General features: G+C 32.1%; 2 protein-coding genes and 1 non-coding gene across 6 annotated transcripts; 2 read left to right on the plus strand and 1 right to left on the minus strand.

Annotated features, from left to right (window-relative positions):
* Positions 1-25849: 25849 nt before the first annotated feature.
* Positions 25850-32418, plus strand: LOC133682529 (ent-kaurenoic acid oxidase 1-like). 4 transcript variants are annotated; one of them, XM_062105900.1, is made up of 12 exons: positions 26015-26203; positions 26404-26445; positions 26839-27026; positions 28120-28163; positions 28898-29270; positions 30427-30904; positions 31018-31284; positions 31378-31467; positions 31565-31643; positions 31750-31856; positions 31937-32058; positions 32147-32418. In XM_062105900.1, exons 5-12 carry the CDS (start codon positions 29038-29040, stop codon positions 32250-32252), a joined length of 1482 nt encoding a protein of 493 aa, XP_061961884.1. In that variant the 5' UTR covers positions 26015-26203; positions 26404-26445; positions 26839-27026; positions 28120-28163; positions 28898-29037; the 3' UTR covers positions 32253-32418. The 4 variants fall into 4 exon arrangements, with proteins under 4 accessions (XP_061961883.1, XP_061961884.1, XP_061961882.1 ...); XM_062105899.1 differs by lacking the exon at positions 26015-26203 and adding an exon at positions 25850-26008 and having other exon boundaries at positions 31750-32058; XM_062105898.1 differs by having other exon boundaries at positions 31750-32058.
* A 983-nt stretch (positions 32419-33401) lies between these two features.
* On the minus strand, positions 33402-38109 carry LOC133681565 (3-hydroxyisobutyryl-CoA hydrolase 1-like). Its single transcript, XM_062104647.1, has 14 exons — positions 37953-38109; positions 37763-37843; positions 37623-37691; positions 37484-37547; positions 37325-37404; positions 37154-37237; positions 36975-37059; positions 36272-36357; positions 35458-35579; positions 34863-34923; positions 34576-34674; positions 34071-34172; positions 33942-33983; positions 33402-33800 (listed from the first exon to the last, which is right to left on the minus strand). Exons 1-14 carry the CDS (start codon positions 37998-38000, stop codon positions 33663-33665), a joined length of 1161 nt encoding a protein of 386 aa, XP_061960631.1. The 5' UTR covers positions 38001-38109; the 3' UTR covers positions 33402-33662.
* Positions 38110-46017: 7908 nt separating this feature from the next.
* On the plus strand, positions 46018-46090 carry TRNAR-UCU (transfer RNA arginine (anticodon UCU)). The gene has a single exon. It is a non-coding gene; the product is annotated as a tRNA-Arg (tRNA).
* Positions 46091-58546: the final 12456 nt, after the last annotated feature.

Raw genomic sequence — 58546 nt, forward strand, 5'->3', positions numbered from 1 at the left:
CCATGCTCTTCCTTATTTTATTTTCTTGCCTTAGATGTCCAGAAAGGTATGGATGTTACCTTTTTAATTCCACTGGAATCACTTCATTTCAACCTCTAGAGCTCACGCTCTGCACAAAACATCGACTGAAGGTCAAATCTACCAATTATCTCCAATTTACTCCTTTTTGCATCTTTCATCCAAAAGTGCCTTCAAAACATAAAACAAAGAATATCAAGGCATTTTATATATAAAACATAGGCAAAACACTAGTTAAATGTGGGTGAAACTATTGAATAATATGATGCATCAAATACCCCCACACTTACCTCTTGCTCGTCCTCGAGAAAGGTTAGGTAAAACCAAATTGAAGTTAAATTAAATGAAATCACTATGACTAATCTTCTAATCTCCCATCAATATCCAAGAATATATGCATTATAAACAAGAACACAATTAAGAAGGATAAAGAGTATAAATTTTCATGAATTTATTTACATGCAAACTTCAAAACTTAATTAATCGTCGGGATTTAAATGAAATCTATGCCATGCCAAAGTGATAGGTCCTCTCATTGATATACACTCCAACACTTACGTGTTTAGGGCTTATGTGTTTAAATCTCTCAAATTCAATCAATGAATATGTTCTACTATAAGCTTGCTCTTCAATCTCATCTCCATTAATAACATATTACAAACAATGCATGAATCAAAAGGTCTTATTTTCTGGTTATAATGGGGCTAAGGTAAAGGTGAGGTAAAAGAGAGTAAAAGAAAAAGGTTCAAACCAAAGAAAGTAGAGCATTCTGAAAAATGATATTTCAAACAAGATATTCCATCAAAGCACATAAATTTTCCATCTTTAATCACCAATGCTTAACTTCTTTTGATTTCAAGCTTTTTCAATATAAAATCTTAAGAACATAAAGGAACACTTTTTTCTTTTTCTTTTTCTTTTCTTTTTCTTTTTTCTGTTTTTGTTTTTTTTTTTTTTTACCTTTGGCAACTTTGCCCATCTTTTCATCAAACATCACTTCTTCTTTCTTTTCACATAATTTCCAACCATAATTCCATGAAATATCACTAGTATATGCTCTACTAATCCTTGGCCAAGGGAAAAGGAAAACATATATAAAGTTAAGGCTTATACATGGATAAAGCAAAGAAAAGATAAACAAGCTCAAAAGGGGTTTACTAAGGATAATATGCTTTAGGTTGGCTTTTTGGCTCAAGTGGTTAAAATTCCTAATGCCTTTATCATCTTCATATATGTATGTAATATGAATGTAATCTCAACAAGATATGAAGCAAGTTCTAAAGATACATATCATTGAAAGAAGGCACAATCAAAGAATATAATGTTGAAGGCTCAAAAGCTTGCATTGGTATAACACTATAAAGTCAACATGACATATTCTCAAAGTCAATCCCTAAACCAATTAAACCTTAAAACTTGCATGCACACTCCTTCATTCGATTTATATCTTCATCTATCTCAACTAATTCTCATACATAATACTCATATTCTCAAAAACTAATGGGAGTTCAAAAGATCAAACATAATTTTATTTTTTTTTGAAAAATAACAAAGAAAACCAAAATTAGAAAACCAACATTCTCCCAATACCCCCACACTTAAAACATAACATTGTCCTCAATGTTGAAATAAAAGAAAAGGAATATTGGAGAATGACAAAAATAAAGTAAAATGCGAAAAATAAAAGACAAGGGAAAAAGAAAGCAAATCTGTTTTTTTTTTTGTGCTGGGTTGCCTCCCAGTAAGCGCTTTTGTTTTATGTCATTGGCTCGACATGTTGCATGCTTATTCTTCATAGATTAGTTCAGCTAACTCCGCAGAAGCGGTGAGTTCTGTCGTCCAACCTTCATAGAAAGGTTTCAAGCGATGCCCATTGACCTTGAGTACTTTGTTGGTTTCTAAACTTGTAATTTCAACTGCACCATAAGAAAAAACATTAGAAACAACAAATGGTCCAATCCAACGAGAGCGTAACTTTCCAGGAAAAAGTTTCAAACGCGAATGATAAAGAAGGACTTTGTCTCCAACATTAAACTCTTTTCTTGTAATCATTCGGTCATGGAGACTCTTAGTCTTTTCTTTATAAATCCTTGCATTCTTGTAAGCATCATTTCGAATCTCTTCCAACTCTTGCAATTGCAACTTTCTTGCAATCCCAGCAGCATCATAATCCATGTTACATTTTTTAATGGCCCAAAAACCTTTGTGTTCAAGCTCCACCGGTAGATGACATGCTTTTCCATAAATCATCCTATAAGGTGACATTCCTATAGGTGATTTGTAAGCAGTCCGATAAGCCCAAAGTGCATCACCAAGTCATAGACTCCAATCTCGCCAGTTAGGTTGCACTGTCTTCTCCAAAATGGACTTGATTTCTCGATTTGAAATTTCAGCTTGGCCATTCGTTTGAGGATGGTATGCTGTGGAAGTTCGATGAGTCACATGATATTTGCGTAACAATGCTTCCATTGAACGATTGCAAAAATGAGTGCCACGATCACTAATGATAGCTTTAGGGATTCCAAACTTGTCAAATATGTGAGTCCTGACAAAATCTAAAACAACCTTAGCATCGTTAGTTCGTGTGGCTTTCGCCTCAATCCATTTGGACACATAATCAACAGCAAGAAGGATATAAAGATTGCCAAAAGAAGAAGGAAATGGACCCATAAAATCAATACCCCAAACATCAAAAATTTCACTCACAAGAATATTCGTTAAAGGCATTTGATTCTTATGAGTGATATTACCTGTTTTTTGGCATTTTTCACATGATTTGCAAAAATGATATGCATCCTTAAAAATAGAAGGCCAATAAAAACCACTTTCAAGTACCTTATGGGCCGTTCTTTTTGCTCCAAAATGCCCACCACAAGAATGAGAATGACAAAAGGTAATAATGGAATGAAATTCATCTTGTGGTACACATCTCCTAACTACTTGATCCACACAAAATTTTCACAGATAAGGAGTATCCCAAAAATAATATTTAGCATCAGCTCGTAACTTGTCTTTTTGGGATATAGACAAACCTGGAGGGAATTCTTTGGTGACTAAATAGTTCACCAAATCAGCATACCATGGTCTTGTAGAGGAATGTAACACATACAACTGCTCATCGGGGAATGTCTCTCTTATTGTTTCGGTTTGTATATCCTCAGTCCTCAGTCGGCTCAAGTGATCAGCCACATGATTTTCGGCACCTTTTTTGTCTTTGATCTTAAGATCAAATTCTTGTAAAAGCAAGATGCACCTAATCAATCTTGGTTTGGACTCCTTTTTCTTCAAAAGAGACCTTAAAGCTGCATGATCAGTAAAAACAATGACTTTTGTACCAAGTAGATATGACCTAAATTTTTCAAGAGCAAACACCACTGCAAAAAAGTTCCTTTTCAGTTGTATGGTAATTACATTGTGCACCGTCCAACATGCGGGAAGCATAGGCGATAACATGCAAATTCTTCCCAATTCTTTACCCAAGGACAGCCCCTACCGCATAGTCACTTGCATCACACATTATCTCAAAAGGCTCATCCCAATTTGGTGGTTGGATGATAGGGGCAGATGTGACACGCCTCTTAAGCTCATCATGGGCATCTTTACATGCTTGATCAAACACAAAATCCACTTCTTTGGCTAATAGTTTGCACAAGGGTGCTGTAATCTTTGAGAAATCTTTGATAAAGCGTCGATAGAAACCTGCATGGCCAAGAAAAGAATGAATTTCCCTCATGCAGGAGGGGTAAGGCAATGATGAAATAACATCTATTTTAGCTTTATCAACCTCTAATCTACGTGAAGACACAACATGCCCAAGAACTATTCCTTGTTCTACCATAAAATAACACTTTTCATAGTTTAAGACAAGGTTAGTTTCAATGCACCTTTTCAAGATCAAAGATAAATTTTCTAGACATTTATCAAAAGAATCACCATACACCGTGAAATCATCCATGAAAACCTCAATTATTCTTTCAACATAGTCAGAAAAAATACTCATCATGCATCTTTGAAAAGTTGCAGGTGCATTACAGAGACCAAAGGGCATTCTCCTATATGCATATGTACCAAATGGACATGTAAATGTAGTCTTTTCTTGATCCTCAGGATTAATAACAATTTGATTGTATCCACTATATCCATCAAGAAAGCAATAAAAAGACTTACCTGCTAGGCGTTCAAGCATTTGATCCATGAATGGTAATGGAAAATGATCTTTGCGTGTAGCAAGATTTAGCTTTCTGTAATCAACACACATTCTCCATCCACTCGAGATGCGAGTAGGAATGAGCTCATCATTTTTGTTTTTCACCAACGTGATTCCGGTCTTTTTAGGCACCACATGGATTGGCGCAACCCATTTACTGTCCGTAATGGGATAAATGACTCCTGCATCTAACAATTTTAAAATTTCAGCTTTCACTACCTCCATCATAGGCGGGTTCAACCTCCTTTGCATTTCCCTTGTTGGTTTCGCATTATCCTCCAATAGTATGTGATGCATACACATTGAGGGACTAATGCCCTTGATGTCAGCTAAAGTCCATCAAATGGCCGTCTTGTGATCACACAACAATTTCACAAGTTTTTCCTCTTGTGTATTTGTCAAACCTGATCCTATAATAACAGGAAGTGTATTGTTGTCGCCAATGAATACATACTTCAAATTATCGGGCAAAGGTTTCAATTCTAACTCGGGTGCCTGTAAAATAGATGGCAAAAACTTTTTATGTGAGAGTACTAAATCAACAAAGACATTACCATGGGGAATAGTTTGCAATGATTGCAAAGCCAATGCTGATTCATGCACGTTTTGGGGAACACATATGTGCCTCTCCATCTCTTCTATCTCGGTAAAATCATAGCCATAGCTCAAAGCTACACTTAATCCATCCTCACAATCAAAATCAAAAACTTGCTGCACACACTTATCAACTTGGTCATAGCATGTGATAGAATAAACATTGCTATAAGGATATTTCATTGCATCATGAAAATTAAATTCAATCTTTTCATCTCCTACTTCCATAGACAAAGTATCCTTACCACAATCTATCCTTGTATTGGTAGTTTTCAAGAATGGTCTCCCAAACAATATAGGAGTGTTGTTTGATGAATCACAAGAATCATGTTCCATATCAAGAATATAAAAGTCGCATGGAATGACCAAACTATCAATCTTAACTAGGACATCTTCTATCACACCAAGTGGGTAAACAAAACTACGATCCGCAAGTTGTATTACAATGCTAGTTTTATTCAAAGGCTCAAGACTAAGAGAATCATAAACATGTTTGGGCATAACACTAATGGATGCACCTAAATCGCATAAAGCTCTTTTAAAACTAGCATTACCAATAACACATGGGATAGTAAACGCACCTGAGTCTTTTTGTTTCAAAGGCAGATTCTTTTGAACAACAGCAGATATAACTTCACCCATACTTACCATTTCATGACCTTTTAGTTTGAAAGCTCTCTTGGTAGTACACAACTCCTTCAAGAATTTTGCATACTTGGGAAATTGCTTGATAGCATCAAGCAAAGGAATGTTGAGTTCTACTTTCTTGAAAACCTCTAAAATCTCTTTTTCTTTGTCCTCTTTCTTTGACCTAGAAGAACTCACAGGAAAGGGTGGAATTGTTTTAAAACTAGAAGTCATTGATTGAGGACTTACCTTTAGAGTGTTGGTCGTGGTTTCAATTTGTGAAGGAGAAGGATGTTTCTTTTTTGTACTCAATTCAGTTTCTATCTCTTCTTCTTCCTCCATCTCAATTTGTTTCAACCTTTTCTCTTCAAGTTCTTTCCCACTTCGCAGCATGATCGCACTAACATTCTCTTTTGGATTCAATGCTTGGGAGGGCAATTTTCCATTCATTTATGCTTCCAATTTCCCCACACTTGAAGCTACTTGCCCCATTTGCTTCTCCAAGTTGTGAATACTTGACCTTGTTTCCTGTTGAAAAGACATGACATTTTGTTGCAAGGTCACAGTGTTAGAAGCCAAAGTTTTCATCATCTCACGAAGATCATCACTAGATGACGACCCCATAACATTGGAGTTTGTGAATGGAGGGGGTTGTCTTGCTTGATAATTCTGTTGGGGCTGAAATCCATGGGGATGGAGTTGTCGGCCTTGATTGCCTTGTTGAGGCTGGTTCCCATACCGTAGGTTGGGATGATCTCTCCATCCAGGATTGTACGTGTGGGAAAAGGGATCATACTTACGCTGAGGTTGTCCATTGAATGCTCCATCAACTGCATTAGCTTGTTCAATGTAATCTTCTTGCATTGTTGGGCACATATCTGAAGCATGTCCTTGTAAGGAGCATATGCTACAAACTTTCACCTGCTGTACATTGCCACAAGCCAAAGAACGCACAAGAGAAGTAAGATCATTAACTTTATTCTCAAGGTTAGAAATACTTATCTCATTTACTCGTTTATTTGCGAAGTCTCCACGAGTGCCAAACTGTTTCGAGTTGGCTGCCATGTTTGAGATCAATTGGCGTGCAGCCTCAGGTGTCTTATCTACCAATGCCCCTCCACTTGCAGCATCAATGATACTACGGTCAGTAGGCATCAATCCTTCATAGAAGTATTGAATGAGCAGTTGATCGGGTATTTGATGATGAGGGCATTGAATACACAGTTGCTCAAATCTTTCCCAATACTCGGAAAGTGTCTCTCCATGAGATTGTCGAATCCCACATATTTCTTTCCTTATATTGGCAACTCGAGATGCTGGGAAATACTTCTCAAGGAAGATCTTCTTCATGCCATTCCACGTTCCAATTGAACCTGGGAGAATGGAGAAAAGCCATACCTTTGCTGCCCCTTTTAAAGAGAAAGGGAAAGCTTTCAACTTAATCTGTTCTTCATCAACTCCATTCGGTTTCATGCCAACGCAAACCATATGGAATTCCTTGAGATGAGTATGAGGATCTTCTCCTGCAAGACCATTGAAAGTTGGTAGCAAATGTATAAAACCAGATTTGAGCTCAAACTTTACATTATTGTCGATGTTTATGCACAGTGGCTGATTTTTCACGTTAGGAGCAGCAAGCTCCTTGAGTGTTTGTTATCGTGCAACAGCCATGGTGTTAAGGCGAGCTTCCTTTCGTAACCTGCGTAAAGTTTTTTCTATTTTGAGATCCAAATGCACTTGACTTTGATTAGTAGAACGGGTTACTGGCATAAATCATCAAGAAAACTCAAAATAAACCAACCACACAAGAGATCGAAAACAATGCAAATTGTACGAAAATCCTACGGTAGAAAACAAAAACTGCCTCAAAACCCTAGAAAAAAGCGGAATTTGGCCTCGATAGGGTGGGTCTAGTGGTAAACCACTAGTCCTGTTTAGAACGTCGTTTCCCTTCAGGAAACAAATGGCCGATACCTAATTCCACCAAAAAATCTGTTTTGAATAGTACCGCTGCCGTAATGAACAGTACCGCAGCAAACAAAAATTCTGTTTTTTTTTTCATAAAAAGAAATAACAATCACAGCAAATCAAAATAATAGCACAAGAATCAACTAAAATTACTTCCCCAGCAACGGCGCCAAAATTTGTTGCGATGTGGCGGTCGCACAAATTAATTACCCTAGCTTCAAACACAACACACAAGATAGTATAGAGCAAGCAAGGGGTCGATCCCACGAGGAAGATTCAAGTTAGATTTTTATGCTAGATGATATGTAATTTGGGGGGGGTTTGGACGTTATCTAGGCTAAAGCAAAAGAAAACAGAAAACTATCAAACTAAATTTAATAAAATCAGAAAATTATCAAGAGAACAAACCTTTGTCACAAGCACACATCCACCTACAGAAATCAGAACTGATCATGGAAACGAAACATCAATTTATATTCTGAATATTTATCTCTTCTTAACATTGGTTAGTTAACGGATCCGCCGTATAACTAGCCCTAACCATCAAACAACCACAGTGTCCGCACTAGTAATTTAATTCAATGGCAGCCTTAAGAACTAGATAAGTTGATTAATCAAGAAAACATAACTGCCCGCAGTCTATGTTTGATTTGATTGAATGTTCTCCCTAAGATTAATAACGTAGATCCGCCACAATTATTAAACTCAGTTGCTTCACAAGTTCATATACCACAACTCCGGTTTTGATATCAAACTTAACAATAGATTGTCTACAATAATAACTTAGAGTCCGCTCTAGCAATTAAAATAAACAATCATAGGAAAAATAAGCATAGGAGAACAAACATATTCATCATATAAACTAAAAAGAAAAGGTAAAATAAATCTCACAGTTCTTGAAATTCGAAGGTTTCCGTGTCCTTGCAACCAAGAAAAAGTGTTTAGCCTTGCATGTTTGTTGAACAACTAATCAAAAAGAAGGAAGAATGCATAATTTAGGGTTTCTTAGAGGAAGGGGGCGTTTTTCTCTCCTTGGCTGGCTGCCCCACTTCTCTTCTCTCATTCTTTTTATATCCTAGGAAACCCTAGGTCTCTATTTTACAAAATAGTCCTCCATTAAGTAGACTGTTTACATTTAAGTACTTCAATAACTATTTTCCTAAAAAAGAAGAAATAGTCTTGCATGAAATCTTCAAGCTTTGACTTAGAGGAGCTAAATTTCTGATATAAAAACTTGGATATCGGGTTAGATGCTTCGGAACGTAATTTGAACTCGTTTCTTCACGAAACCTGTTTGCTGGCAGAATTCAGATGTCATCTTTGAAAAATCATATCTCCCTCATATGACATCGTTTTTGGCTGAAATTTGAGCGTTTATATAACATTGAGTCATGAATCCAACAAAATTGAGTTTACATCAATTGGACTTCTGTAGCTCCAGATATTCAAGTTGGAATGGCCGAAGGTCAACACTGATAGATTGCGAGATTTGACTTTGAAGGCTGCGATTTCCATGCTCTTCCTTATTTTATTTTCTTGCCTTAGATGTCCAGAAAGGTATGGATGTTACCTTTTTAATTCCACTAGAATCACTTCATTTCAACCTCTAGAGCTCACGCTCTACACAAAATATCGACTGAAGGTCAAATCTACCAATTATCTCCAATTTACTCCTTTTTGCATCTTTCATCCAAAAGTGCCTTCAAAACATAAAACAAAGAATATCAAGGCATTTTATATATAAACATAGGCAAAACACTAGTTAAATGTGGGTGAAACTATTGAATAATATGGTTGCATCACACACTAGATCTTGTTTCCACTCTCTTTGTTAAATGTTGGTTATCTACACTTAGTTATGAAGAATAGATTTGATACCTTCATACATGGAGTTCTTTTTATCAATTTTTCCTCTCTTTTTTCTCCTTTTATTTCCTCTCCTGCTTTGGTTTTCCAGGGGATATTTATAGGGTTTCAAGCTAGGATTTTTATGGATTTAATCAAAAATTGATCCTCATTCATCAAAGATTGATCTTTTAATCAAATATTAACAGCTAGAACTTCTATACTTCAATGATTTTAGGATGATGGTTCTGTAACAAACTCAAGAATAGTTTTTTTTTATTATTATCAAACTTAGAAGTCAGGGTGAGGTGTTTTTGATCCCCTAATCTTGAGAGAAATGTTTTAAGTCTTTGATAAGAAACCTCTAGGAAGTTCCTAAGTGTGAACACACGAAACAATTGAGTGGTTTTGCACCAAAGTGTATCTTAGTCAAGGCTGATTGAGTTGATCAATTCTGAGGCTTCGCTAGAGCAGTTTCGATGTAAACATCATTGGAAACCAACTAAACTTGGTATAGGAAAAGCATACCTTTCGTTTAGATCCATCCTTGCTCAATTTAGAGGTTTGTAGCTCCACCTTCATTCATTTGAAAGTATCAATAGAATTTGAAAATGTAGTGATGGTTGGTCGGGGACAAGATGTTAAGTTTGTTGAAGAAAATAGAATGTAAATGTTTGACGAGAGTAGTTGATCTTTGTAAAGTGAGTGTTTTTCAATTGAATAATGGAGGTTACAACTCCATAGGCGATCAAAGACGTCACATTCATTTGTCTGAAGTTGCCTACTCGATCAGCTAAAACTACCGAAGAAGAAGCTAAACAGTGGCTGAATAACGCTTCGTCTAAGTTAAATCCTAAAATTAGGGTTTTTTAATTTGGGATTTGGCAAACTTCAATTTAATCTATGTGTTTCCAATTGCTTTTAATTGCACTCATAATTGCCTCCCAAACTTTTAATTTCATACAATTCATGTAACAACCCCAAACTTTTCCAGCAATATATTTTGAAAATTCATGATTTTTTTTTTCAAAAAATTTTGGCAAAGTTTCCCCTAATTTAGCCTATCCCAAGTTATCGATAAAATCAACATCAGTCTTTAATCAACCATTTCCACAATTCAATGTTCTTATTATACTCCAACGTATCTTAATCAATAATATTTCACTTTCTCTAACATATCAACTCAACGAATAATTATTTTGCTAAAATGAAGAGTTATCTTAACCATGATACACAAACCATAGATTATAGACTTAATATACTTTCTTCAATCATATATAATCTTTTAAACAATACTTAAAAGATTATATATGATTGAAGGAAGTATATTAAGTTATTAACTACATCTACATGCTTATATATATCACCATTATAATTAGAAAATAATTACACAACAGAATACAAGTTAAATAAGTTAGTCCATTTAAATTCATACATACACTACATTATAATCTTCAAAATATACAGATAGAAATGTTATTATCAACAATTTACATATCCAAAAGATTTACTGGTAATAGAAGTAAACTCTAAAACTACTAGGAAGCGCGGTATTGAGATGAACCTGCATAATGATTTAAAAAATAATCATGGTTAATTAGAGCATTTACATTTGCATTAACATATAAATATATACATTAGTTACTCACAAAATTTCCACATTTACTATCATCTTCCAAGTACTATTCACAAATCAATAATCCAAAATTCAAACAGGTCTACATCATAGAACTTCAGTTCCAAACCAGCATAGCTGGACTACCAACACTAGTTTCATACCAGCACAGCTGGCCCACCAGCTGCCCATTCATAGAGCACCAGTACCATACCAGGATAACTGGTTCACAAGCTGCCCATTCACAGGGCACTAGTTATATTCCAGGATAAATGGCTCACAAGTCTTCCATTTTCAAAATAAATTATCATGGGAAAATCTACCGGCATTCCACATAACATTTCATTGATCGAGAGAAAATTTAAATATCTAAAGTTCAGAGAAAGAAAAAAATATTTAAGATATTAAACACCTACCTGGTGTTTGCATCCTGCTAGCTGAACCCATCTGCTAAGTGGTTCCTGTAGCCTCGTCCACTCCTGTAGGTTCATTTCATTACCAATTAAATTTTATTTCAACAAAATCAACTTGTCATCAATTTAATTATTTCATCAACAATATCACCACAAAACCACTTTACTTATCAAACTAGCAAAACAACTCATTGTTAATTTAATTACTTCATCAACAAATCACCACATAATTCATATAATTATCACTCAACAATATTAACTCATCACTAATATAATTTCTTCATCATCAATATTATCACATGACTCATTTAATTATCACTCAACAATATTAACTCATCACTAATATAATTCATTCATCATCAATATTATCACATAACTCATTTAACTATCAAACAACAATATTAACTCATCACTAATATAATTTTTTCATCATCAATATTATCACATAACTCAACAATTAATTATTGATCCAACATTTTTATTCATTTTCTTTCTCTAGGCCAAAACCTCTCCTCCAAAGAACCCATAATTATTTTTTTCTTCAATTTCACAAATTGAAACATTACCCACTATTATTTCATTTATTAAAACATTAATTCATCATAATTTCATAAATTAACGCATTCAACCTCACAACTCATACCATAATTATACACTAACACAATTGAATAAAATCTTAACATACTAAATATATCAATTTAATTAAGAGGAAAATATTTGTTACCTTTTAATTCAAAGAAATAAGAGATGGAAAGCTTGAAATCACCATACAAATTTCTTTGCTCCTTCCCCCTTTATTTTCCTCTCAATGCCTCCTTTCTTTAATAAAAAAATCTTTTGTTCCCTTTTTGAGATTATCTTGTTCAAACCCTTCCTAATAAACTTTAATCACTAATTATATCTCCTTCCTTTTTTATTTTTGTAAATTTATTTTGGATGAACTTTGATAAATTTCACTCAATTCTTCTCCCTCTCAAGCACTAACATGACCGGCCACTCCCCCCTTAAATTCCACTCCCCACTTGTTTATATATTTACAAGTTCCCCACCCCCCTTTTCATTTAAGTCCTTCCTTGTTTTGTTTTAAAACCATTTGGCCCAAAAGTTTGACTTATTCAATTTAATCATTGTCCCACATTCACATTATTAGGTAATAATTTCTACTCCATTAACTTATATATATATAAAATTATTTGCCCCCTTTTTTTATAAGTAAAAAATACAGGAATTTACTCGGGAGTTACAATTCCACCCCTATCAAACTCAATTGTTAGCCCCACAGTTCATTGTTTGTTTCATTTTAGTTCTTGGTTATGAAATTATGCATTTTAACCCTCAATTGATTAACAAACTTTTAATTTCTTCAATTTGACCCCTAATTTGATCGATTTCAGCGACTACATTCACACGTCTTTTTTCGATTTGGTCATTGGTTTCGCATTTTTTCAATCAAGTCCCTAATTACCCATCAAATTTTAATATTTATGCATTTAAGCCTCTGATTTGACCAAATTAACTCTTTAAAATTGTAATTTGACCCTCAGACTTTAATTTTTTCTAATTAAAACCTGAATTGATTTCAAAAATCATTTTTTATTGTAATTATGCCCTCAATAAATTCAATTAAACCATGAAAAATCTAATTGATTCCTTAAACATTTAATTTTGAATTTCCCTCCTTAAATTGAATTTTCCTTGCCAATAGAGCCTTCATCAGTCGAAAATATGTTGTCAAGTTTTGAACTTTGGGTATTTTGATCCTCCTCAACCAGTCTTTGAAAATTTTCTGGATATTTTTCATATTCTTCATATTGATGTATATTTTTTTATTTCTCCAACTTTTTTTGTTTTTTTATATTTTATATATTTATGTGGGGTCCTAAAATGGATAACAATAGTCAACATCCAAGGATACAAGCCGATAAGACCATCTTATCTTGGGTTGAGTTCTTGAATAAGAGACAAGTGTACATACATAAAACAAAAACAAACCTAAAACGACAACACGTATAAAATTTCAACATCGAGACCAATCTATTATGCCTTGGATACTCTAAATTTGACTTGATCCTCCCAACCCTTTTATAAGATATTGGTTTTCATCCTTATTCCACCTATAAAAAATATCAATCCCTAATGGCTACATACCCTTGGGTTTCCATACAATGACGCGAGCCTTAAACAATTCAAATATTATTTATCAATATACATAAAAAAAAAAAAAACAATAATGTCACAAGTTATTCTAAAAAAATAAACAAATGAATGTGTTAGGATTTGGGAACAACCTTTTAAGGCTGCTAAAGCTTATTGGAAATTGCTGAAATCAAATCGGGCAATGGCGGTGCATGGCTATCACACGTAGGGTGTGTTTGGGATTGTAGTAGTGGTGACGGTTCAAAGTGCTTTTCACTTAGAAATGCATCAAAATGAAGTTTTTTTATTTTTTAAAAATTATTTTTGACATCAGCACATCAAAACAATCTGAAAACATAAAAAAAATTATTTTAAGCAAAAAAATTAAATTTTAAGGGAACGCGGTTTGCACATGTTCCAAATACTCTCAGGCTGTGTTTGTTAAGGGAAGGGAAAGAGGCGCTTATGTTATGATGCATTAAGAAGAGAGCTATTGTAAGGGTATTGCATTGGTGTTGATGGATTCCGATTGTGAGAGGAAAAGAGAGGTTGTTGTTTATGCTGCCGTTGCTGGATAGTGTTGGTCTAGTTTAGGGAGGAAAAAAGAGGTTTCTAGTTAGGTTTTTTTTTTATAAGTTTTTTTTAGGGATTGATTTTTTACATATTCGAGTTTTTTTTTTTTGTTGGGATATTTTTGAAGTATTTCTTATATGGGGGTGTGTGTGTGTGCGTGTGTGTGTGTGTGTGTGTGTGTTTTTGTCTTTTCTTTAGGTTTTAATTTATATTGTTGGTGTTCCTTGTCAAAACTGGAAAAAAAAATATGAGTAGTTTTATATTATTCCCCTCTTGAAAAAGGATCTTTGTATGAAATTTTTCTATTTTTTCTTGAATCTCTATTTATTTTTATTTTTCTCCTTTGCATGATTTGTTATTATATTCCTTGACCCTTCACCATCTTGATCTCTTATATATATATATATATTGAATAAAAGTGTCCAAAATCATGAAACAATTATAATTCAGCTAAATTGCATTAAAATTAATTTTTAAAAAAATTTTATATATTTTAAAATACATTGAAAAATAGGGGTAAAATTGAGTTTTGCAAACTGCTGTTGATGTTGCCTTGTAGTTTTTGCTTTTGGTTTGATCTATGTTTTTTTATAGTTTCGTAAGAAATTCCAAGCCCAGGGGCAAATAACAATTAAGTCAGGCAATAAGCCTTTTGGTAATTTATAAGCTATGGTGTTATAGGCTAATGTGTCTTTAACCTATTTAAAAAAAACATATTTTTAATATTTGTACATTAAAATTATTTAAAAATACTAAAAAAAATAATTTTAATAAAATATTTAAATTTTAATCAAAAAATATATTAAAACTCACTTCCCAAACAGGGCAAACAACAATAATCATTCTAGGCAAGGTTGTTAAAATCGCGATTCAACTTGTAAAATCGCGATTCAACTTGTAAAATCGTACATTTTTACGAGTTAATGTAGGCTTTACGTGCTAAATCGTCTATAAAACTTGGAATCGGGTAAAATCGGGTCAAAATCGGGTAAAATCGTTAAAATCAGGTAAAATCGCATAAAATCACGATTTTACACCCGATTGAATGAGTTTGCCCGCAGGAAATAAAGATGCAATTCAGCTGCCAAGTGTCGACTGCCTATTGGCTTTACCAGATCAAAAGCAATTCACATTTGACATTTCACTGAAACAATCAGTCTTCTCTCTTCTCTTCAGATTCACCGTTCACATTCAAAAATCAAAGAATCAGAACATAAAAAAATCCCTAAAATTGAAATCCTCAGCCACTCAGTCTCTTAATCTCTTTCTCTCAGCCAACAATCAACCACCGTCCACCTCCACAACAGCCCTCGCCCCTTATCTTTTTTATTTTTCCACCATCGACGGCGTCCTTTTCAGCAGCCACCGTGAGAACCAGAGTCCACACAACAACAACGGCGTCTCTCCATTCTTCACCAGGTAAGTTACTCTGTTTTTCTTGTTTCATCTCCTATAAAAATTCACTGGTTCTCTCTTCTTTGTCGATAACTACATGCGTCTCTTTTTCCCTGCTGTTTCTTACTTTGATGTTAATATTCACTGGTACTTCTTTGATTGAATTCACAGGCTCCAACCTTGACTGCAATATTGATCTGCATCTGCTCAGCCTCGGTGCTCACTGCTCAGAACAAAGGTAAGCTTCTTAGTTTCTTACCATGTCTGTTTCTTTACAGTTTAATGATGTTAATTGTTAAAGATTAATATTTTGATTCAAAGTTTCTGTGACTCTATTAGTCTGTCTAATGTTTATTGTTGAGAGTTTGCTTGTGAATTTTAGATTCAAATTTAATCATGCATGTGTGTGACTCTGTTTTAGATTCAATGCTGCATTGCTGCTGCTACTGAGTTGTGAATTGTGATTTTGTGATGAATGGATTTATAGTAGAAATAGGTGTTGTCATTCCACGTGTTAGAGAGTATAAATTGTAATATAAAACTATTCGTAAACATCACCAAGCTTATAAAACAATTGTTGAGATCTTATTCAACTTTGATTTTATGTATTAAATATTGTAAAGCTTGATTTCGATTATATATATGAATTCTAAGTCAATTCAATACTTCTCCCTGAATATATGATCTTTTCTTTAATGCTTTATAATTGCTTTCATTTATTTATTGTTTACTTGGTATTACATTATTCAATGTGATTCATGTGAATTGCTAAGAAAGATGCTATAAATGCATAATTCGGTATACTGTTCTTGCATTATGTATTATGTTCAATCAATTAGTATTCTGCTGCTGCATTGCTTCTGCTGCTGAGTGTGTACTAAAATCAAGTTTGTAACCTGTTATAAAATGTTTGGATTGATTACAAGGCTGATTTGAATTGATTCTTGAATTTTTGAACTTATAGCATCTAGAAAAAATTCTTCTGGTAATAGGCTTAATGTGGGATGGCAACATGTGATAGATATTAATAAGAATTCTAGAAAAGTTCAGTGCAAGTATTGTCAAAAAATTATTAGTGGAGGTATTTTTCGTTTTAAACAGCATTTGGCTTGCACTCGTAAGGATGTTGAGCCATGTCAATAAGTACCAGAAAATGTTAAGCAGATGATTTTAGGTATTTTGGTGAAAAATCTAGAAGCAACTGAAAAGAAAAGAAAGGCCCTTCAATATAGTGTAAATGAGGATGATGATGATAAAATAAAAAAAATTAGCTCCAAGGACAAAGGAAAGAGAGTAGCTAGTGGGAGTGGAAGTACACAAACAACCCTAAATCAATTGTTAAAAAAGGATATTAGAGAAGAAGCATGTCGACAAATTGTAAGGTTTTTTTACACTAGTGCAATTCCATTTAATTGTGTAAAAAACCCTGAGTTTCTTAAAGCACTTGAATTGGTTGCAAAGCATGGGCCAGGTTTCAAGCCTCCATCCTACTATGATATTAAAGAGAAGTATTTGAAGCAAGAAGTGGATCAAATAATGAATTTTCTTGAGGAATACAAGCTAGAATGAAAAAAAAACTGGTTGTTCAATAATGTCTGATGGATGGACGGATAAAAAAAGACGTTGTATTTGTAACTTTTTGGTTAATAATCCTAAAGGGACGGTTTTTTTGTCATCAGTGGTTACTTCTAATATGTCTAAGACTGCTGATAAGGTATTTAAGATGTTAGATGCCATTGAAGAGAGGATTAGAGAGGAAAATGTTGTCCAAGTAGTCACCGATAATGCTGCAAATTATAAGGCAGCGGGACAATTATTAATGAAAAAAAGAAAGAGTTTGTTTTGGACACCATGTACTGCTCATTGTATTGACTTGATATTAGAGGATTTTGAGAAGAAGTTAGAGGTTCATCAAGTAACTATTGCTAAAGGGAGGAGAATCACCTCATATATTTATTCAAGAACTATTCTTATTTCCATGCTAGGGCACTTTACGAAAGGAAAGGATTTGATTAGGCCTACTGCCACTCGGTTTGCTACTGTATATTTGACTCTGGGATGTTTGAATGTCATAAAATGCAGTTGATGACCATGTTTACTTCTAAACAGTGGAGTTCATATAGGTTTGCAAGAATAGAAGAAGGGAAACGAAATCAAAATTGTGTTTTGGACAGCAGGTTTTGGCATGATGTTACTATATGTATTAAGGCAGCATTTCCTCTAATTAAAGTTCTTCGATTAGTTGATTCTAATGAGAAACCAGCTATGGGTTTTATATATAAAGCAATGGATGAAGCAAAAGAGAAGATACAAGTGAATTTTGGTTCTGTGAAAAAAAGGTATATATCTTACTAATTTTTATTTCAAATGTTGTCATTTATTAATATGAATGTCATATATAAAGTAATGATATTTTTATTGTTTTTTTTATATAGTTATATACCTATATGGAATATTGTTGATGCAAGATGGGAACTTCAACTCCACAGACCCTTACATGCAGCAGCTTATTATTTGAATCCTCATTATCATTATAATCCCAATTTTAAGGTTAATGCCAACATTAAAATTGGATTATATCAATGCTTAGAAAGGATGGTGTCTAATGCAAGTGAAAGGTGCAAAATTGACTTGCAACTTGAATCATTCAAGGATGCAAAAGGGTTGTTTGGCATTGAGGCTGCCAAGACAACTAGAGATAAAAAAAAACTCCAGCTAAATGGTGGGATTCTTATGGGGATGAATGTCCAGAATTACAAAGGTTTGCAATCCGAATTCTAAGCTTGACTTGTACTTCATCTGGATGTGAGCGTAATTGGAGTGCATTTGAAATGGTAAGTTTTTTTTATTTTATTATTTTAAATGTTGAAATATTTGATAAAAATCATATCAATTTGAATTGTTTATTTAGGTTCATACAAAACGAAGAAATCGTTTGCACCAGAGAAAAATGAATGATTTGGTATTTGTAATGTGCAATTTAAAATTGAATAATAATCAAGTCAAAAAGCAAGCTGATGATTTTGGTGTAGAAGATGATCTTTAATCTGATGATGATTGGATAACCGAAGGAGAAAAACATTCAAACATTGATTTGCTTGGTGCTATTGATAGTGCAACACGAAGACAAAATGGTAATGAAGATGAAAGTGATGAAGAAGAAATTTCTAATGATGTTGGAATGGAGAGTCATGGTACTGAAGATGATTTGGAGATTCAAATTGATGATATTGGTGTTGGTACTAGTAGCAGCACTAATGCTCATAACATTGGTGTTGGTATTAGTAGTGACACTAATAATCCTCTCGATGCTAATGATATTGATGAATGTCTGAGGAATAATGATGAAGATGAAGGCAATGAAGCTGGTTTTAGTTTACATGACACACCAACAGATTATTTGTTTTAAATTTGTTAATTATTAGCTAATGAAAAGTTATTTAAATTATGTATGAATTTTTATTTGAACCATGTATTTTAAGGTGCTTGAACTATGTATGAATTTTTATTTGAAGCATGTATTTTAAGGTGCTTGAACTATCATATATTTTAAGGTGCTATGAATTTTTATTTGAAGCATGAATTTTTTTTAATGTATTTTAAAATTCCTTATAATTTTATGATTTTACAATCCAAGTTTATTTAGTACTTTTCATGCCGTGTTAAAATCATGATTTTAACAACCTTGATTCTAGGAAGGAGGACCAAACAAACAAGACCCTTTTGTATTTATACAGCCTGTGTTCCAGCTTCCAAGATGACGCGACATGGAAGCTCCAGGTCAAGGTTGTCAATTCCGTTTCGGTAGGTGTTTCGTTTTTTCAATTTGAACGGAATGTTTCAGTTTCGGAGTGTTTCGGCGTGCCGTTTCGGGGTTGTACTGTTCATATATATATATATATATATTCAACAAACATAATTCAAATTCAAGATAAATTAATTATAAATTATGCAATACAAATACAATGCCAAACAAATATAATTTTAAAATTTAAAATATTTCTAAATAGTCAAGATTAAATAGATCTTTAACTTAAAGTAATTCAACTTAAACAAAATATCAAAATATTATGAAAGTAAAATGTTTTAACACAAATATTTTAAATATAAAGTTAGGTCAATGTTATTAAGGCTAATGAAATCTAAAGCATCCCTTGTTTTGCTCAAATTCCTACAAAGTAACATGAAAAAAACAACATGAATATAAACCATATATATTAGTGATAAATCTAATTTTAAAAAATAAATATCATTGTTAATGAAAATAGTAATAATAATTTTCAATGTTATTATTAATATCATTGTTATAGAAAATAGTAATAAAAAAGAGTTTTTTATAATTGGGTGGTTTAATTAATTAAATTAAATAAGATTCAATTTGATTCAATGGCTTTTCAAGAGCGGAACAGAACATGTGGAATGGAACCGGAACGTTTCGGGCGGAATTTAGCCGAAAAATCCGGAACGGACCGAGATTTAAAATGAGATGAAATTTGTTCCGTTTTGTAAATTGATATGGAATGTTTCGACCATTCCAGACGAAACGGAACGGAATTGACAACTTACTCCAGGTTGTGTGGATCCCTAAACTATGTAATTTTCTCTTTTCTAAGAAAAATAAATTAATGGGCATGCGATTAGCACATAATTGTATTTAAGCCAGAGTGCCCGTTCTCCGCCATGAGCTACACATAACCAAACTGTAGCGTGTGCCTATTGTCGGCAGTCGGCACTCGGCACCATATATTTGGCTGCATGTGTCTATCATTGACACCAAAAACCCTTTTCTTTGTCTTTTTTTCTTGTTTTTTCCAGGCGCTAGAGAAACCTCAAGTAAAACTCCTACTCCTATGACGTTTAATAAAATATTTTAAATTTTTTTTATATAATTTTTATGTAAAACAAATTGATCCGTAGCATCACCCGGGTATTAGGTATTAATAACAAGAAAGGGTAAAAGGTGAAAAAAGGATTCCCTTACAAGAAGAATCAATGTGAGGCGCCACGGACATAAAAGTCCAATCAAGCAGACAAAACAGGCCACTAACATATATAATTGCAGAAGGATAAAGACAGGGTTGGACCGTGAACAGCACGAATGAAGAGCGAACGTGGAAACATAAAATTAGGGGCATGCTAGAAAGAATATCAGCAGACCTGTGAAAATGAAAAAAGGAACATGCAAAAAAGCCAGTGGAATCCAATTTGATGTGCCAAATCTGAATATCATGGAAGAAGGGGTGGGAAAATACAAAAAGATGGAGAAAAAAAACAGCTTAATATACGAATCACACTAATAAAAATGGACAAATTACAATAATAAAAAAAGGCAGGGGAAGATGTTGAAGGGATCCTGGAAGCAGGTCGAGCAGAGAAGGAAGATCATGGCGCAGGATAAATTATGGATGGTGAAGTCGATCAACAGAAATGGAAACTGATTATTCAAGTAGTATGGAAAACAATCAACACATGCAAAGAATGCAAGGAAACAAGTGCTGAAACAAGTCGAAAAACACACGAATCATCGTTCATGTTGTGTTTAAAATATGTTATTTTCTAAATGTTTTTTCAATCTATATCATTTTTCTAAAATGCTTTCTTCCTTCAAAAATAAAAAAGTATTCAACTTTAACACTGCCTTTTCCTTTTTTTGAACCAGACAAAAAGGAGAGGCGTGCAAACTGACATGCAAGAAAAGTTTGAGAGATGGAGCTAACAGTAGCTCCGCTGCCTATCTAGAACAACGGCTATTCACAGATGTGCTTGATGTTCTCGTAATTTTGAAGGATTTTCTCTTATTTGGAAGGCATGCAATGCATTGTGATGTCCTCTGAGCCATGCTGACAATATTGGATGGCGTTTAGCTTTTGGAGAATGGGAACAAATTGTCTTCTGTAATATACTTTGTTGGAATTCCATCATCTGTCTCTTGTCCTCTGAGCCATGCATGCTGACATTGGATGGCGTTTAGCTTTTGGGAAATGGGAACAAATTGTCTTCTGTAATGTAATTGCTGGAATTCCGTCATCTTTGTCTCTTGTCCTCTAACATTATTTATCTATTTACTTGTTGGAGATGACTATCCCCATATCTCTATAGACTTCTTTTTTTTTTCTTTATACAGTGTATAGTTTTTAAACCCGGCCTGGTTCGAGGCTCAGGTTTTGGGTTTTGGACCGGGTCGGCCGGGTCAATTTCTATTTTTAAAATAATTCAAAACGGCGTCGTTTTAGTTAAAGAAACAAAAGTCAACGGGTTGTAACCGGGTTGCCGGGTCACACCGAATCATGGTTTATCCTATTTTTTCATCAATCTGGTTCGGTTTCAGTCCCGAACCTGAATGGAGATGACTATCCTCGTATCTCTATAGACTCTTTTTTTTCTTCATATAGTGCATGTTGTATAGTTTTTAAACCTGGTCCGGTTTAAGGCTCGGATTTCAGGTTTTGACCGTGTCGACCGGGTCAATCCTTATTTTTTAAAAAATTAAAAACAGCGTTGTTTTAGTAAAAAAAAAAAATCAAAGGGTTGTAATCGGGTTTTACCAGATCAACCGGGTTGCTAGATCATACCGGATTATGGTTTATCCTATTTTTTTATTAATTTGGTTTGGTTTCAGCTCCGAGTTAGTCAAGTCACTGGTCAACTCGCCGAGTCGAGCTGGTTTAAAAAATATAGTATGTTGCCTGGGCTTTGGACTTGCCTGGCTCGGTGCTTTCTTTAGCTGGATTCTACTTCAGTATGCACTACTAATGTAATGACAAATCATGCAGGCGGATTGGTTTAGTGGTGGGGTCAATCTCGTAGTGGTGGATTGGTTTGGTGCTCCGTGGCGTGGGCGTGCAACCCAAAGCAGTAGTCAGGAAGAAGGGCAATACGTGAACCAATACTTTTTTAAAAAAAAGAAATTGCATATGAGATTTATAATAATTTATAAAGTAATTGTTAATTTTACCATAAAAGCTATTATTTTATTTGAAAAATATGAAAAAATTGTATGATTTTCTAAATTTATTTATGGTGAATTTTATTATAAATTAAAAATAATTGTAAATAAAAAATTAAAGAACCATTTAGGAAGAGACACTTGGAAGGATAAGTCCACGCACTCCTAAAAAAAACAAAGTATAGGTTAAGTGTCTAACTTTCTTTCTTTTTATTTTAAATGGGTTGACGACACCAAATATTCTTTTTATTAGGATGGACAATACATCATTCATTTGAACAAATAATGTGACATCAACTAGTCAATTTCTAAACATTTTCGGCTATTTGAAAGTTTGGATATGAGTTTTTGAAACTCAAAATCTAATTTCCAACTTGTTTTTATCTAAAAAATAATATAAATATCGATAAATTTATTTTCAATCCCAAAAAACTATATAATTGAGCTAAGAATCAAAATTAAACTAAATTAAAAAAAAACATTCTCAAGTTATGATTAACTTTTTATGATAAGATTAAAGTTTCAAACTATCATCATAGAATTCTCCTCTCCAAAACAAATTTATTGAAATTAATATCGACTCTTTTTATAACTAAAATGTGACCATTTAGAATTTCTATCCCCTTTCCTTTTTCCTGTGACTTTCTCTCTTGCTTTTTAGTATTTTAGAATTGAAATGTTCAAAAAATAAAGTTTAAAACTGAAACATAAAATTTTAAAATAATAGGGTCCAAAATAATTCTTAAAGTATATTTTTTTGCTCTTGTTCTTTTAATTTTTTTTAACTACAACCTAAAATTTTATTTTATAATATTGATTTTTAATTTAACAACGAAATATTCTCAAACACTTCACATATGCATGAGCATGCATAAGAAAGAAAAAAGAAGCAAATCCCAATTTATAAAATGAAGGCAATATTCTTTTTGAGCCCAATACATATGGGCTCAAAAAGATTTTTCAAATCAGGTTCATTATTGGTTTTTTAACCAATTTTTTAATTAATTAATTCTATAAATAAGTTTATTTAGGTCTCTAAGGTGTTTTATAAGTGTTGTAAGGTCAAAAACTAAATGAAAATAATTTCTGGAAGAACAAACTCAACCTTAAATTTTTATCCACTCTGATGACATGTCATCTATTGTTCTTTTAAAAAAAAGAGGATGATGCCCTCATTTAAAAAAAAAACACAAATAAAAGGCTTATTCATTCAGGTTGAATTGAAAGATCTATGCTTCTAATCTTTTTTTTATAGGCTTTTAAAGTATCTTAATTTTTAATTTTTTATTTGAGGGACATTTGAAAAAACATATAAGACAAAATATGAATATATAAGGACAAAAAAGTTTACAAGATTTTTTATAAAAAACAATTATTTTATTAGATATTTGAATTGCCAATCAAGATTTATTTAGGTTTTCCTTAAGAAAACCTAATATGTTTGTGCAACCAAATTAACAGTTAAAGATATATTCAAGTTGTTAAAATATAATTATTTTTCCTAAAATTAATGTTAAAATATAGTAATGAATATATTCACCACATGAAATGCATGAATAAAAGAATAATCAAAGTATAATTTAATTAAGTTTTACTATGATGAATTAAATAGTTTCAAGGAATTATAAAAATTAAATTAATTTCTATTTGTATAATATATTCTAATATTTAATGAATGATTAATTTCATTTAATTTTGTTTTCACAAACGCTTGTGGCCTAATTTTTTTTTCTATTTCAGCTTTCAACATTAGATTTTTATTAATTTTTTTTAATTTTATTCTTGAATACTTATTTGATTTTAAATTGGTCTTTATATCTTTTTTATCATATAAATAAATTTTAAGAATGGTATTGAACCCAATAGAGTTTATGACTCAGATCGAGGATTTGATGTATTAACCCAAGAAAGTGAAGTGAAAGATTTTATCTTTATATCCTAAGTCCTAACTAGATTATTTCTTGTGCTATGCAGTGGGTTGGACCAATATTTTTGAACATAATTAAGATGACCTCAAACTCTTTTTATAATTTGTCTTCACATTTTTTTTCCTTTTTATTGCAACATTCTAGGCCCAAAATTATGAATAATTTAAAAACATTTGTTAAGGATAAAAGATGTATATAAAAAAAGGACCAGGACAGAGTGTAAAATAAAAATAAATCTCATTGCAAATATAGAATTCAACAAAAAAGTCTCTTTCAGTCCTCATACATTTCTTTACAGTTCCTATAGTTTTTGTTATTTCCATTGTGATCCAAAAATTTATTTTCTTAACATTTTCAATTTCTAAGATGAGAAATAATAGAGAAAGTTACCGGGTTCTGATTGAAAAAAAAGAAAACATTGATTGACACTGATTTTGGCCATAAAATAATTGATCTTGACATTAACGAGTTTCATTCGATAAGAGAAGTTCAATAATGAATTTTTTTTTTGTAAACATGCATGGGAGGGTGGATTTAGGCTCAAGAAGTTTTTTCAATTCAAATTGTTTTTTTTTATTTTTAACCTATTTTTAGGTTAATTGTTGCCATAAATGGATTTGCTCAGGTTTTTATGGTATTTTCTAAATATTTTAGGGTTAAAAACTAATTAAAATTTTATTTTTTAGATAAAAAACTCAACCTTGACTTTTCAGCCACCATTATAGTGGCAAGAATTTTGACACCTAGATGACGTATTTCTAAAGTTGTTTTTTTTTTAAAAAAAAAAGGTGGGGGAAGTTACTTAAAGATTTACAAGTATAAAAAATACAAAATTTATTTTTAAAAAATTAAAACATAAAATAATAGAAAAACTAAGAGACTTGGAAACCTACTAAAAAAAAGTTAAAAAGAAAAAAAAAACACGGGCCACGGCCTAAAAAAACTAATATATTTGTGTCATCAAATTAATAATTAAATATATATTTAAATTGTTAAAATATAATTTGTTTTCCAAAATTTAATGATAAAATATAGTAATGAATATATTCATCACATGAAATACATGAATGAAAGAATGATTAAAGCATCATTTAATTGATTTTTAGACTACAATGCATAATTAAATAGGAATCTCTCTCTCTCTCTCTCTCTCTCTCTCTGTGATGTGGAATCTAGAATCATTTTATCAATTAAGCTTTCTGTATCAACTGTCAAAGAGTCATTTATTGCTGAAAACAAATGCGATTGCTTTGTATTTTTATGCAATATGTTGGGCGGAGATGTTCTTCCATGCTACATTATTAATTTCAAAATAAATATAAATGATTTGAAAAGAAAACAATTTCATTATATACTAGTGTTTTTTTTCCTCTCAGCGAGATTTGAAGAACAGGTTTTCAAACAAGTGCCCTTGAAATACTCGAGAATTTTAACTTATATAATTAATTGATTTGTTTCTATAATCATGGAATTAAGCTTATGTCTTCCTTGGTACAGGAATTAAATCATTCTAATTATGTTCATCAACCTGTTATGTCCTTGGAATACAGGTTAAGAATTGCTTGTTTACGTAATTATATGAAGAAATAATCCTAGAAAGAAAGGACAAATCAGAAATTAAAACGGATATGAAGGCGGAGTTGGGAAAGCTAGAAAATAAGTAAAATAAGTGAAGTGAGAGAGGATGAAGAGAAAGGAGATGATGAGAAGGTGAAGGGAAAGTATTAGACAAGATGACAAAGGGTAAAAGACATGTGCCGGCAATCTCTTTTGTAAATTCAATTTCCAAAGCCATTATGTTGTCCATATAAAGCTCTAATAAACAACAGCACCAACACACGAGCATACGAATCAATCAATCCCCTTTTACTTTCCTAATCTGCATCGACGAAAATCGATTTTTCTCTTCTTTCTTCCCTCTTCACACAAGCGACACTGGTTCTCTCTTTTCATCTTAGCCTTTTCATTTTAATCGATTAATTTTGGGGTTGTTTTGTTTCTGATCAAGAGTTGGCTTTTTTTTTTTCATGAATCAACATCTTTTTGTTTGAAGTTAAGGGATTTTTCAAAGATGGTTTTTTGAATTTTTTACAGAAATTATGGTTGATTTTTCTTTGCATCTTCTTTTTTCTATTCAGGAGTTGAAGACAGAAGAGAGAGAAGCAAGGAGGCCAAGTCGGGTGAGAAAAACTACTGATTTTGATTTTTCATCTTCTCGGTCTCTTTGAATTAATAGAAAATAGAATCTTTGAATCTATTAATATTAGATATATTGTTGCGTTTCTTTCTTCTCTTTTCTTATTATTTTAAGTTGTTTTTTTTTTCATGGATCTCCATCTTTTGTTTGTGGTTCGCAAAGTTTTTAAGAGATGAGTTTTTGATTTTTGTCTGCTTTTTTTATTTTCATTTGTTGATGTTGATGGGTTTTTCGATTCCCCGTGTAGGTTTTTTTGCATCTACACGCTCTTTGGTGTTTTATCTTTCCATACTGTTCTTTTTTCTGTTTGGTTTTGGTTGTTTATTTGTTTCTTACTTGGAGATACTGATTGGTTTCCCTTTTTACTCCGTTACAGGTTGCTTTGACCTTCAAAGCCATTGATTCACCTAGCTTTGAGTGGGGATCCAGGTTACGAAACCAAGGTGGTTGTGAGGATATGTCTTGCTGATGGTATTGACATGTTCCTAGCATTGTTGGTGATGGATGGTTCTTGCATGATAGATCAATTGTATGGGAATTCATTGGAACCCTCTTGATGTTCAGGTAATCAATTTTTCAGTGGTTTCCAGAACTTTTGGAAGAGTTTTTTATTTCAAAATGTTCCCCCTTGCTATAGACAGATGATATTGAGGCTAATTATTTTTAGATTTTTAATTTATTAAGAGGCTGGTTTCTAGAAGTGTTTTTCAATTTGTGGCTTTGGGAAAGTCAGTGATTAGGCAGGTAATTGGACAGAGGGGTTCACGAGTTTAGGTTAGTTAGCTTGAATTGTTATGAGTTGTTTACAAAAGTTAATGCTAATTTAAAATGTAGAACTTGGAAGAAATTCTGAGCTTTTTATTGGGACTTGATTTGTTAGAAATGCTTAGAAATTGGATAAATCACTAGCTGTTGTTTGTGAAATTTGCTGGTGCTCTATGTAAAAAACATTAACCAGATTTGTCTCCGTTCCATGATAGTGTTCAATGTGTTTGCTTTGTCGATCTTCATGCCAGATTTCAATGTTTAATTCAAAAATCATATCAAGCTGGTCAATATTCACTGTGCATAGAACAATTTCTGATTTGATTGTGATGATTGGTGATGTTCCAGCCTATATCTTTAGGAAATAGTTTGAGAATTTATAAAATTAGATTGGGTCAAAGTTGTTATAACATAGACAACATTTTAAGTTACAGTTGGTGGGGAAAGGAGATTGATTATGATCTGTATTGCACCTAAGAAAATGTCAGGAACTGCTGTTCCTACAATGAATAACAGAACTGCCATGTTCTGGGCTAGCAGATTTTTTTCTTCTTAAATTTTGCCCTTAGTGCTTCACTCTATTGGATCAGTTGGTCACCTCTAATAACTTGCTGCATTGGGATACCAAACTTGCTGAAATGACATAAACCATGCTTTCAAACTCTGCTTTGATTTTTTCCAGTGGAGATGATTGCAAACAAAATCTGTGATTCATGGTGCACTATGTCATCCAATCCTTTCTTTTCTTTCTAAGAGTCATATTAAGAAAATGTGCTATTAAGTGCACAATGCTGTATGCAGCATTTCAAAGCTAAGATTTGATGCTTCTATATGTGCAATCCATTACATTTACCACATGTTCATCCTATTTTTCTATTTTTGCAATGTATAGGTATTGAAACCTGGCTGGAATCATTATCACCACTACATCAACAAGTATGTACTTTCCTCACACCCTCCTCACACCCTGTCTTTCTTTCTCTTCTTCTTCTTTTTCTTGGCATAGGATTCGGTTCCTATAGATAAAGAGCATACATGAAACATGCCTTTGGCACAAATACTAACAGATATGTATAAAGTCATGTTAGTTCCATGATGATGACAGACTTGGCTTGCGCAAAATTAACCACGTGTTTTGAACAAAATTTTCATTTTGTTAGTTTTAAATGAATACTTTAGTTGTTTTCTACTTTGAATAGTCAGAATGTATTTTTTTTCCCTTGCTTGGTTAATAGCTCCTCTCGGGATCATCAATGCATTCATAAAGGCTAATTATTGTGCTTTTTTTTTTCAATTCCATTTATTCTAAACATCTATTCCTGAGATGTTTGTGTTGGCAGCTTCATCTACAAATATCAATTATGATCATCAACAAAGTTGTCATCTCATTCAAACCCAGCACCCCTCATATTTTGCCACTATAAATTATTGTTACTATTTGTTTTTTCATCTAACAGATTTTCCCTGTGACTCATCCGATCAATTAAAAACATCTCCCATTACATTCACATCTATACATCATGATATATTTCTCAGATTCTCTTGGTTAAAGCTACCCATATATATATGTGTGTGTGTGTGTGTGTGTGTGTGTGTGTCCCACGCTTTTCTTTACGGCTTATTATATTAGATGACCTTCTGACATAATTCCTCTACTTTTTTTTTTATAGGAGGGTTGGCTATTGCTCACGCAAATCTCTTGCACAATCCATATACCTACGCATGTACCTGTGACTGTAGTCTCTTGTATCAAATTCTTTTATCAGGTGGCCCCTGTCCGGTTCCTTGTAACAAATTAAGCTAGCTAGCTATGGAGTCGGGATCTATCTGGGTGGTCCTAGCAGTCATATTTGGTGGATTAGGGGTTGGGAAATGGATTCTAAAGAAAGTGAATTGGTGGTTGTATGAAGCCAAACTGGGTGAAAAGCAGTACTCACTACCTCCAGGGGATTTGGGCTGGCCTTTCATTGGCAATATGTGGTCCTTTCTCAGAGCTTTCAAATCCAGCGATCCTGATTCTTTCATGCGCACCTTCATCAACAAGTATACTGCTAATTTCTCTTTCTCTTTCTCAACATCTTTCTCTTTCCTTTTTATGTACATACATATATCATGGCATTTCCGGTCTTCTGGCTTTCCTGTAGGCATGATTCCATTCCATCATTCTTCTTTGTTTCCAGGGGAAGTGGCAATTCGGTACAATAAATAAATAAATTTATTTATTTGTATGTGTGTGTGTGTCTCTGTCATCATCTGCCATGCACTTTACTCGCAACCAGTTATGTTGGAAAGGGAATAAAGAGGGTAGGAGCTGGCTTTGTTTTTGTCATTTTCCCTGTCCTCTTAAAATGATTCAACCTAGTTAGTTGTTTTTTTTTCCTACCAACTCTTCCACTCGTATTTTTTATCATGTGTTATGGTGAATTACTTTTTCTTTAATCTGTTAACAATGGAGAGATCGAGTCTTTTTCAGAAGGATTAATTAATTAATAGTAGGAATGCTATATCTACATGTTCTGCTTTTAGTGAAGCACAAGGAGTGAAGAAATGTAGCCCACAGGACTCTGCAGTACAGCCCCAATATGCCTTTTCCTCTTTTCCTTTTGTTTTGCTGAGAAGGGGGAAGAGAACACACACAATCATTATAGATGGGGTTTGGTAAAGTTAGTTCAAGACTAGCCAGCTCAGATTTCTGGAGAAATATAGTATTATTATGAAATGAATGCGTGTGGGTGTGAAGTGTCCTTTTTCTGACTGTCTGCTAATGAATAGATATTTTAGTGCGTATGCAGCATCATCTAGGGTAACGTTTGGTTCTGTTCCAGAATAATATTTGTTATGTTTAGCCTTTACTTATCTTACTTGCCACTAATATTAAGCATGTGGATGTGATTCGAAGATTTCCTTGCCCTTTCACACCTTGACTAGTATCCTTGAAATTTTGACTGTTTTCTGCTTTTTTATGTTATCTCTCCAAGGAAAAGAAAAGTGGTTTTTCTATCTCGGCTTTGGTTGCCATTCTTAGGGGTCTCATACGCGTACATGGGTGCATGGTAATTGAAGTTACACAGTTGAATTGCTCTATTGTTGCTCGAATCATATCTGTAATATCAGTAGTACTCTGGCTTATGAGAAGAAATTGTTTTCTATAATTAATTAATGATATATTACTCAATTGAATGGAAACAATATGATACAGATATGGAGATAATGGAATCTACAAGGCCTTCATGTTTGGGAACCCGAGTGTATTCGTAACAACACCTGAAGCATGCAGAAGAGTATTAAGTAACGATGATGCATTTAAGCCTGGATGGCCAATTTCCACACTGAAGCTTATCGGAAGGAAATCCTTCATTGATATTTCTGATGAAGAGCACAAGCGCCTTCGCCGCCTGACGTCCGCTCCTGTCAATGGTCATGAAGCGTTGTCCGTTTACATTCCATATATAGAAGAAAATGTGATAGCTATGTTGGAAAAATGGACCACAATGGGGAAGATCGAGTTCTTGACTCAAGTGAGAAAACTTACCTTCAAAATAATCATGTATATATTTCTTAGCTCTGAGAGTGAGGTGGTCATGGAGGCTTTGGAGAAGGATTACACCACTCTTAATTATGCAGTCAGAGCCATGGCGATCAATCTTCCTGGATTCGCTTACTATAAAGCATTGAAGGTTGATCTCACTTTTCTTGATTACTACTCATATTCTTTACTCGTCTAACTTTAGCCTTGTTTAATTACTGCTGTTAATAGGGGATTAAATTAATGAATTTTCATTAATTCCAGGCCCGCAAAAGACTTGTCGATATATTCCAATCTATAGTGGATGAGCGTAGAAATTTAAGGAAGAACGGTGCTCTTAACGCAAAGAAGAAAGACATGATGGACTCTCTGTTGGGTGTTGAAGATGAAAATGGTAGGAAATTGACTGATGAAGAAATCATAGATGTAATTTTGATGTACTTGAATGCAGGCCATGAATCCTCTGGCCATATCACAACATGGGCTACTATTTTTCTCCAGGAACATCCAGAATTTCTCCAAAAAGCTAAGGTATGTACCGTAATTCCATTAATTATAAGACACATTCCGTATTTCCGTTGAAAGTATGTCCTTGCATTGATCCATCACTTGATTTCGTTTTAGGAAGAGCAAGAACAGATTGTAAAAAAGAGGTCACCAGCACAAAAGGGATTGTCACTTAAGGAAGTTCGAGAAATGGATTATCTTTCCAAGGTACAATTTATCAGTAGCCTGTGATGATTTTATGTTCAGCTTCTTGCAAATCAATCGAGTTCATAACAACACATTTCAATTTTGTAATTTGTTACAGGTGATTGATGAAACACTTCGTTTGATCACATTCTCGCTTACTGTTTTCCGAGAAGCAAAAACAGATTTCAGTATAAACGGTTAGTTGCTAAAAGATCTTCTCCCTAGGGGAGTTAGTGTAAAATTTTACATTCTTTGATAGACCTGTAGTCCGTTCGCTGATGGATATAATGTCATGATCTTCAGGATACATCATTCCAAAGGGTTGGAAAGTTCTGGTTTGGTTCAGGACAGTTCATTTGGATCCAGAAATCTATCAAAATCCAAAGGAATTTAATCCTTCAAGATGGGATGTAAGTCAATCAGCTCCTGCAGTGGTTACTATATATTATATTTTGATGATCAAAATATATATTAACATCCTTAATTGTAGAATTACACCCCCAAAGCAGGGACTTTCCTTCCTTTTGGAGCTGGAAGCAGGCTGTGCCCTGGAAATGATCTTGCCAAGCTTGAAATATCTATTTTTCTGCATTATTTTCTTCTTGATTATAGGTGAGTCTCTCTGCTAATATTTATGAACGATCCCGCATTATTTTCTCCTAGATACATTATTGTATGCTATATGTATTTGATGTTACAGGCTCGAACGTGAAAATCCTGAATGTCGTTGGATGTTCCTCCCTCATACAAGACCAACAGACAACTGTGTGGCTAGAATCAAGAGAGTGTCATCCACATCTGTATAAGAAGCAAGAGAAAGGGCATGCATTTGTAGGTGCTATGAGAAAATAATAATAATAATAATAAACTTTTAGAATTTTGGTTCATTAGCTGGATACGTTGTTAGAAGTAGATAAGCCTTTTTTGTGCTCCTTCATTCCATGCATATATATCAAGAAAGTTTCCCTCGTAGCTGCTGCATCAACATGCATGTTGAGAAAAGGTGAATGTCATGGCCCTCTGAAATTTTGCAAAGCCAATACTGTCATATTGGTGGTTATGTCATAAATTATCGTAGTTTAGAAAAACTATGAGATAATATGATCCAGTTTATCTAAAAAGGTTTCGGCAGTGCTGGCTTGAAAAAAAAAAAAAATACCATAACATGTAACCCATTAATTGGAAACTTAAAGCTTGATTAATCTGTGAAAGGCAACTGTAATGTGTTTTCGAGAGCAGTTGATATTGCGTTGAAAAGCAATTGAAGTTCATAAAACACAGTTTCTAAGCTCATCATCAGACATTAAAAGATTCGGCATGTTCAGAGTTGATCTAGAACGATGTTCAATATCATCATGTATGGATCTCCAGAACTGAAGAAACAAACCATTTGGGTCACTAACTTCACAGAAAAGAACCGAATTGACAAAAACTGTCTAATTTGTGGAGGTGTTTCTGTTGCAATAGCCTCATATAAAGCATCTACCCATTCGTCTCCTAAAAAATCCAAAGATTTGCAAGCAAGCTGGAACGTAGAATACATAATTCCTTAAACTTTTTTAACGTAATAAAAACTTAATGCCCCTTTAACATGGTTCAAAAGAAATCTTTGAAAATATATCTCTCATGCTGTAGGAAAAACATATGTTAGACAACCAAGATTAAACCTTTTTGATCTTGTGGTCCACTCTAAATCCCAAACAAATGTTAAACCACCAGAACAAATTCACGATTCTTAGTTAAGCCACCAGATAAAATAAGGGCTACGGCCTAAAAGGGTCAGCCTTATTGTGGGCGTGACTGTCATAAACCAGCCAGAATCTTAGTTAAACTACCAGAACAACAAATTCATGATTTGGAAATGTTCGATTCAATTTTTGGCTTGACTTCACGGGGCCTTAAAGATAACTATTACAAGGTCATCCTCTCAAAGTGGTTGCAAACCAAATCCCAACTCATCACAATTCACATGACTCATTTCCTTGCTATGTTTCAAAGGTCTACAACCCACCTGTGCCGTGTAAGAAAATGCATTTATACATTTTTTGCTCGTTATTTATTCAAAGAAATAGTTGATTATGATTGTGTTTGTTTATTTGATTATGTCCAATATTCATAAATGAACATCAGCCAACTCAAGCTCATGAACTACCTTCAAATTATCAAATAATACTCTCCTCGGAGCTTGGCCTTCACTGGTAGGTGGGAAGAGATGATCAAAGCTTTGCAATGGCATGTCCAGGCAAGTTGAAAAGAGCTGGGAGTTTCAATTCTTCCCATTCTTCATCATCTACTTTTGAAAAGTATTCCTCGACAACAGCATCACTGATGAGATCCAATTGAGAAGGTTCCCACTGAATAAACGAATGGGAAGATGGAAATTTTTATATCTCATTAGTGAAGAAGAAAACAAAATCTACATGTAGACTCTTAAAGGAAAGTTGTGGAGGTTTAAAGGATCTAAGATGCAGAGATAAAGAGAAAGCTTACTACACCTTTGGGTTCTTATCCTTGTCCAACAGTATAGCTCTACAACCCTACATTAGAAAGTTAGGTCTTAGACATATTGTCAAGAAACAGTAAAAGGTAGAAAAAGGAAATATTTGGCTCAGCTGAAAACAAACCTCGAAGAAATCCTTGCTAAGCTTTCCCTGCATGACATGACAAACCATTCTATATTCTCGAACCAGACATTGACCAACACCTTGGAGCCTGCCTTCTCTGATCTGGAACCACAGTACCAAAGCCATCTTTTAAGTTGCAATATTATAAGCTCCTCAATCACTTAATATCTGACTTCTGTCTCTATTATAAAGTGGAAAAGGTGATCTTCAAATCCAACTGTTTCTCTGAATATCAATCATATCCCTCAGTGATCAATTTTGAACGATTTACATCTTTTAGTTCATTAATTATGCATGTCGATGTTAATGACATCTAATTTCATGGTTGGAAGAAAAAGTCACTAGTCCAAATGTCCTAAACAAAACGGAGGTGAGTATTGTGATCCTCTTGAACCATGAGTACGATACAAAATGTTTTGTTCTTTTACTTGAATAACTAACATAATACTTTTTTTATCAAGAAATTGATGAAAATAATTCAATCGAAGGTATGATGCAGTCGTACAGATTTAAGAGAGATTTTAAGACTTGTAGGAGAAGCCTTTTTCAGTGATTGAATGGCTGCAGAGAACCAATCCTCTGTTATATTCACAGCTTCCTTCTCCTGCGACATAGGAAGCATAGAAAGTCAATTTATTACCAAAAGTCATATCCATGACTGCACAACTCAACACAAATGAAAAAAAAAAAGAGCACTCAGTTAACAGTGTAAAAAGCAACTATCTTACGCATCATGAAGAGAAATTTATATTATTTTTCTCTGAATAAAGCATGCAAACATCTTCAACTTACAAGGGCAGACAAAATCGCTTCAACGGTTCTCAGAGAAAAGCATTTGTCAATAACATCCAACCTACAACCAAGTAATAACAGAAAATGAGGATCTGGGAAACATACAGCAGTCTACATAGGCAATTTGGCACCGTGAAGGAGTAAACTCCTTGTTAGTTGAGTTTGTGAACGTATATAACTCAAGGGATTGCTCTATCTTTACATGTATGCTATTCTCTGGACAAGCAAATGATACTAAAAACTAACAAACTTTAGAGCATTTTTATGTGAGAAAAATATCAATTTAGCTATCAAGGGATGAAGTAGTTGTTTACAGTTTGGAATAGAATCTCAAAACATAACATTAAGTATAACATGTCAAGACTAACTCCCAGACAGTCTCCATAAATATTCAGGAAATAAGTTGCATTGATAATGAAACCAAACAATTAAATACATAAAGAAATATCTAGATTTAAACAGATCAGACTTGCACATGCCCTGAGCTAGCTGCTACTGACAAATGTAGTCTGTCATGACATGACAAAACTTTCACACACATTGTTGATAAATTAGACAGAATAAGATTGATGGATGTCAAATTAAAAACACTCACCGATGATAAGCACTTTTACCCTTCAAATATGGTCGCTCAGAGTATTCATCAATAATTGCTGAAATCCTGGCTGGATCACTGGAGTCTAAGTTGACCAATGCTTCTTCTAACAGAGGCAATTTCTGTCAATCAAGAAAGACACCTTTTTAAAAAAAGCACTCTGCCAATTAAGAAAGAAAACTTGAACACCTACCAATTACACGTACTCTGAAACACTGGAATGCATATTAAGATATAAATATTTTTATCAAACACAACAAACTGGAAGGACTTTTTCAGAGTGGATGAAACAACATCCTACTAACAGTAAACTTAAATGGACAATAACATGGTTTTGAACTTTGACAAATATCCACAGATTAATTCAACATCTGATGTATCTCAGCTTGCACTATAAATCAAAAAGCTTTCCATCAGTGAAAACAGATGCTAAAAATTTTAAAAGTTGTTTACCACCGTTAAAGATTCCATCAGTCTAGATAAAATGAATGTGAATAACTTGTCAGCAGCTTCATATAGATTAAATGAAATCAGAACACATGCAATGCAGCTTAAGTTGAGGGGTAACTCAAATTGTTCAAGGAACTTGATGCAGTGAATTCTAGATCAACTCAGGTTCTGCAAGCATGATATGTCTGTGCTAGCTAATATTACCATGACAGTAGAGAAGAAATTGTAACATCCATGTCATGAGCTGATACATGAACAAAAACATGTTACATATGTTATCACCTCGGGCTAACATAATATTTTAACTTTGCTCTTCAATTTTAGAGCAGACACATTTTATGATTTCATTGCAAAGGGGAAATACCGCAGATGGGACAAGGTGAGTTGCAAGACCACACAAGAGCATTTCAGCACCATCCAACCTTGCACCTGTAAGCCCAACATATTCTCCTGCCACAATATGCAGAATGATGATCCTAATAAACAAATGAAATCCAAATCTATAAATTTCACAAGAAGCAAGACAAAATGAATTTCTCAAGCATGCAAAAGACAAATTTTATAAAACATTTGGTAAATTCTCAAAAGCATGATTTTATTTTAGTTACTAAAAGAATGAAAGATAAATAGGAGATAAATTTAGAGTTCCAGCAGAATTTGTTGACGTCAATTGAAGTGGAAGTTCACATATTTTTTGTTAGAATGAAACCACTAAACTCTGCTTCGTCAATTCTTTACTTCAAATGAGTTGCTGGTATGACTCCAGCTCACTGGGCAGATCATTTTTTGTGTTTTCTTTTTTTCCAACTCATGTATGTTCAGACCACTTCAAGGCTCCTAAAGTATTCCAGCCACAATGAGAACCATCATATGACCTAACCACGACATCGAAAGGGCAGTGTGAAATGATATGGCTTCCATGAAAGCATAACAGTGTCTAAACCCTAAAACCTACGTAGCAGCGAAGAAGCTGAACTTCATCTTCTTTTTTCTAGAAAATGAAAATGAAAAAATTGTTTGAGAATATCTCTTATAAGCCTGTAAAACAAGGATGCAAGTGGCATTACCAAAGAACCCAGGAAGTCTTGACAAGTAATAAGAGGCACCTACATCAGGGAAGAGACCCAGGGCTGTTTCAGGCATTGCAAAGACCTACAGAAAATAATAATAAATAAGGTTATCATGCAAGCTCCAGGAGTTGGGCCCTCATTCTCTTGGCTCAAAATAATGAACAGAAGATAGTTACTGAATTCTCAGTTGCAACACGGAATCTTCCATGCATCGAAGCTCCAGCCCCACCTCCCATGACAATCCCATCAAGAATCGAAACCTTGAAGTGAGAAGGATAATTAGAGACGTCACTATTTAGAAACCCATTTCATTCAGCAGGGGGGGGGGGGGGGATAGAGCAAGTTACCTGTGGTTTAGTGTATGTTGCCATGATGTAGTTGAGAGTGAATTCCTTGCGAAAGAAATCAGCGCCAGACTTCCAATGAGCTGATTGATGCATTGTATAGCTGAGATGAGAAAGAATGTCAAGTATTTATGATTAATGAAGAGTACAAGGGGACGCAACCTTCGCGTATATCGCGAACCACTGCAGCAACATCGCCACCGGCACAAAAAGCTCTTCCATTTCCCTGCCAAACAAGAAGAGGGAAATAGTGAATTACTAGCAAGAAATAGGAAACACGCATGAATTTGTAGAGAAGTACCTTGAGGAGAAGCAACTTGACATTAGGATCCTTCTCACAAGCAAGGAAGAGCTCGAGCAAACGAGAAACCTACCATTTTTCATCATCATTATAAACAGTAAAATTATATGTAAGTGAAAAAAAGAGGAATAATACGATACCATTTGATGGGAAAGGGCATTCAATTGCTTAGGCCTGTTCAGTATCAAGGTTTTTGAGAAGGAGTTGTCTTCTACTAGAACCTGAGAAATCAAATTCAATTTTTTAAAAGAAGAAAAAATAAATAAATCATTTCTTCAATTCTCCGGGGAAAAAAACACAAATAAAGAAGAAAAGAGAGGTAGCAGCTACCTGGTCGAGGAGGTGAGGATGGGGCTTGGAGGAAGCGAGAGAAGCCATTCTTTTGCGTTTCAGTGTAGTCTTCAAACACTGCCCTTCCTCTGGTAGTCTATTTATTATATTTATATGCCGATCAATCGTGGGTTAAGAAGTTAACAACCCAGTTAAAAGGAATCTCTGCGGGTGACCGATTTATAAAGTAACTCGATACATGCATATTTTCCAGAGGAAATTATTAGTATATTATATTAAAAAAAAAGTTAAATTATAAGGGAAATTATTAGTTTATTATAAGAAAATTCAAATAATGTGAGGAAAGTACGATAGGTTTTTTTATAAAATATTGTTGATTTTTACATAATTTTTTATATTGTTTATATATATATATATGGTTTTTTTTCTTTTTTTTCTTTTTTTTTATGATTTTTTTAAAATTAATTTTGTAGATTTTATTTTTGTTTTTCTATAAAATTGGCGTGGTTTGCGAATTTGTTGAGATAACTCAGGTTGTTCCGGTTTATAGATTATATAGGTTTTTTTTAATTAAACGTAACTTTTTTATAGTCTGCTTTTATCTCATGTTGTTGAAAAAATAATTTTTTAAAAAAATCATTTTGTTAAACTTTATAGAATAACAAAAAATAAAGGATATGAGAGAAATCATTGTTCACCCATTGCATTGTGGATTACAATAATAATCTACATTGTTTTGCTTTTTTTTTTCTTTTTTTTTTGAATTTTTATTATGATTTTTTTAAAATCTATTTTTGTTGTTTCATCTTTTAAAATTGAGATTGTTAAGAATTTTTCTTTGTAATTTGCTTCTTTTTATTTTTCCTTTATATGAGGTTAGTATGATTTATAGGTTTGCTAAAATAACTCAGATTGTCCCGGTTTAGGAATTTAATGGGTTGTTTTTTTTTCTTTAATTGAACTTAACTTTTTTTATACTATATTTTTTTTCTCATGCAGTTAAAAAATAGTTTTAGAGAAGAGTCATGTTATTAAAATTTATAAAATAACAAAAATTAAAGGGTGTGCGGAAACCATTGTTCACCCACACACATTGCATTGTGAATGATAATAGTAACCCACAATGTTTTGTTTTCTTCTCTTTTTCTTTATGTTTTTTTTTAATTTTTATCATGATTGTTTTTCAAAAAAAAATTATCGATTTCATCCTTTAATATTGAGATGGTTGAGAATTTAACTTCATAATTTGTTTTTTTTTTATTTTACCTTTTTATAAGATTAACATGGTTTACGAATTTGTCAGATTAACTCAGGTTGTCCTGGTTTACGGGTTTTGTGGAGTTTTTTTTTTTTTAATTGAACTTGACTTTTTTATCATCTATTTTTTTCTCATATGAAGTGAAAGTGAGTGCACTTTTAGGAGTGTGATGCTTTGTTTAGTCCATTAGCCTATTCACAAGGTTGGCTGATTGACTTAGTTTGCAAGTCTGACAAGTTTAACTTTTTTAAATTAATTTTTTTTTCAATGTTAATTTGGAATTCAGTTTTATAATTGGTTTCATTTTGCCTTTTATGAGGTTATCATGATCTAAAAAATATCTCGGTATTAGGTTGGTATTTGATTTCACAGTCATTTATTTTTGTTGTCATGTAATTAAATAAAAAATACAAATTATAATCTTAGTGGAATTCATAACTCAGTTCACAGGTTTGACGTACTAGCTGACTTACCTGATTCACAAGTTTAACAAGTTTACCCATCATGATATGTTTTTTTTTTATGTTTGTGTTTTTAGTCTTTAATTATTTTTAATTTATTCCTTTTTGATTTCATCATTTTAATATCAAATTGATTGTGAAATGGACTACATTATTGATTTTTGTTTTCTTTTTAGGGATAATTGTCTCAAATAAGTGTCTATTTTTAGTTGGTGCTTAATTTTGTGAGCATATGTTTTTATCATATAAATAAATAACTAAAATATAAAAAAAGTTATTAAATCCAATAAACGACGTTAATCTAATCTTTCATTGTCTCAATATTTTTTAAAAAAACATTATCATCTTGAAGTTTTTTAAAAGCTAAATCATGTTTTTATCGATCATCAAGGTTGCATTTGGACTTATAAAATTGATCGATTTAAGTCGAGTTAGCTCTTACACAGCTTAATTAAAAACTTGAGTTAAGCAAAGAGTTGAGTTGGAAGGTTTCAAAATTAATCTACTTGATTAGGTTTAATGACACTATTAAAAAATTCTTTGTACTTTTAATATTTTTTTTTACATTTTAAAAGAAAATTGATATTGACTTACGGCAAAGCGCAGACTAATATACAAGTAAGAAAAGTTAAATCATGTGGGGAAAACACTGTAACTTTCCTCACAAAACACTGTGGATTGCTACAGTATTTCCCCACGTTATTTTTTTTTCACATGGTTTTTTTTGTATGATTTTTTTTTAAAATTATTTTTGTCAATTTTATTTTTTAATATTGAGATGGTTGGGAATTTTTTTTTTGTAATTTTTTTTCTTTTTATTTTGTCTTTCTATGAGGTTAGCGTGGTTTGTGGGTTTATCGAGGTAACCTAAGTTGCCCCAATTTATGGATGTAGTGTGTTTTTTTTAATTGAAGTTGACTTTTTATAGTTTTTTTTCCTCATATTGTTTAAACAATAGTTTTAGAGAAAAACTATGTTATTAAACTTTATAAAGTATTAAAAATTAAAGGATGTGAGGGAAATTACTATTTACCCAACACTCATTGCACTGTGAATTACATTATAAGAAAAGCTAAATGATGTGGGAAAAGCATTGTAGCTTTCCTTACAATACATTTGTGGATTGCTACATTGTTTCCCCACATTTTTTTACACATGGTTTTTTTTGCTTTTTATTTGTTATCATTTTTTTCAAAATTATTTTTGTTGATTTTATTTTTTTAATATCGAGACAATTCAGAATTTAGTTTTGTAATTTTTTTTCTTTTTATTTTGTCTTTCTATAAGGTTAGCGTGGTTTGTTGAGCTAACCCAGTTTATGGATGTGGTATGATTTTTTTTTTTAATTGAACTTGATTTTTTTATAGTCAATTTTTTTCCTCATGTTGTTAAAAAAATAATTTTAAAGAAAAACCATGTTATTAAACTTTATAAAATAACAAAAATTAAAGGATATGAGGGCAACTACTGTTCACTTAACACCTATTGTAATGTGGATTACAATAGTAATCCACAATGTTTTGCTTTTTTTTTTTGAATTTTTGTTATGATTTTTTTTCAGGTCTATTTTTATCAATTTTATCTTTTAAAATTGAGATTTTTTATTATTTAGCTTCGTAATTTGCTTCTTTTTATTTTTTCTTTATACGAGGTTAGCATGATTTACGGGTTTGTCAAGGTAACTCAGGTTGCATCGGTTTATGAGTTTGGTGGATTGTTTTTTTTTTTAATTGAACTTGACTTTTTTTATAGTCTATTTTTTCTCATATAGTTAAATTTTTTTATAGAGAAAAATCATGTTATTAAACTTTATAAAGTACAAAAATTAATAGGAGTGAAAAAATCATTGTTCACTCACACACATTGCACTATGAATGACAATAATAACCCATAATGTTTTGCTTTCTTTCTTTCTTTCTTTATGTTTTTTTAATTTTTGTCATGATTTGTTTTCAAATTTGTTCTTATTGATTTCATCTTTTAATATCGGGATGGTTGAGAATTTAACTTCATAATTTGTTTCTTTTTATTTTATCTCTCTATAAGGTTAGCATAGTTGCTAATTTGTCAGATTAAATCAGATTGTCCTGGTTTACGAGTTCGATGGTGTGTCTTTTTTTTAATTGAACTTGATTTTTTTATTATCTATTTTTTTTCTTATATAGTTAAACTAGTTTCAAAGAAAAAAATTATGTTATTAAACTTTATAAAGTCCATTGACATATTCACAAATTTGGCTGGTTGACTTAATTTGCGAGTCTGACAAGTTTAACTTTTTTAAATGAGTTTTTTTCATCCTTAGATACAAGGTTAATTGAAAATTCAGTTTTATAATTGATTTTGTTTTGCCTATTATGATGTTATCATGATCTAAAAAATATCTTGATAATTGGTTGGTGTTTGATTTCACAATCATCTATTTTTGTTATCATATAGTTAAATAAAAAATAAAAAAAAAAATTATAATCTAAGTGGAGTCCATAACGCAGCTCACATGTTTAGTGTATTAGTCTGGTTTACCCGATTCACATGTTTGATGAGTTTACCCACCAATGAGATATGTTTTTTTTTTTCTGTTTTTGATCTTTTAATTTTTTTTAATTTATTCTTTTTTGATTTCATCATTTAATATTGGATTGGTTGAGAAATGGATTGCATTATTGATTTTTGTTTGCTTTTTAAAGATAATTGTCTCAAATAAGTGTCTATTTTTAGGTTGATGTCTAATTTTATGAGCATTTATTTTTATCATGTAATTAAATAAAAAAATTATATAAAAAAATTATTAAACCTAATAGAGTCCATCACCCAGGTTGCAGAGGGGCGAGGTTGATCATTATCTCAATATTTTAAAAAAATATTTCCATCTTTAAGTTTTTTTAAAAAAACTAAATCATGCTTTTATCGATGATCAACGTTGCATTTTGACCTATAAAATCGATCGATTTAAGTCAAGCTAGCTTTCATATGATTTAATTAAAAACTTGAGTTAGATAAAAAATTAAGTCGAGAGGTTTCAAAATTAATCCACTTGGTCAAGTTTAATAACACTATAAAAAAAATTATTTGTGTTTTTAATTTTTTATATATATTTTTAAAAAATTAATCCAACCTGCAATAGAATACCGACCAATATAATTATCATCGAGTTATGTTGTGTACTTGTGCTCTTTTATGTGCTGTGAAAAATAAACAATATTATGCTATGTTTATAAATATTAAAAATATTAAGTTTTATTAGAGAAAATCACTAGTTTTTTTATTTATTTCATTTTGTTCCCATCCTCTCGAGAATTATAGTTTACATCAAGATTTAAAAATACAAATTTACCTTTATATAAAATATAGTAGAACCTTAATTAAATAATATTTGAGGTCGATCCGGGCTTGGATCCAATGTGGTAAATTAATAATTTGCTAAATCTACAAGATAATACATTTTGAGAAGAAAAAAACATATATATATCTCACTTGATATATAAATTAATAATCTTCATATACATCAAGAATTATATATATCCATGTATGTCTTGATTAGGAGATATTTATAAATATGGGTTTAAATGGATGTCTCCTTCTACCTTATCTCTAATCTTTTTTTAGTGCTTCAATAAGCATAAGCTCCAGTGTATTGCAAGAAAACATTATTCAACGTAATTGTTGCTTCGAGTGCATCTTTGCACGAGACATGCTCCGACTTTATATTCTTTGACATCTTTCATGACATTCTCCACAATTTCATCATCACTCATAAACTTTAAAGCGACTTTATTTTTTTCTCATAGCTATACCCAATTAAATTTTTTTTAATCATCTTCTCTAATTTAAATTTATTTTTCAAAATAAATTAATGAGATTTTTTTATATTATACAAAAATTGGATGATTATATATTTTTTTCATTTCAGGTTGGGTTGGATTTTCTAATTAAATCATGTTTCATTTTGCATTTAAAAAATTATTAGAAAAAAATTTACCGATTTTTAAGTTTTTTTAACGTCAAATTAATATTTTTGTATTATTTTTTAAAAAAATTATGTTGAGATTGTGTCTGGCTACAAACCCAGACCTAAAAAATTTTAAAATTTTAATTTTTTTATTTCAAAATAATATATTTTTTTATGTTTTTTTATTATTTTTTAAATATATTTTCTAAAAAAATATATTGAGATTGTGTCTGACTAAAAGGGGAGACCTAAGAAATTTTTAAAAAATTATTTTTTTCTTTACTTCAAATTAATATTCTTTTATACTTTTGTATTATTTTTTAAATATTACACTAAAAACCATATTTTTTTAATAGATTGAAAAAATATGAACTTGGGTAGGACTCCACACCCGTCAGCATTGGGTCCTGCGCCCAATAGGACCTAAAAGCTCTAAGTCCGATGCAACGAGACCCATCAGCGATGGGTTCTGCTGTCAGTTGAACCTAACAACGTTGAGTTCTGCTGTGGGTCCTTTTGCCAGACCAATTAAAAGATTTTCTACATTTGATAAAAAAAATTGCTATTGATCCGCTGCGGAGCGTGGATCAATATGCTAATTTAACCACTAAGAATTATTATAGAAATATAATTGCAATGATGTAAATAATTTAATTTTTTATTGAATTTTTTAGAGTACACATGTACATGTAAAGTGTTATTAACTTATAAATTCAAAAATATAAATTAGAATTTAAAATTAAAATAAAATAAAATAAAATAAAAAACTAAACTTCAAAAGCATCAGAGTAATTTCTCTATTTTATTATTTTATTTTGTAGATATCAAATATTATAAGCATTGTAATATACTAAAAATATTTTAACATATATATATATATGTTAAATAATTTTTAAAATTTTAAATTATATGACATGTGCGCATATTTTAATGAAAGTAAATGTTAAGTTTTAAAAACTAAAAAAAAAAGTTAAATAGGATGAAAAAAATATAAACCTATCATTTTAATAAAATCAATGATATACAAAAAATTAATAAATAATTACGTAAAACACTATATCTTCGGAAGATGTATTAAAACTAACAATAGAAAAGGTTGTTATTTTAATATTTTTAAAAATCTCAAAATAAGTAGCGATGCTTTTGATCAAAAGTAGGGATACATTACTTTATTTCAAAAACAAAGTAATTTTCTTTTCAATTAATAGTTGTTTTAATTTCAAAATGTATTAACTAAATTTTACTTTTAGACTAAAAGTAGCCGCCAAACAATCGCTTAGATTAATGTTTTTAGAGTTTTACAAATAGAGTATTTCACGTGATCAACGAACCTCTGCTTCGGTGTCAATATTTTTTTTCTTTCCTTCTAAAAATTCACACTTCATCCTCCAAATTTGCTGAACAACTTTTTTTTTTTTAGATTTTATCTCTTCTTTTTTATTTTTATTTGTTTTATTTTAATTAATTTTGAAAATTGAGTTTTTTTCAATTTCATCCTTCTTTAATTTTTTAGTCTATCAAATTTGATCCATCCATTTGTTTCTTTCTGATTTGATGCTCATTTTTTTATTTTTTTTTGTTTTGGTAATTTTTTTAGATTAAGATTATTTTTTTTTCAATTTCATTCTTCAACATTAAATTAGTTGAGAATTGCGCTTTTTAATTGAACCTGAATCTATGATTTCACGAGTTATGGATTTCAAAGATTAACTCTGATTTAGAAGATTTGTCTAGGATTTCTTGGCTTCTCATATTATTAAATTAGGGTTGTATTTTTTATATTATTAAATTAATCAAACTTATTAACTAAATCGACCCAATAACTCGAGTCTCTAATTTTTTTTATTTCTTTAAAAATCCTAGCATCTCCTAAACTCGTCTTCTTATGTTTATAAAATTTGACTCGACCCGCTGTATTGCACCAACCACTGATATAGATTTGCTTGAGTCATTTTTTTGGTCTTGTTTTAAATTTAAATATTTTTTCACTTTCTACCTTCAATTTCCACTTTAGATTTGTTTTTGATCAATTTATTTCAATATAAATTTCATGATGTTATCACAATCTCATACCTAAATCACGAGTTAATCATGGTTGACTTAGCTTGACCAATGCATCACCTTCTCAATATGTTTTAAACCTTTTAAACATTTTAAAAATGTTTTGGCTTGTGTATATTTAATTTTTAATTTCTTAATATTTTTATATTAAAAAAAAAATTGAGCAAATCCCTAGTTATTATATCTAGTTCTCGCACGCCACAATATTTTCCTTGTAATTTTGCTAAATTATTTCCAATCCTCATTTTTTTTTCTCAGGGCGTTATGTTGAATTCATCTCCATCTCAATTTCTATTTCATATTGGCCGACTTTTATTAAAATATTACCATTTTATTACAGAATAAAGTAAGTACATATAGTTAGCGATGACATCAAGTGTACCCGTGGCCTAATGGATAAGGCGTCTGACTTCTAATCAGGCGACTGTGGGTTCGAGTCCCACCGGGTATGCTCTTTTTTCGCACTTGAGGAGGAGGAGGAGGAGGAGGAGGAGCGGAGCAGTGAGAGAGACAGCCACAATCGCAGATACAAAAACAAGAGAGAAAGAAAGGAACGGAGAGGAGTATACGGCATGCTGTGGAAGGACACCACCAAATTCGCAAAAGAAAGGCTGAAGGATTCTCTCCTCGTGCGTCTCTCCATGAAGCCGTCGCTGCTGCCTGAGATATCAGATTCAACAAGGCAGGCTGCTGGACATTGCTACGTTTTCTTTTTACTTTTTATTATTGATTTGTATTGGACAAGTGAAAGGAATTGCGTGTTCGATTCAGTACTATGCTTTTTATTTTCCCAAACACGCTGCATCTGCTTCTGCTCCGTCGAGCACTGTTCTTTCTTATAAATATATATGTAACTAAATATTGATGATGATGATGATACAAATACATTATAATGATGATTGATGTTGAAATAATTGGAGTAAAGGAGAGCAATCTACTGCTTTAGAACTCTCTTCTTATAATTTCTGATTTGCAGGAAGTATCCCTCCTGCTGACAGTCTTGCTATTTGAGATTTTCTGAGTTAACAAAGATGGTTGTTAATTTGCAAAATAAATCGTGGAAGATCAAATTAGAATTAAAGATATTATCTAAATATAGATTTAAATATACATGCATGAAACTATACTCTCGTTATCTTTACATTAATAGGTTGATGAATAAAATAAGTATTAACATATCTCTATAAAGCATACTTGATGCTAACGGTAGATTGAAAAGGAAAACTAACTTGTGAGAATTTGTTTTCTTATTCCTGGATCAATTACTTTAGTGCCACTTCAATTATTATAACCAAAGTGATATTCTACAGTACGAACATCTTTGTAAATCTTTACGAACGTCTTTGTAAATCTTGTCAAAGTAATGTAGAGAGTCCAAGATGAAAGAAGAAAAGGAAAGAATGATTATTCAACAAATGAAAACATTGACCTTTCCATATGGGTTATGTCCCTTTATATATGATTAAAGAAGACAGTTACTTCCTTTAGTAACTCCTCTAATAACTTGGATCAAGCCTAATCCAATAACCAACATCTCCCACTTGCCCATGAAGGACTAAATCTCTCTAATACATTATATTTCAAACTTGCACAAGAATTTTATAATTGACGAACAGACCGTGCAACCTGAAGTACATAGTGAAAGGAGCTTCAATAAATAAATCTAATACAAGCCATATAGGAGACATCAACCTCATAATTAATTATTCCTTAAAGTGTACTAACATACCCTAAGCATTTTTAGTTACATATGACTGAATATAATTCAATCTCTCAAGAATTTCATACTCAAACCATCCTTACAATTACAAGTATTCTAAATCATATCAAATCTATTCAAGTGATATGATCCCGGCCGGTGAATACAAGTAACAGGTGTAAAACTAAAATTACCTTTTCTTTCGCTCTCATATCAATTAGATCTGAATTAACTCGCTTTTCTAAGAGTATTCCTTTAAGTCGAATCATTCGATGACCATATGATATACTCCTAAAGTAGCTATCATTAATACATCACCTCATGATATAGTTAAAAGTCACAAGGGGTAAGATTTTGAGATCTTAGATATGATCTTCAGGACCCACATGATAAAGAAGCAGGGATCCATTCTTTATTCCTGTAATGGTCGCTAGCACATGTAGTATGAAATACATGTTATAGTGGAGCTTACTCTTTTCTTTTCTTAAGACAAAGAGTATATGTCGTTGCTATCCTTGTTAAAGAAAATAAACTATACGAGTCTTAGTCTTGTTGCTAAAAACATAGACTTCAAATAAAAAATTCTCATTTGCTTATTTTTCATTAGTGGCAGATGAATAATTTCATACTCGGCTTCAATCATAATAGACAAATGAATGGTAGGAATTCATTCATGCCGATTTTTTTATTTAAGAACCTCATTTTGGTCCCAATCAAAGTGACTTTTTAATAATCATTTTGAGTTAAAATTGCTCCTACTGCGCCCAAGTCGCGTATTGAGCATTAAAACTCAAATAGTCTCATCTCTACTCACATTACAAGTGCTATAGGTGATTACTTATGTGGGTGAGTCAATCTAAGTCTATCGACATACTTCAATAAATTGCACTATACGCTACTCAATATAATCCATGAAACAAATAATGAATAAAATGATATTTTAATGGTATTTATTCATTACTCAATCACTGTAAGCTTTCATATGATCCTTAAAACTAATTATATTACTAATTACATTCTACATAGGCCAAAGGATCTCACATGTCTAACAAATACATCCCTTACTATTGGTTTTATGAGTGGATCCGGAACTATAAAATTTATAGAAATGTGTTTTAGGATCACATCTTGTTCAGTAATTGCTTCTCTAATATAGTAATATCTCATCTTGATGTGTTTGATCTTTCCATGGTATTTTGGATCTTTGGCCACAACTATTGTAGCGGTGTTATCAAAGTAAATTATCACTAGGTTTGATGATGATTTGACAATTTTCAAATGATACAGGAAATTTTTTAACTAAACAACATCTTGTGTTGCTGCGGAATAAGCTACATACTCAGCCTCTATGGTAGATAAGGCTATGCAGGATTGTTTCTTGATCGTCCATAGTATTGCACTATCATTAAGTAAGAAAGCACATCTTGAAGTTGATTTGGATTGGTTGACATCTCCTCCCCAATTAGCATCAGAGTAACCAATCAATCGTAAATCTTTCTTTCCTTGGTAATATAGCATGTAATTTGAAGTTCCTTTCAGATATCGTAGAATCCTTTTGACTGTCATCCAGTGTTTCTGATCAGGGTTTGATTGATATCGGCTAACCAATCCAACAACATAACATATATCAGGACGTGTGCACATCATTGCATACATCAAACTACCGACAACAGTGGCATACAGTACTCTGGACATTTTCTCCTTTTCTTTTAAAGTCTTGGGACACATATCACAGCCTAGGCTCAAACTTTTATTAATAGGGGTGTCCATTGGTTTGTTATATTGCATGTGATAGTGCTCTAACATCTTTTTTATGTAAATCTCTTGAGTTAAACCCAAAAGCCTTTGAGAGCAATCTCTTATGGTTTTCACACAAAGAACATAGCTGGCCTCATCCATGTCTTTCATTTCAAAGTTTGATGATTACCACTTTTTAGTAGTATCAATCATCTCTTTGTTATTTCCAATTATTAAGATGTTGTCAACATATAATGACAATATTATAAAACTACTGTTAGAACGTTTTAAATACACGCAATGATCTTCTTCCATCATTGTAAAACCATCCTTAAACATTTGATGTTTCATTGTCTAGAGGCTTGCTTAAGACCATATATGGATCTTTTAAGCTTGCAAACTTTGCGCTTTTGTCCTTTAGTCTCGAATCCTAAAGGTTGATCCATATAAATCTCCTCATTTAGTTCTCCATTGAGAAACGCAGTTCTAACATCCATTTGGTATAACTCTAGGTCCATATATGCAGCTATAGTTAAAATGAGGCAAACTGAAGTAATCCTCACAACTGGTGAGAATGTATCTTCATAATCAATCCCCTCTTTTTGAATGTAGCCTTTCGCTACTAGTCGAGCCTTATGACATTTTATTGACTCATCTGTCTTACGTTTAATTTTAAGTACCCATTTATTTCCAATGGATCTTCATCCTGATGCTAAATCAACCAAGTCCCAGACTTGATTAATTTTCATCGACTCCATTTCTTCTTCCATAACTTTAATCCATTCTCTTGCTTTAGGACCAGATAGAGCATGACTGAATGTTTTAGGCTCTTCATCATCTTGTGGAGCAATCATGAACGCTTCCCCCTCAATCTCAAATCGACAACGAGGAATTAGTTCACGAATGCTTCTTCGAGGTTGGGATTGCTCATGATCTTGCTCCATAAGAGTATGATTAGATAAAATATCTCCCACTATTTCTAGGAGGATTAAAACTTTCATCTAAGTCCTCTACTGAATGGCTTCTTGCGTCATAATCTAGAGTTTTCATTTCATATAATTAAAAATCTTTTTCAACCTCACCTGTCTTTGGAAAAACCTTTTCTAAGAATACAACATCACGCGATTCAATCTCCGTCACTCTTCCATCAGCTTTTTCACCAATAAATACAAACCCTTTGGAATGTTCAGAATATCGTATAAAAATACACTTCTTTCCCCTATGACCAACTTTTCTATATTCATGAGAAGTATTGTGAATATAAGCTGCACACCCTCGTGGATGGAAATAACCTAGATTAGGTTCGACACCATTCCATAGTTCATATGGGGTGATGAGACAGATTTAGAGGGCACATGATTAAGTATGTAAGCAGCAGTTAACAATGCATAAAAGGAAATTGGTAAGTTAGCTTGTGCCATCATTGACCTAACCATGTTAAATAGGGTTCTATTCCTTCTTTCTGCTACACCAAATAAAGTAATAAAAAAAGTACAGTTTACCAGATTTCATGTCAACTCGCTCCACCCATCCGTACTTTCTGAACAAGCGCTCAAACTCCGAATGTCTCGTCTCCTGCTGAAAGTTTCCAATGAAAATCGATCGCGCCATTCTTGCAAATCAATTCGCCCCTAACTAAACACCAACACAGTCAAAGACAAATAAGAACCCTAAAGGCGAGATTTATTTAACGGAAGGAGAGTGATCGGAAACCATACCTAAAGAGGAAGAGCACTTAGAGTGTTCGTGATGATAAAAGGAGTAAACCCTGGAGGAAACAAGGAATAATTGAGTAGGGCTTATATAAATATAAACCCGTAATTAGACTCCACCTTTGGATTTTCCTTGCCACTTTTTCTTATTTCCATCTATTTCAGCCCTGGAAATTAAGAGTATTTTTGAGATATCAAGTTCATGATATAGATAGAAACAATGTTTGACGTGAAATAGATATAAGAATACAACATCACGCGATTCAATCTCCGTCACTCTTCCATCAGCTTTTTCACCAATAAATACAAACCCTTTGGAATGTTCAGAATATCGTATAAAAATACACTTCTTTCCTCTAGGACCAACTTTCTTATATTCATGAGAAGTATTGTGAATATAAGCTGCACACCCCCGTGGATGGAAATAACCTAGATTAGGTTCGACACCATTCCATAGTTCATATAGAGTGATGAGACAGATTTAGAGGGCACATGATTAAGTATATAAGCAGCAGTTAACAATGCATCTCCCCAAAAGGAAATTGGTAAGTTAGCTTGCGCCATCATTGACCTAACCATGTTAAATAGGGTTCTATTCCTTCTTTTTGCTATACCATTTTGTTGTGGAGTATAAGGAATAGTTAGCTGTCTAGCTATACCCTTTTCATCAAAAAAAATTTTAAATTGTTCAGACAGATATTCACGTCCTCGATCAGTTCTTAAAGCTTTGATCTTGGTACTTAGTTTATTCTCCACCAAATTGATGTATCGAATAAAGCAATCCAATGCTTCAGACTTATGTGAGATCAAATAAACATGACTAAATCGTGTACAATCATCTATAAATATGATGAAATAATTTCCTCCATGTCTTGCTCTCATATTCATTGGGCCACAAATGTCTGAATGAATAAGTTGTAATGGACTACTAGCTCTTTTAGCTTTGCCAAATGATAGTCTAGTTGCTTTTCCAGCAAGGCAATGCTTACAAACAGGCAATTTCTCTTTAGTAAATGATCCTAAAAGACCACCTTTTGCTAATCTATGAAATCGATCTTGCCCAATGTGTCATAATCTAGCATGTCAAGTTATGATATTACTATCATTAATAGTGCTGGAATATTGAACAACATAAATTGAAGCATAATAATTAATAGATACATTAATGGTGTCTAACACCATAAAACTATTTAATATAAAACCAGAACCATAAAAAATATTATCCAGATATATTTTTACACAACAACCAACAAACACAATATTAAAGCCTAATTGGAGTTAAGCAAGAATAGACACAAGATTCTGTTGAACCATCATGAAGATAAAGTATACGACCGCCCCACAAATTCAGTTTGCAGGTACCGATCCCAACCACAACAGCGAAAGCATTATTCCCCATGTATATATATCTACTTCTCTTTGGAATTCGACAGAATTCCATAAAGGTTGTTCGATCCCTTGCTATGTGGTCAGTTGCTCCTGAGTCTATAGTCCAAAAGGGAACAGATTCAACAAGCATTAAACAACTGCTAACGTATAAGTTAAAAGGATAATTGTGGTTAAACATTACCTTTGGATCAATGCAATTACGAGCAAAATCACCAGGTTTACCACAATTGAAACAACTCATATTCTTGTCTTTTTTACCGCTGCGTTTCCCATGCTTGCGCTTATGTCCACTACTACTTACTTTTATTCCTCTTTTGCCATATTTGGGACCTTTAGCCTTACCTTTTTTTATATTTAGAGCCATATCTTCCACGCATCTTAGTCTCAGATATAAAAGCCTCGTTTATAGGCTTCTCAGTGTGAAGTCGATCTTTTTCAAGCTCGACATGACGAGCAACATCATCAAATGTCTTGATGTTTTCATTTTGGGTAAGGTTAACACGCATGTGTTCCCTATTGCTTGGTAAAGAGCGGATAACTACTTGGACTTGTTGTTCATCATCCATCTCATGTCCAACACCTCTTAATTCACTGATTATGTTAGACATGACCGTAAGATGCTGCCTCATTGTCTATTTTTGGCGCTTCTTATAACCATCAATTTGAGGGTTAGTTGGCGAAGTCTAGTAGTGGAGGTTCCTCTATACTGAATCTTTACTGCGTCCCAAACAGATTGAGTTGAACGATACCTTTCAAAATGCAACATAATATCATTTCTCATGCTGCTCAACATCAAAATACGAGCTACATGATCTTTGCGTTTATAGGTTTGATATGCTTCTATATCAAGCTTGTGCTGAACAGTGTTTCCTTGTTCAGGTTCAGCCATCGGTTGTGTGATTGTTTCCAGCATTTCTTGCTTTTCCAGGATATACGTAATCTTAAGATGCCAAACATCGTAATTCTTTTCACTTAGTTTGTCTCCATGGTTTAAATAAGCAATAATATTATTAGATGTAGCCATATTAAGCGTTATTGACAGCAATTACAAATATTAATATCTAGTACAATTTGATTGACATATTTTGCCACTCCATTCTAAATTAAACAAATAATAATCTAACACATACAATAGAAATAAAAATAATGTTAAACACTTAATCAATTTCCATTTGTATGGTCTAATTATTATTAGAAATTTAAATGAGTGCAAAATTATAGTTATTAGTATCAACAAACAACTCCCATTAATCAGGTTGCAAATATTATCATATATATATATATATAATGTAATTAAAAATTAAATTACATAAAATATACAGTTCACAATAAACAACCAATTACAAAAAAAAATACAATATTAAGAATAATAAATTTCAGAATTATTTTATATTGTAGGCACATAAGTATGGTCTTCAGTTACGTCATCCACTTCATCAAAGTCATCTCTTCCAAGTTCATTCTGCTCAAACCATGAAATGAATTTAGCAGCAGCATGCAAATGACCTGAGCTTCTTCCAGTGCGTCGTATACCCTTTTCGGCATACTAATGTTCCCTCTCAAGCAACATTTCATCTGCGAGATTGTTGAAATCTAAGGATTCCAGCCTATATTCCAACGATAGTCACACCGACATCCATTCCTCAAGCAGAGAATTGAGAGTGAATAACATTTGATGTTCCATGTAGAATTAGTAAACACCACTCATAGCTAGTCTACTCATCCAATGATACATATAATCAATGCGCTCTTGAATTTTGTGAACATGGTTAAAGGCATAACTCAATAAATGATCAATTTGTTGTTGCCTATCAACTACAACAAAATATTCCAAAACGCACATAAATATTATACTTAATATTTAATTAAAGCATGTATCATCATATATGTTAAAAAAACATACATAAATTAAGCAATTTATTTTAACAGTAAATAAATTGGCACCATAATTTGACAATTTATATTAACAAAAAAAATATTAATTGTTTTTTTTTCAATTGCCAAATGGCAGTTCCAATTGACTACTGGGATTGTAGTCAATTGAAAATAGAAATATTAATTACCAAATGGCAGTTACACATCTCTTAAAAGATGTGTTCTTTTGGGAGTTTTTTTAAACTGTCAAATGGCAGTTAATTAACTGCTAAATGACTCCAATTGACTATTGCAATTGTAGTCAATTGAAAATGGAAATGGAAATGGCAGTTTCCAATCTCCATTTTCATCATCAATTCACACATGAATTGATAATAGAATTGTACAACTACCATGCAGAAAGTCTTTTCTAATTAACTATAGAAAAGACAAATTCATAACTAAATTACTTCATAAAATTTTGTAAATTCAAAATTCTCAATGGAAGTATTCTTTTAACACAAAATTTACATCTATCATTCATGTAATAATAGATATACTACATAAAAACAATATTAAAAATCATGGCTCTAATACTAATGTAGATTGGAAAGGAAAACTTACTTGTGAGAATTCGCTTTCTTATTCATAGATTAATTACTTCAGTGCCACTTCAATTACTAGAACCAAAGTGATACTCCACAATACGAACGTCTTTGTAAATCTTGTCAAAGTAATACAGAGAGTCCAAGATGAAAGAAGAAAAGGAGAGAATGATTATTCAACAAATGAAAACCTTGACATTTTCATATGGGTTATGTCCATTTATATATGATTAGAGGAGGTTGTTACTTCCTTTAGTAACTCCTCTAATAACTTGGACCAGGGCCATCCATGATGGGCGGACCAGGCCTAACCCAATAACCAACACTAACAAATTGACTAGACCAAATTTCTTGAATTGATACCAAAATTTAAGATTTCTTCTCAAACAAGAAAGAATATTATATGTGCTTGAAAGTCTTAATTCTCATGTCCCTGATGTGGATGCTCTTATTGAAGTTAGGACAAAATACCACCATTATATTGGTGACAATGAGCAGGTTGCTGCGTGTTTGATATTAGTCGGCATGTCACTCGAACTTCAAATAGAGTATGAGAATATGGATGCCTATAATATGATTAAGCATCTTAAAGAGTTGTTTGATGTTAAGGGGCATGAGACCTATAAGGAATTGTTTCTAAGCATGGTAATAGAATGTCCTAATGTAAATACTTGTGTGATGTTTATGAATGAAAACTATCTTAATACTTCACATAATAGTTCTCGGGTATTAGATACCGGATGTGGTTTTCACATTAGTAATAATGATCAAGAACTAAAAAAAAGGTAGAAGATTGCTTAAAGGTGAAATGGACATATGTGTTGGCAATATAGCAAGAGTTGTTGCATTAGCTGTAGGAACTTATAATTTAACTTTACCTAGTGGGATGTTTGATAATTGTTATTTTGTTCCAGTACTAGCTCGAAACATCGCATTCATTCTTATTTAGATTTGAATGGATTTAAATTTATTATTAAGAATAAATATTGTTCTTTTTATAAAAATGATGTTCATTATGGATCAAGTAATTATACAAATGGCTTGTATGTACTTGATCTAGAGATACCCACACTCAATATAAACATCAAAAGGAATAAATTAAATAATCCTTATCCATCTTACTTGTGGCACTGCAGACTAGGTCATATCAATGAAACAAAATCGTCAAGCTACATAAAGAATGATATTTTGATCCTTTCGATTATGAATCATGTGGTACTAATGAATCTCATTTATTAGATAAGATGACCAAAACACCCTTTACTGGAAAGAGTGAAAGGTTGAAAGAATTGTTAGGTTTGATACATACAAATATACATGGACCAATGAACGTTCATTCCATAAGTGGATACACATATTTCATTATATTTATTTATGTCATTCTAGATATGGTTATGTTTATTTAATGAAATATAAGTCTGAATCATTTAAAAGTTTTAAAAAATCTAAAAATAAAAATAAAATACATACTAAAATAATTATTAAGAAACTTCGATTGGATCGAGGTAGTTAATATTTGACCAAATATTTCAAGGATTATCTAAAAGAAAATGAGATTCTCTACACTTTTTATAACACTACGTCAGATGAAATATATTTTCAAGACTAAAACATTGGATATTTAGCGTGAACCTTAAGAAACACAATCTCTATAAATTTGGTAAGACATGTCATGCAGCAATGAGATAAGGACCTCTTATGAAAACTGTGAATGACATGTTGCTTATAATTGATGAGCCTACCAAATATTTGGAAGAAATATATAATATTGATTCCAAGAAACTAATTGAAGCTATGGACTTCATGTACCAACCAAATTTAAAACTTGGTTGATCCACCTAAAGGAATAAAACCCAATGGATCTAAATGGGTATTTAAGAGAAAGACTAACATGAAAGGCAATGTACAAATGCATAGTGCAAGCTTTAAGGAGTAGGAATATCTAATTTTGATAGTATAATCAATATATTTGATTTCATAAAAAAAATATGGATAAACATTGTGTTTACAAAAGGTTAGTGAGAGTGGTGTCATTTTTCTAATATTATATGTAGATGACATATTATTGTTAAGAAATATCATATCTTTACTTTAATCAGTAAAGTTTTGGCTGTCCAAGAATTTCTTCATAAATTAATTGGGACAAGTAACCTATATATTGGATATAGAGATCTATAGAGATAGATCTAAAAGGTTGTTTAGATTGTCTCAATACATGCATAAAGACTAGATGATAAAACAGCTTGGCATGGAAGAATCTATGATTGGATTCTTATCTATTTTGTATTGAACACCTCCATCCAAAGACATGTGTTCTAAGACATGGATTGAGATAGATATGATGAAAATAACATCTTATACTTGGCTATAGGATTTATTAATGGAGAAGATAAATTAGAAGTTCAACATTGTTTGAATTAAGGATTTTTCAATGAAATGTTAGAAAAATTATAAATACCAGTTAATATATGTTTTACTCTAAATGATAGTGCTCTGATTTCGAAGATTTCCAAACAAGAGAGCACAATTGATTCTATAACTAAATAAGAGCATACCCTCACGTTTGAGGAAACAAAGAGGTTGTTTAGATTAAGGTGTTCATTAATGCACTAGGTTGGTTCCTAGCATTGTTTATCCAATTGCCATGTATTATGATAATAATAGAACCATTATATAAGTATAGGAACCATGGTCTCATTAATGATCCAAACAAGTACTTAAGCAATTCTATTTGCTTTTATAAATTAATGAGATAAAAGATATAAAGATAGAGAGGGTACCTACCGAAAATAATTTAGAAGATCCTCATACTAAGTCATTATCCATATATAAGATTATTGCTACATGGAGCAATATGGTATTAGACACATGATCGATTGACTTTAGAGTAAGTGAGAGATTGTTAGTTTAATATGTCATGTAGTCAATTGAGTAGTTATACGTGACATTATTATATTTATGTAACTACATATTTATTATTAATAAAGGCTGAATTTATCTTTAATATTCATATAATATTAAATTAATGAATCTAGAGTAAAGATAAAGTTCATGGGATAAAAATATCTTACAAAGAAAATTATAAAATTATTATAATTATAGGATTCTTATGGTTTATGTACTTGAAATATTTATGGTTTATGCTCTTTTAAATATTGGATATTCATTAGAGCCGCAAAAACTAATACATATTATGTTCTTTTTTTTAGAAAATGAAGTAGTTATTCTCATAAGCTAAAGTATAAGAGATACCTAAAACTAATATATAGGTGTTTATCATAAGATATGTATATTAAACTAACTCGCATAAGAATTCCATAAAGATATCACATGTGCCTATGAAAATGCTCACATATTAGGAAGCTAATGGATCACACACATTAAGAACTATTAGTCAGAAATTAAACTTGGATAATTAATTAAGTGTGACTTGATTGAAAATAAATTTAGAAATTAAGCACTATAATGTATTTAATTCAAGAATTACAATTCTAGTCCTAAAATAATCAAGTAAGGACTTGATTGATTAAATTTCTATAATTATCCTTAAATAATATATAAATATTATTTAAGGAGAAAATAAATATTTTATTATTTATAGGGTTTTTAATATTCTCTATAAATATAAAGTTATGCCTCTTATTTTTAAGAAATTATCTATTAGATAAGAAAGCTATATAAATAATAAAATAAAGCACTCTAGACATAGGAATCACTCTCTTCTAAATAGAGATTTAGAAGATTTCTCACAGGTGATTTGTGTGAATTATCGTTGGAAGCTAGATAATTTGATAACTTATAGTTTGTGACAACCCAATTTTCAAAAAAAATATTTAAAACTGAAGAAGATTAAATTTTTAAATAACTCTAATATTATATAACAAGATATTATTAACTTCCAAATAATTTTA

Source organism: Populus nigra, chromosome 2 (genome assembly GCF_951802175.1).
Source record: "Populus nigra chromosome 2, ddPopNigr1.1, whole genome shotgun sequence".
Classification (NCBI taxonomy): Eukaryota; Viridiplantae; Streptophyta; class Magnoliopsida; order Malpighiales; family Salicaceae; genus Populus; species Populus nigra.

Excerpts from the sequence above, each read along its gene's own strand:
- LOC133682529 (XM_062105899.1), top strand. The coding sequence starts at position 29,038 with ATGGAGTCGGGATCTATCTGGGTGGTCCTAGCAGTCATATTTGGTGGA. Across the intron at positions 31,285-31,377 it reads AATTTCTCCAAAAAGCTAAG|GAAGAGCAAGAACAGATTGT; the intron begins GTATGTACCGTA and ends ATTTCGTTTTAG. Across the intron at positions 32,059-32,146 it reads TATTTTCTTCTTGATTATAG|GCTCGAACGTGAAAATCCTG; the intron begins GTGAGTCTCTCT and ends TTGATGTTACAG.
- LOC133681565 (XM_062104647.1), bottom strand. The coding sequence starts at position 38,000 with ATGGCTTCTCTCGCTTCCTCCAAGCCCCATCCTCACCTCCTCGACCAG. Across the intron at positions 34,173-34,575 it reads TTAAAATCTCTCTTAAATCT|ATCAGAGAAGGCAGGCTCCA; the intron begins GTACGACTGCAT and ends CTGTGGTTCCAG. Across the intron at positions 33,984-34,070 it reads TTAGCAAGGATTTCTTCGAG|GGTTGTAGAGCTATACTGTT; the intron begins GTTTGTTTTCAG and ends TTTCTAATGTAG.